At 45.9% G+C, this 72089-nt stretch overlaps 4 protein-coding genes across 4 annotated transcripts; 2 read left to right on the top strand and 2 right to left on the bottom strand.

Annotated features, from left to right (window-relative positions):
* The first annotated feature begins 18502 nt into the window (after positions 1-18502).
* On the top strand, positions 18503-19144 carry LOC123075180 (probable E3 ubiquitin-protein ligase ATL44). Its single transcript, XM_044497845.1, has one exon. The coding sequence runs from the start codon at positions 18503-18505 to the stop codon at positions 19142-19144; it is 642 nt and encodes a 213-aa protein (XP_044353780.1).
* Positions 19145-22019: 2875 nt separating this feature from the next.
* LOC123075179 (probable E3 ubiquitin-protein ligase ATL45) lies at positions 22020-22649 on the top strand. Its single transcript, XM_044497844.1, has one exon. The coding sequence runs from the start codon at positions 22020-22022 to the stop codon at positions 22647-22649; it is 630 nt and encodes a 209-aa protein (XP_044353779.1).
* Positions 22650-47047: 24398 nt separating this feature from the next.
* On the bottom strand, positions 47048-50092 carry LOC123075177 (putative F-box/LRR-repeat protein 23). Its single transcript, XM_044497843.1, has 2 exons — positions 49595-50092; positions 47048-48021 (listed from the first exon to the last, which is right to left on the bottom strand). The coding sequence occupies exons 1-2, from the start codon at positions 49984-49986 to the stop codon at positions 47361-47363; spliced, it is 1053 nt and encodes a 350-aa protein (XP_044353778.1). The 5' UTR covers positions 49987-50092; the 3' UTR covers positions 47048-47360.
* Positions 50093-61178: 11086 nt separating this feature from the next.
* Positions 61179-63825, bottom strand: LOC123080165 (NEP1-interacting protein-like 1). The gene is made up of 5 exons (XM_044503061.1): positions 63455-63825; positions 62817-62995; positions 62374-62457; positions 61626-61793; positions 61179-61524 (listed from the first exon to the last, which is right to left on the bottom strand). Exons 1-5 carry the CDS (start codon positions 63618-63620, stop codon positions 61381-61383), a joined length of 741 nt encoding a protein of 246 aa, XP_044358996.1. The 5' UTR covers positions 63621-63825; the 3' UTR covers positions 61179-61380.
* Between the last annotated feature and the right edge of the window lie 8264 nt (positions 63826-72089).

Below are 72089 nucleotides of genomic sequence, written 5' to 3'. Positions count from 1 at the left end.
ATGTACCCAGCAAGACTTACATCAGAACTAGCTACAAATGCATCGGTATCAACAAAGGGGGTAGTGGAGTTTAACTGCAGCAAGCCAGCTTTGACTCGGTGGCTATCCTGAACTACGACTGCAAGTAACTCTTTTGAGGTGGCGCACACGAGTCCACATATTCACCATATCAATACACCACTATGGATCCGCTCCCGTCTCCCTACGAGAACGCCATCCATAGCACTCACGCTTATCTTGCGCATTTTAGAGTATCCACTTTCACTTGTCTATGAACCGTACAGGCGACCCAGAAGTCCTTTACCGCGGACACGGCTATTCGAATAGATCATATTAACCCTGCAGGGGTGTACTTCTTCACACACGCTCTCGCCACTTACCACCATGTACACGTCGTGTACCTCGGCAACCTTCAAGCGGAAGCCTGGCGAGGGAGTCGGCCACGACCTGACTAACCACAGAAGTCTCTCGTCCAGGTTTATCGCCTATTCGGGTTCCATCCGCAAGGAGATCCGGCCGGGGTGTCGCTCACGGCCCCAAACGATGTGTGCAGGGTTCCCGAGCCCACCATCCGGGTGCCACTCGGTACACCAGGCCACGTGTGCCTAGTCTGTCCCAAGCCCACCTGTACCGGGTGCCACTTGGTAGACTACTAACACAACCTACAAACACCAGAAACTAGTTGCAACTCCTGGGCAGAGATCAGGTTGATTAATAAGTCGAGAGAGCTTGGAGCGCCCGGAGCCCAATGTGTGGTAGTAACTGTTCATGGATCACAAACACAGAACTCAGTTCCTGAGGACGGTTTCAATGAGACAACCCACCATGTACTCCTACATGGCCTCTCACCGCTACCTTTACCAAATCGTGTTCACACACTTAGCTCTCACACAGTAGGACATGTTCACAACTTTCCAATTCATTCCCGATGAATCTGACCTGACACAACTCTAAGCAATAGCAGGCATGACAAACAAGCATGGATGAGGAGGCACATCAGGGCTCAAACAACTCCTACTCATGCTAGTGGGTTTCATCTATTTACTGTGGCAATGACAGGTCATGCAGAGGATAAAGGGGTTCAGCTACCGCAGCAAGTAACAGATGAATCGTTGTTGTCCTAATGCAGTAAAAGAGAGCAGGAGCGAGAGAGTGGGATTGTATCGGAATGAACAAGGGGGTTTTGCTTGCCTGACACTTTCAAAGATAGTATAGCTCTTCATCGGTGTCATCGATCGCATCGTCGAAGCAACGTCTACTGAGAGGGGGCAACACCGGCAAACAGAGAAGAAACACGATCAATGCAATGCACAATATGATGCATGCTATGACATGGCAATATGAATGTGTTTTGAGCTAATGCAACTAGCAACATATTAAATGGAGTTGGTTTGAACCTTAGGTTCAAATTCAAACTTCATATGTGGAAATTCAAATGCCATTTACATGATTTGTCCTAAACAGCAACCATAAATTGTTCTAACATGCATGAAAATGGTACAGATGGATAGATTGGATTTTTCTGATCATTTTTCATATATATAAATTATTTCATTCTTAGCTACGGTTGAATTTCTATGAATTTTAGAAGTTTAGAGCATTTTCTGGAATTTCCTGTACAAGAATAAATCCAGAAAATGTAATACTGCGTCAGCATTGCGTCAGGATGACGTCAGCAGGTCAACAGGGGCTGGTCCGGGTCAAACCTGACGTGTGGGGTCCACACGTCACTATCACTGTTAGTTAACTAACTAATTTAGAATTAATTAAAGGTTAATCCAGGTTAATTAGCAGGTGGGCCCCACTTGTCATTGACTCAGGGGAGGGGGTCAGCCTGGGTCAAACGGGGTCAACTCGCCGGCGTTTAGCCGCCGGCGAGGCCAGACGCGGCGGTGAGCCACGGGTTTGCCCTACGGGGCGCCGTTTGGCGCGCGGAGCACTGCTGCGGGATGCGGACGCTCGTCCGCATCCAACCGTGGGGGTGGCGCGGCCGGGGAGTGGCCGGAGTGGCGCCGGCGACGAGCTCGGCGGTGGTGCGTTCGGACGTCCGTGGAGCAGCGTCTACGGCGTACAGGGGAGGAAACAGAGAGCGGGGTTAGATGGAGAGGCTCGCCGTGACTACAGCGGTGGCCTCATCGAGCTCGGGGAGGGGCTGGTGACGACGGAAGGTCGCCGGGATCTCGGCGACCGAGAGGTTGAAGACGACGCCGTGACGATGGAGCAGGGCTTACGGCGAGGTGTGAGTCGACGGAGGAAGCGTGGGCAGCATGGCGATGCTCGTGGACACGTCGGGGTGGCGAGGGGAGCACGGTGGGCGCGACTACGTCGGCGGGACGGATACGGCTGCTTCGGCCATGGCGAGGAGAAGGCGAGAGAGAGAAGCAGGGGGGAATGAGGTGTCGGGGCGGTGGAGCGGGCGACGTGGGCGTCGTCCAGATCCTCCAGAGGCGCGGGCGGCAAGCAGGTGACGCCGTGGCGCGCGCGGCGGCGTCGCGGTGTCCCTCCTCTGCCTACTAGCAGAGGTAGGCGATGACTGGCACCAGGCCAGCTGGGCTGGGCCGGCTCCTGGGCCGCACAGGTAAGTGGCCCAGGTACTAACTCTCTCTCTCTGTTATTTTATTTGTTCTGTTTTTCTATTTATTTTGTTCTGTTTTGAATTAGTAAAATACCAATTCATTTTGTAAAATCCTGAAAATAATTGTGGGCACTTTTGAAAATATCTCCAATAGCCCTGAGATGTTTTCAAGATTATTTGGACAGTTAAAATATTTTATAGAATTTAAATGTCCAAATTCAAATACTTATGATTTAATTCAAAAATCCAGAATGTCCTAGAAAAGTGTGCACCATTTTTGCCAGGGGTTTTAGCCCAATCCAGAAATGATGAACATTTTGTGAAGGGCATTTTGGGTTCATTGAAACCAATTTTAGTAAACCCTAGTTGGTTTCAGGGGGGGTGCTGGGGGTTCTATCATCCCCATTTCAACTTTCTTTCAAGATTAAACATGATGCACACATGAGGCTAGCCTAGTGCATTACCAGAAGCTAGGGATGTGACAACTCACCCCCACTAAACAAAAATCTCGTCCCGAGATTTAAGCGTAGGGTAAGATGAAAGGGGAACGCAAAGTAACATAATCTTCACGATCCAATGTTTCTTCTCGAAGATGTTGATTCATTGCATCATCTTGATCTTGACATCTTTTCTTTTGAGAGCTTCATCCAACTATGATGACGGAAGAGAGGGAAACTCTACAGGATTGATCTTCTCGAAGATCGAGCTATACAAGATCAACTCGCGGAATGAGATGTTGAAACATCTCGAGTTGAGACACAAAACACATCGAGAGGGATGGAAGAGCAAACAATGAGATTTGATTTGGTGGGCAACAATCCCACGCTTAGGTAGGATGGTGCATGGTTTCAAAGTAGCGAGGAGATAGTTGCCACGATTCCATAACGGGGCACCTTAGGGAAGGTGGCTCGTAGAAATATCCCTTAAGTGGCAAAAAGAATTACTTTTGATTCAGAGATCATTGAAACTCTTCATACCAGCGTAAGGCAATTTAAAAATGATCATTTGAAAGAATTCAAAAGAATGGCACACTCAATTTGGAAAGGAAACTATGGTTATAGAACAACTCGGCAAATGGAAGGCACATTCCAGTTGATACCAAGGATATAACCTAGTGACTGAGCGTGCTTTCAAGAACTTGAGCATTTCCATATTCATCAAGGTTTTACCAACATCCGTGCCGAGGATCCTGGCAACACATCATACTACCATGATGAACGGTGATGGAGGATGCAGGTGCAAAGGAGGACAACACTTTCTCAGATTTTTCCTTAGCAATGCCAAAGAAGCAATCTGGATGATCGACCGAGAGACATTTAGCACTCCATTTCTAATGTTCCCCTTGATGTGCTAGCGTAACCCATTTATTGATATGGTTTGGTATCTAGAACATCAAGTAAAAGGTCGGACTTCTGGAGCACAAGAATCCATAAGGAATAACTACGGAAGTAGAATCCTACGAAATCCTTATGGGAAGGTGGCCAACTTCCTCAATCAAGATAATATAATAATAGGTCTTCAGGTTGGGTGTGTTGGCCACGACATCCACTCTACCGGTTACCGAGAGACCAATATTATAGCTCTTGGGAAACGTTCCAACCATCACATCTGCCCGAGATTCAGATCTGGTTGGTGGTAGGATATCCCAGACTCATCGAGTCTAGGAAGAAAAATGAAGGCTTGCAACACAAATCGACGAGATGACGTTGCGAGATTCTCAGGGGATGAACTACGATAGCAAGCTCCAAAACATGAGCTGGTTCTGCTACAACATGTGAACACAATGTCCCAGACAAGCATGACAATGTAGTAGTCTTACAATACAACACTACCGAGTTCTGGTAAGGAACCAACATCGAGGATATCAAATTCCTAACATAAGTCTTGCTCTTAGGAAGGAACTTCTTCTCCTTGAGCAAATCAGTCAGTGGCTTGGTGTGCTAGGAAATACCGATGGGATGGAGGTAGCTAATCTCTCAAGCCATGGTATACTTCGCACGTGCATGACTGGCTTGGGATGATTCCAGAGGAAGCAAAACTAACTTTCTCGAATTCACGACGGCAACTGACACCTAATGCACGTGAACTTGGAGAAAGCCACTTCTTGCACCAAACATATACTTCATGAACGCAACATGAAGGCTATGGTTACAAAGTTTTCAACACTAGGTTGATGTTCAACATGAATCATGGGGGAGACAAAATGTTGCTGATGGGCTCGACAGCAACTCATCGGAATTTCCATATCACTGGACTTCCACCAACATGTGAACACGGTGATAGCATTGATCAGACCAAAGGATGTAATGGTGTATGCTCGAGGGATCAACCACGAGTAAGACAACATTATGCATATCGTTGGTTCTGATTTGACTTGACGATAGCCCATACTCAAGTCAAAGTTTTGACAAGGCAATAGATCCAACAACTGGTCACGAGGACCAATCGATGGAGATATCATCTTTCTTCAACACACACACACACACAAAGATATCCCTTAACATGAACTAAGTTAGACGAGCTTTTATCTTCCAACTCTCCAAGTTGTTGTTTAGCTTGACCAACTAGCTCAGGGGTATCCAACACGGATTCTTGGAGAAGGGGTGGTTTACAGGAAACCAACTTGATCACGAATTCAACATAGCGGTCAGGTGACAACCTGGTGATACTTCTGAGAAGATATTCGGAAAATCACGAACCACCGATATGTTACTAAGCTCGAGAACAATCTTGCTTTTTAGGGCAAGACGATATGATCAAATAAGCAAGGACTGACACTATCCTAACCCATTGATCGAGAAGTACACCGGGAATAAGGACTGGGTGGCACGATCAACCTTAGGATGTGATTCAGTAACCAACACGCTAGGAATGATATTAATGTCCATTAACTACCAAGCAACACAGTTGCTAGGAGTATTGATTTCACACATCATGGTTCACTTGTCGGCATTCCGGTTGCAACAACACGGGACCAAGAAATGAATGATGATGGCGAGGGGTATCACTGCGTCAAGAATTCATAAGAGGTGGTGCAGTTCTCATGACACTCTTGACATAAAGATGGTAACGCTCCAAGGTAGAGCAGAGCAAAAGCTGGATTGGCATTTTGGTCTGCGGAATACAATTGCTTTGACCCAATCCTAGATATGGACTAGGTCCTGGAGTTTGTTTCCCCTAGTCATTCTGAAATAGAACGGCTTGACGGACCACAAGGATAGAACGCATCGATAACACGGATGTACAACTAGTCCTGACTATCAATTGATAGACAGAGGTCAGAATACCACTAAAGAGAGACAACTCATAGGGACATATGGTTTTTCTGAGTTGCGGATGCATAGATTTAGTATGTCAACAAGTTCCACATATTTCTTCCAGATAATCCATGCAGAAGAAGAAGGACTGGCAGAGTCACAATATGAATGGAGTACTCCTCAAGAGCGCCCTGGTTGTGATCTTTTGGTTAAAAGAACTTCTACCATAATGGTTCATGGTATTGGAAGAATGAAATACCACAGACCTCGAGGACTAATGCAAAGGTTACTAATAACCTAAAGGAACAAGCAAACACTATCAACAGGAGGTAAGTGGAGTGAATCTCGAGTTCAGAAACCCGGGAATAGAATGCCTACTAACTAAATGTCATCACGGGATGCTTTCGAGAATAATGGCCAGAATCATCACACTGGGGATGCAAGCATTGCTAGATTACTAAGTGGTCCTCTGAGACACCTAGGGTCATAATAATAACTCCAACATATATGTCAAGGCAACAGAGTACCTCAACTCAACGATTAGTGTGGTTAATCTGGCCCAAAGGAACATCGGGAACGGAAAGAAGGGATTTGCAACTGCATCAGACTATTTAGAAACCTAGGATGACTCGGACGGCATAACGGCTGTAAATGCTCAGAAAGGATTTGAGACATTCACAAGGATTTGCTTAGTCACTTAACAACATCATATCAAGGTTCTGGGATGAACTGTCAACACATGGAAGTAGTAGAAACTGAACTGAGGCTTCAGACCAACAATCCTACGAGTCTACGGATTAGTAACATGTGATCCTGATAGAAAGATGAGAAGCCTAGTCCTTAATCCCCATAGAAGAGAAGAGGGTGACTCAGATCAGAAGGGCATAAGGTAAAGGAGTAAAAAGAGCCTTACGTTCCCTTCCACAATCAATTCCCTTATATAACTAAAGCATTTCTAGACTCAACTTCGACCAGTTTGGCTTGGTAATCCTACAGGCAGTCAGGCTCTGATACCAAAGCTGTCAGGACCCCGATTCCAAGTCACATCGATCTAGCCGGTAACACCTCATATCACTTTGCGGCCTCACGCACGGTATTCCCACGGGTGTCGCCTTACCATGGCCTGGGACCGTTTGCATCTTTTATCTCACGTATATGATAGTGTCGCTAGCATCCATATGACAGAGAACCCGGGCCTACATGACTAGTCGTGAACCCAAAGTGGCACTAACTTACGGGGACAGGCATACATGAATCAACATCGAGCATGTCGGTCAGCAGCGTGCGAATCCGGGCTGTAGCACTGGGCTAACAGGACTCCGGTGAACCGGGCTGTAGCAGGCTAGGCAGGACTCCGGATGTCACCGTGTGACATTTCCCCGAAGGGACAGACACAGGAACGAAGTGAATCACATGCCGGCCAGTCAAGTGTTCCGGAGCAGTAGTGCTGGGCTAGCAGGACTCCGGTAAACCGGGCTGTAGCGGACTAGTATGGCTCATGGAAGCACAAGACTACATTTCCCCATAAGAGAGGCTACCAAGGATAAACAACTAGGTTGTCGGATCCCGCACATACCAAGCATTTCAATCATACACACAATATGCTCGATATGTGCAAATACAACATGGCATCACAACAAGACTCTACGACTCAGAGTATTTATTCATTAGGCTCCGGAGAGCAAGATATTACAAACATGGGTCTCATGACCCAACATTCAGAGCATACAAGACAAAGCACATGCGGAAGCTTAACATGTCTGAGTACAGACATCTACAAATGGAAAAGGCTGAGAAGCCTGACTAGCTACCAGATCCTGCCGAGGGCACAAGATCGTAGCTGAGGTAACAAGCTAAACGTCGAAGTCCACACGGAACTACTAGCGAGACTGACTTCTCTCTGCAAAACATAAAATAGGCAAACGTGAGTACAAATGTACCCAGCAAGACTTACATCAGAACCAGCTACAAATGCATCGGTATCAACAAAGGGGGTAGTGGAGTTTAACTGCAGCAAGCCAGCTTTGACTCGGTGGCTATCCTGAACTACGACTGCAAGTAACTCTTTTGAGGTGGCGCACACGAGTCCACATATTCACCATATCAATACACAACTATGGATCCGCTCCCGTCTCCCTACGAGAACGCCATCCATAGCACTCATGCTTATCTTGCGCATTTTAGAGTATCCACTTTCACTTGTCTATGAACTGTACAGGCGACCCAGAAGTCCTTTACCGCGGACACGGCTATTCGAATAGATCATATTAACCCTGCAGGGGTGTACTTCTTCACACACGCTCTCGCCACTTACCACCATGTACACGTCGTGTACCTCGGCAACCTTCAAGCGGAAGCCTGGCGAGGGAGTCGGCCACGACCTGACTAACCACAGAAGTCTCTCGTCCAGGTTTATCGCCTATTCGGGTTCCATCCGCAAGGAGATCCGGCCGGGGTGTCGCTCACGGCCCCAAACGATGTGTGCAGGGTTCCCGAGCCCACCATCCGGGTGCCACTCGGTACACCAGGCCACGTGTGCCTAGTCTGTCCCAAGCCCACCTGTACCGGGTGCCACTTGGTAGACTACTAACACAACCTACAAACACCAGAAACTAGTTGCAACTCCTGGGCAGAGATCAGGTTGATTAATAAGTCGAGAGAGCTTGGAGCGCCCGGAGCCCAATGTGTGGTAGTAACTGTTCATGCATCACAAACACAGAACTCAGTTCCTGAGGACGGTTTCAATGAGACAACCCACCATGTACTCCTACATGGCCTCTCACCGCTACCTTTACCAAATCGTGTTCACACACTTAGCTCTCACACAGTAGGACATGTTCACAACTTTCCAATTCATTCCCGATGAATCAGACCTGACACAACTCTAAGCAATAGCAGGCATGACAAACAAGCATGGATGAGTAGGCACATCAGGGCTCAAACAACTCCTATTCATGCTAGTGGGTTTCATCTATTTACTGTGGCAATGACAGGTCATGCAGAGGATAAAGGGGTTCAGCTACCGCAGCAAGTAACAGATGAATCGTTGTTGTCCTAATGCAGTAAAAGAGAGCAGGAGCGAGAGAGTGGGATTGTATCGGAATGAACAAGGGGGTTTTGCTTGCCTGACACTTCCGAAGATAGTATAGCTCTTCATCGGTGTCATCGATCGCATCGTCGAAGCAACGTCTACTGAGAGGGGGCAACACCGGCAAACAGAGAAGAAACACGATCAATGCAATGCACAATATGATGCATGCTATGACATGGCAATATGAATGTGTTTTGAGCTAATGAAACTAGCAACATATTAAATGGAGTTGGTTTGAACCTTAGGTTCAAATTCAAACTTCATATGTGGAAATTCAAATGCCATTTACATGATTTGTCCTAAACAGCAGCCATAAATTGTTCTAACATGCATGAAAATGGTACAGATGGATAGATTGGATTTTTCTGATCATTTTTCATATATAAATTATTTCATTCTGAGCTACGGTTGAATTTCTATGAATTTTAGAAGTTTAGGGCATTTTCTGGAATTTCCTGTACAAGAATAAATCCAGAAAATATAATACTGCGTCAGCATTGCGTCAGGATGACGTCAGCAGGTCAACAGGGGCTGGTCCGGGTCAAACCTGACGTGTGGGGTCCACACGTCAGTGTCACTGTTAGTTAACTAACTAATTTAGAATTAATTAAAGGTTAATCCAGGTTAATTAGCAGGTGGGCCCCACTTGTCATTGACTCAGGGGAGGGGGTCAGCCTGGGTCAAACGGGGTCAACTCACCGGCGTTTAGCCGCCGGCGAGGCCAGACGCGGCGGCGAGCCAAGGGTTTGCCCTAAGAGGCGCCGTTTGGCGCGCGGAGCACTGCTGCGGGATGCGGACGCTCGTCCGCATCCAACCGTGGGGGTGGCGCGGTCGGGGAGTGGCCGGAGTGGTGCCGGCGATGAGCTCGGCGGTGGTGCGTTCGGACGTCCGCGGAGCGGCGTCTACGGCGTACCGGGGAGGAAACGGAGAGCGGGGTTAGATGGAGAGGCTCGCCGTGACTACAGCGGTGGCCTCATCGAGCTCTGGGAGGGGCTGGTGACGACGGAAGGTCGCCGGCGATCTCGGCGACCGAGAGGTTGAAGACGACACCGTGACGATGGAGCAGGGCTTCCGGCGAGGTGTGAGTCGACGGAGGGAGCGTGGGCAGCGTGGCGATGCTCGTGGACACGTCGGGGTGGCGAGGGGAGCACGGTGGGCGCGACTACGTCGGTGGGACGGCGACGGCTGCTTCGGCCATGGCGAGGAGAAGGCGAGAGAGAGAAGTAGGGGGAATGAGGTGTCGGGGCGGTCGAGCGGGCAACGTGGGCGTCGTCCAGATCCTCCAGAGGCGCGGGCGGCAAGCAGGTGACGCCGTGGCGCGCGCGGCGGCAAGCAGGTGACGCCGTGGCGCGCGCGGCGGCGTCGCGGTGTCCCTCCTCTGCCTACTAGCAGAGGTAGGCGATGACTGGCACCAGGCCAGCTGGGCTGGGCTGGTTCCTGGGCCGCACAGGTAAGTGGCCCAGGTACTAACTCTCTCTGTGTGTTATTTAATTTGTTCTGTTTTTCTATTTATTTTGTTCTGTTTTGAATTAGTAAAATACCAATTCATTTTGTAAAATCCTGAAAATAATTGTGGGCACTTTTGAAAATATCTCCAATAGCCCTCAGATGTTTTCAAGATTATTTGGACAGTTAAAATATTTTATAGAATTTAAATGTCCAAATTCAAATACTTATGATTTAATTCAAAAATCCAGAATGTCCTAGAAAAGTCTGCACCATTTTTGCCAGGGGTTTTAGCCCAATCCAGAAATGATGAACATTTTGTGAAGGGCATTTTGGGTTCATTGAAACCAATTTTAGTAAACCCTAGTTGGTTTCAGGGGGGGTGCTGGGGGTTCTGTCATCCCCAATTCAACTTTCTTTCAAGATTAAACATGATGCACACGTGAGGCTATCCTAGTGCATTACCAGAAGCTAGGGATGTGACAAAGATAGACCCGGGGGCCATAGGTTTCACTAGTGGCTTCTCTCGAGAGCATAAGTATTTTACGGTGGGTGAACAAATTACTGTTGAACAATTGACAGAATTGAGCATAGTTATGAGAATATCTAGGTATGATCATGTATATAGGCATCACGTCCGAGACAAGTAGACCGACTCCTGCCTGCATCTACTACTATTACTCCACACATCGACCGCTATCCAGCATGCATCTAGAGTATTAAGTTCATAGAACAGAGTAACACTTTAAGCAAGATGACATGATGTAGAGGGATAAATTCATGCAATATGATAAAAACCCCATCTTGTTATCCTCGATGGCAACAATACAATACGTGCCTTGCTGCCCCTACTGTCACTGGGAAAGGACACCGCAAGATTGAACCCAAAGCTAAGCACTTCTTCCATTGCAAGAAAGATCAATCTAGTAGGCCAAACCAAACTGATAATTCGAAGAGACTTGCAAAGATAACCAATCATACATAAAAGAATTCAGATGATTCAAATATTGTTCATAGATAAACTTGATCATAAACCCACAATTCATCAGTCTCAACAAACACACCGCAAAAGAAGATTACATCGAATACATCTCCACAAGAGAGGGGGAGAACATTGTATTGAGAACCAAAAAGAGAGAAGAATATATCTAGCTAATAACTATGGACCCGAAGGTCTGAGGTAAACTACTCACACTTCATCGGAGAGGCTATGGTGTTGATGTAGAAGCCCTCCGTGATCGATGCCCCCTCCGGCGGAGCTCCGGAACAGGCCCCAAGATGGAATCTCGTGGGTACAGAAGGTTGTGGCGGTGGAATTAGGTTTTTGGCTCCGTATCTGATCGTTTGGGGGTACGTAGGTATATATAGGAGGAAGGAGTACGTCGGTGGAGCAACATGGGGCCCACGAGGGTGGAGGGCGCGCCCAGAGGGGTAGGCACGCCCCCCTACCTCGTGGCTTCCTGCTTGATTTCTTGACGTAGGGTCCAAGTCCTCTGGATCATGTTCGTTCCGAAAATCACGTCCCCGAAGGTTTCATTCCGTTTGGACTCCGTTTGATATTCTTTTTCTGCGAAACTCTGAAATAGGCAAAAAACAGCAATTCTGGGCTGGGCCTCCGGTTAATAGGTTAGTCCCAAAAATAATATAAAAGTGAATAATAAAGCCCAATAATGTCCAAAACAGAAGATAATATAGCATGGAGCAATCAAAAATTATAGATACGTTGGAGACGTATCACCATACTTGTGTGGCTAGCCACACTTTGGCTTGGACACACTAGTCTCCAACCAAACAGACCCTAAAGGCGACAATGTTGATTTTTGTAAGGAAAACTGCCTGGTAGTTTTGCATACTGAGCTGCATGAGTGTACTGTCTCATATCATGCACATTACTAAATTGTAGTGCTGCTCTTGTTGCCCATTCATTCATTGTGTCAATGTTGCTTTCGTATTACCTTACCTGGCTGATGATAGTTTTGCCATATTGTGTTAATTTGGTGTAGGATGGTGTGGTCTGGTTACCCAAACGTTCGTTGTGTCAATGTTGCTTTCCTATTATCTGACCTGGCCAATGATAGCAATGCTAGTGTGTTAATTTTCTGCAGGCTACTGAAGATAAGAAGACAAACTCTGAAAGGAGGAAGGCAACACCATTGTTTCTTTCCAATAAATCTAGGCCAGGTAATATGGCAATAACTCTTGATTAATCTGTCCGGTTCCCCTCCTAATTTATGTTATGATGCAGTGGTCGAGACACTCTCCACTATCAATAATACAAGCCTGCCAAAATCGCCATCTGAATCTGTTCAATTTCCTCTATCTCGAATGCAACGGAAAAAATGTATGTTTGTGAACCAATTAATGGCTGAAGCAATGATGGAAATGGTGGAGGAATCGGAGGTGCACATTCGTGCGCAACAACAACTGATCAATGTTTTCAGAGACAGTGTAGCAAAGCAGCAAGAACTTGCCCACATGCTTATGGGCGTCATCCGTGCTGAGGTTGCAGATTGTGACGTTGTAGATCGTTAGGTTCTGTTCATTTATTTGCACTGGCATCAATCTTTGATTGCCCAGTGGATGTAATTTCCCGTAATATATGCTGGATGTGCAACGTTTTTCCCTGTATGTCGTACCTTTGCTTGATCGGTTTTGGTCCTGTGCATAATTTCTCGTCGTAATGGGCTCAAGTTATCTAATTTGGGCCTGCAGACCTATACGAACTTTAGTGGGCCCATTAAGTTAATGGGCCGTTACCAGGCCGAAAGTTAATGGTCGGCCCTGTTACCTCCCGAGTCGTTAACAGGCCGACATCAAAGCGGGCAACAGGTGGGCCCATTTGATTTCACGGGTCGTTAACAGGCCGATACTAAGGTCAGGCTACATATGGCCCAACTATACTATGGGCCTTTAGCAGGCCAAAAGAGACAGCAGGCTCGTACTGGACCATCAAGAGCATGGGCCGCTAAGAGGCCGAAAGTCAGGTCGTACTGTATATGGCCCAACTGTGTTGGGGGCCTTTAGCAGACCGAAAGAGAAACCAGGCTAGCATTGGACCATGAAGAGCATGGGCCGTTAAAAGGTCAAAACTCAGGTCCGACTGCAAATGGCCCAACTCATTTATGGGCCGTCAACAGGCTGAAAGACGCACCGGGCCGGAAATTGGCCCAACACTTAAATGGGTCGCTAAAAGGCCAAAAGATGTACATCCTGAAAATTGGTCCATCCCATGAATGGGACGGTAATAGGCCGAAACCACATCGGGCTGATATTGAGCCCAAATATATAGCGGGCTATTAACGGGCTCGAACTGACGATGGGCTGCAATGGTGTCAAATCGTTAACGGGGCCGTTGACGGGCCAAATTGGCACATCTCGTATGGGCCGTGGGCTTAAATGGACCTGACACAAGTAGGCCTTATATGGGTCGGCCTGCTAATTTTTACTGGGCCGGCCTTTTTCACCGAAATGGGCCACTGTTGGGCCGCGCCACATGTCGACCTATCATAGGCACCTCCTGTCCAATGAGTGGATGACATATGTCCCAACAGTGAGCCAACACGTGTTTCCTCCGGCCAATGAGAATTTTACACATGGAAAATCCCCATTGGTCCGGGCTGTTAACGGGTTATCGGATCTAACCCGAAACCCGATAGCTTAACAGCGACCCATTACGGTGGATGCCACGTGTCGGTCACCCTTGACGAAAGCACTTCTGTGACGTGCGATTTATCGTCATGGAAGTGGACACTTCCGTGATGATAATTTTGGTAATGTCATGGAACACTTCTACGACAGCACATGTATGACTATCTTGATTCTGTCATAAAATTGTCATGGATGTACATGCATGACAGAAAACGTGACCTACTGTGACAAACACGTATCATCACGGAAGTGTATTTCTTTTGTAGTGACCCCGGCATACCTCTCTCCCGCTGCATGCTATGGTTTGTCACCCCATCTGCCCCGCCTCCATATGTGTATTCACATCCTAGTGTCGCCCAACCACACCCCCAGGAGCCGCCATACAGGGGCAACATCGCGCCACCCATGTCGCTGCAGCCCGTGGCCAGGTGATGTCGCCTGCCTATGTCGCGTACTACCTCGGGCCGGAAGCCCTGGCGCAGCTGCCCGACCTCAAGCTCCCCATATGGCTTGCCTCCTTCCCCAAATCATTGGACCGGCTGGGGCGGGGTCTAAGATCTGGACCTCGCTGCCCGGACAGCGAAAGCCATCCAACGCAGGCATGTATTGTTCCGCGGCGCGGTCCCGATGTGTTTTCTCCCGCAAACCGGAGACAAACCTGGGGTGCTTTGCGGGAGTTCGAACCGATCCCAAGCCCGCTTCTTACCGCCCTGGCCCATCTAAAACCTCTCCTCCCTCCCCTGCGCACTTCTCTCGCAAAACAGTCAGTGCCAGTCCAGGATGTTAGTGCCCGCATTCAAGCCCGCCCAGAGCAGACGCGGCCGCTCACTGGCGCCGGCATTGAAGCGGCGCGCCATCCGAGATAGCGCCCCCCCCCCCCCACGCCGCTTCCCCCTCCCCTGCGCACTTCTCGCCCAAAACAGTCAATGCCAGTCCAGGATGTCAGTGCCCGCATTCATGCCCGCCCAGAGCAGACGCGACCGCTCACTAGCGCCGGCATTGAAGCGGTGCGGCGTCCGAGATAGCGCCCCCCGCGCCGCTTCCCGGTGCAGGTGGCTGCTACCCGTTCAAACGACACGACAACCACCTATCCCCGTCTGCCGCCCACATTGATGGCACGCGGTTGCCGAGGCGTCTCCTTTGGTGTCACCCGTCCATCCCTCTACCGCCCGCCATTGCTATATAAGCCGTTGCCACGGCCATAGCCGTACTCATCCGCCTCTAACCCCTCTCCACACTACTGCCACCATGGATTCCTCCCTCGCCAAATCTCTCTGGGATGGGCTGACGCCGGACCAGAAGAAGGAGATGGCCCTACTGGCAGGCCGGCAGGCAGCCGGCGCCAGCATCCTCATCTGTGCGATCGTCCTCCTTCGCGCCACCCTCGCCAGTGCATTGCACCATGACCATCGGCGAGGCATGTGCCCATTACATGGGCATGTTGCGGGAGGAGCGGTTCTGGGAGGCGCAGGCTGATGGAGCCTACAACCACCACCTCCTCCAGGAGCATCTGCAGGCGGAGGAGCAGCTTGCTGCCGGTAGGGCGGTAGCGCCGGACGTGGACATGGCGGAGTAGGAGGCACTGCTCGAGTCCTGCCGCTCCGCCTGGGAGATCCGCCTCACCTGATCGCGGTAGCGACAGCGGGTGGCAGAGGTGGCGGCCGCCGACAAGGAGTGCGACGACGAGGTGGGCGAGGCGGTGTTCGGCGAGACTGGCAGGGAGGAAGACATCGCCGAGCCCGTGCCCCGCCGCCACAACCATGAAGCCGGAATGCCCGCGGGCGCCGCTGGCACCGAGGAAGAGTAGTGCACGGTAGGTCGCCATCTCTCTAGTCCCCGGAAGGCCGTCGCTCCTACCCTCCCGTCGATGCCAAGCTTGGTGGGCTGAGTATCATCGATTTATTAGTCGCTTGGCGGCAACGTGAAGGCGGACAACTTCAGTTCCCGGGGCTCCGGAGGCGAAGGTTACGGAGACAGAGCAGGAGAGCGCAGAGGTGGAGCTGGAGAAGGAGAACCTTCTGTTATCTAGGTTCATGGCCGGGCACGAGGATCGGGCGCCGACCACCATTTAGATTAGGTATAATACCTCCAGGGCCGGACTAGCACCGTAGTACATGTAAATGTAATGAAATTCGTCATGTTTATATGAAATTCTACTGTGTTTGCACGAATTTCATCCAATTGGTTCAAACTCTTGTCAAAATGTATGCAGCTACGACTGGATGGCGGTCTCCCACATTCATGTCCGTGGACTGGTCCGCCCTATACGTTAGAAAATTTACGGGATGCCGTTGGAGATGCCTTAAAGCATCTCAAGCACACAACCTATACACTACCATATCAATTGTGATTATGTACCAAAGCATGCATTATTGGGCCAGTTTTTTTTGGGCGGCTTAAAAAATAAGCGTCTTTCCCTAGCTTAAAAAATAAGCCGTTTTTAAAAATGAGTGAGGTTTCTATATTAATTATCCCGTAACTAGTTCAGAAGCCCCAGTAAATGAGGGAGGCGGCTTACGAAAAAAAACTGAGGAAGAGACTGTTTACTTTTTAAGTCGCCGAAAGAACTAGCCCTTAGTCAATTACATATGTATAAATGGATGCCCAAGAATCTTAAACAGCGCAGCGCGATTGAGGGCGATATTTAAGATTCCCATGCTGTTCTAAAAAACGCCTTCTAAGCTACCTAGAATCTGAGGCGATTTCGAAAAACGTCTGCAAAGCTACCTAGAACCTGAGGCAGTTTGGAAAAATGCCTTCAAAGGTGCATACAGCTGAGGCAGTTTATAAACATGCCTCCTTAAGCATGATTTTGAGGCGTTTATAAAAATGCCTTGGCCAAAATGCCTCCTTTTCACAACCGTGTTGTAGTGAGGGGCTAAAAATCCATGACAACTTGAATGCTTTCGGAGCTCCAGAAGCAATTGATGAGATGGAAGTGGTGGGAAGCGATGGTAGAAGCGGAGGCTTGCAGGTGTTTTGGCACAGGGAACTGAAAATGACACTTCTATAGAATTGCACATTAACAACTCCCAGTCTGCATACAACATTCAGTTCATCACTCGAATTGCAATGCCGCAACTTGAATAGGTATGAAAAATCAAGACTGAGCCTAAGATCAGATTCTTCATTTGGACCTTGCTCTAGAACAGGTTGTGGACCGCCGATCGCCTTGCGGTTTGAGGATGGCCTCACAATGATCGCTGCACCACCTGTGATCAACTTCCGGAGTCTGCGCAGCACCTCTTGCTTGAGTGCCCTTTTGCCAAGGAGATTTGGCATTCCTTTCAGTCTTCACACCGTGAAGTAACTTCTGCTGCCCTGTCTGCCACCTCTATTCAGCCCTGGTGGACGACTTCAACCAGATGCAAGATCTTGCATGAGATTCTTCATGCGTCTACTGTGGCAGCATACATTGCTTGGAATATTTGGAACGAGCGAAATAGGAGGGTTTTCCGACAGAAGACGGCAACCGCGCCTGAAGTTCATACGATGATTAGAGATGAGATAGGCCTCTTTGTTGGGGCTTGGGAGTTTTAGTTGTTTTTTCTCTCCAGGCTGGTTGCCGCTTGGTAACCTGGCTTTTCTTTCTTCCTGCCCCCTGGCTGTTTCGTTGTCATTCTGCATAGCTTTCCCTCTACTAAATGAGAAGACAGAGCGTCTGTACGATGAATCCATGTAAAGGGCATGGCATATCACCGGCATATATCTTCACTCCCTCTATGGACGGGCTGATCTATTTTGTATGGAAATAAAAACCGACGAAGTAACTTTAAAGTCCCCAATGTTGTATATTAAGGCTATGTTCGGCAATACTCCGCTCCTTTGCCAGTGAGCGGAGCGGGCGGAGCACCCATTTGGCCGCTCGTCAAAATTCGGCTGAATACCGCTCCGCTCCTCAGCGGAGTTACATAGCGGAGAGATTCCGAACGGCCTTTAAATGTAAAAGGTATCTGCGCCATTCTAAATGTAAAAGGTCGCCTATGTGTATGTTACTCTGCACCATTGAGGTAACAAACAGCCTCTTTTTCTTTCTGAACATCAGTACAGACACAAGCGCTCATACACGCACGTCACCGTAGGCGCCTCGTCGTCGACGAGAACGTCTCCTCCCACTGAATGCGCAACACCGAAAATCCTGAAATAAATCCAGGAATAAATGCGAGCACCAGGATTTAAACTCTGGTGAGTGGGAATACCACAGTTCCTCTAACCATCCAATCACAGGTTGGTTCGCACAAAACAGCCTCTGCACCATTCTAAATGTAACAGGTCGCCATAGAAATGCTGCCGGCCATGTTAAGATATCTACACAACATTTCATCGTACTATACTACAACAACAACAACAACAACCGCATGGTTAGTTCTCTTCCTCGGTTCCTCCTATGGTGAGCTCGATGCTTGCTTCGTCTGTACGCATTGGAACTCCTGCAGCTAGCTAAGCCAGTTCTACGGTCAAATCAAGACACGAGAGGCCACGGCCATGGACTGCTTCTTCCGCGCGTGCTTGCTGGCCATCGCCAACGCCGTCTGCATCGGCGGCACGGCGATGATCGTCTACGCGTTCGTCAACCTGGCGCGGAAGCCCCACAGCAAGGGCTCCATACTCGAGGCCTCCGTCTTTCTCCTCTGCTGGGTCAGCGTCACGGCCGGCGTCTGCACGGCCATCTGCGGCGACCTCTTCCAGCTGTCGGCGCTGAGTCGGTGCCTGGCCTCCATCCCCGGGGCAGTCCGTGGCGCGGGCCGGCTTCTCTGCCTGCCGTGCCGGTGCGCGCGCGCCCGCCGAAACGTCGTCAACGGCGGTGCGGGCGCTCTGCCGCAGTTTCTGGACCAGACACCGAGTCACATGCCCGTGCTGGCCCGGGAGCCACCGCTGCATGTTGGCGCGCGGGTGGTGACGGCGTATGATATCCCGGAGTACGAGCAGCCGGAGGGCGGCGGTGTGTCGGAGTGCACGATTTGCCTCGGGGAGGTGGAGAAGGGAGACGCGGTGAAGCGGATGCCGGTGTGCCTGCACATGTTCCACCGGCAGTGCGTCGACCAGTGGCTGCATGAGCACTCGACGTGCCCGGTGTGCCGGTGCGTCGTCTTCGCGCCGTTACCGGCCGAAATGCAAATGGTGTGAACGTATGAGCGACGCTGGTGATGAGATGTAAACTGAGCGAAGAGAACTCAAAGACGTGAATGTACTACTGAATGCGAGTGAGACTTCTTTGGTCACAAGCATGTAAAGGCATTTCCCATCAATCCCCTAAAAAATAGTGGAGTATCCAGCGAGTAAATCTTAGTGGAGTATTTAAACTCCATTAAATTTTGGTCTGTTCTAGCCAATTCCTTAAACTTAGCGGAGTAAAATGTAAATTTGCATAAATTCAATCTGATTTCAACAAAATTTGCATGCATTTAAACATAAGTTCAACATAAATAGTCTTGACAACCAAACATTAAACATAAATTTAAGACTAAACTACACTAAAAACTACTCAAATTCAACGGCCGAAGTGGAGGTCGAGCCAATCCTTCCTCATCAGGCCACCCTCGGTAAGAGCTGGGTTCGGGCCGGTGCCGTTGTCGGGGAAGACGATCCGCCACTCCTCGGCATCAATCTCGTTGTCCTCGCCCTCTTCCACCTTGTCGTCGGAGATGACAATGACCCCCCCCCCCCCCCATTCTCGATGAATACCGCCCGCTCCGCCTTGACGAGCTCCGAGTGTTGGTGGCGGAGGTCCTCCATGTAAGCCTTGGCGGCGGCCTCCGCCGAGAGGCGCTCCCTCGCCTCTTGGTCCTCCCACACCATCGCCGTGCTCACCACCCCCGGCTCCGGCAAGACAAGGTGGACCGGCGCCGTCCCAAACGAGAAGTCAGCCGGCTGGCGGCGCGTCATGAAAAATTTGGTAAACCCATTTTGAAAATAGAAATTCAATTTAAAGGGGTACCACCCAAGCTAAATAAGGCCTTAGAAATCAGAGCATAGAAAAAGGTGGGGCTGGCTAATTAAATGAAGGATTTCGAACCAAAATCTTTGCTAATTCGACAAGGATTGTATTCCTTAATTATTTCTCTTTTTTATTACTTATTTAAGAATAAAAAATTTATTCTAATGAATTTTATTCTTCTTCTTCGGATTCAAAATAGAAGAATAAAAGTATAAATAGAAGACTTAAGTTAAGTCAATCCAAAGTGGTACCGGACTTGCCACCGGTCATACTCCATGGCCACGAGTTCCGCCGTGTGGAATGACCTGATCCACTTCTGTTGGTGGGTCGCCCGGTCGGTGATCTCCGTCACCCATGTCCCCCACGAGCGCTATCGAACGTGATGTAGGTCCTTGTCGGCGGCCGCGTCGGAGGAAGCTCGGGGAAGTCGGCGAATCGGGTGGGGGCAGGCGGATCGGGCGAGCGGCGGCGGCGGCTCGAGTAAGCGCCGGCGGACGACGACCCCCAAGCATGGCGGCACGGATCCGCTCTATGGATTGGCGGCGGGGACCTTCGGCCACCGCGTCCGGTCATTGGGAGGAGAGGGGACGGTGGGAAGGGCGGATCTGGCGCGCCGGCGGCGGGGCAAGGGGAAGAAGAGGAGGTAGAGGAGTGGAAGAGAGGGAGGGAAGTTTTACAATAAAAATTTATATGAGGTAAAAATATATTCAATGATGAATCTAGTGGTATTAATTTGATATTGAATATGTTAATATTTTTCTCTATATAAACTTGGTTAAATTTTGTATGTTTGACTTCATACAAAGCTAATATGTGGAGTAAATGAAAACGGAGGGAGTCCACTATTGCGCTGGTGACGGAAATGGAATGGATGGGGTGCCACCAGAGCACAATGTGCATGATGATCTTGATGATGCTTGATCTATGTATTCTAGTGTTGAAAGAGCAGCTCAAAACTTTATAAATGGAGCTTTTGATGGTCAATTTCCATTGTTAGAGCTGGTGGTGCTGTTGTATCCATGTTGTTGCTCTCTGATACTCAGTTCCCGATTTGGATTGGTTGCATGCTTCGTGCTATATACTCTATACACCTCAGATCATGGAAGCCCCTTTTGCTGCTGGGGCTTGTTTCCCAGCTAATCATTTTGCCTGTTTCAGATATCAACTCAATTCTTTTTGGCTTGCTATACATTCTATCATGGATTACACCCGAGACTGACACCGGAGAACTGCTGAATTCCCCTCTTTCTTGTATTTTGGCGGCAATTTATCTAATGATGGGCCTTTGACCATAGTTCTGGGCTAGGTCAAGTTGGCCCATTTATTTCAAATGTGCAGGGACGAGGGTTGGCTCCTTCTGGATCTCGGCCTGCGGTTGGACGCACGGCTCATAAGGATTCATCTTTTTCAGTAAAGCGTGGATTTTATTGATTCAAAATGAAACATCAAGAAGATACAAACACAATTAGCATACACACGGTTTTTGCATAGTAAAGATGCGCACAGTCAATATCAACACACTCACATGAAAAAACACACACGTAAATAGTAAAGTGGTATGGTGCGTCATGGTGTTACAATGAGGCACCCTAAAAGGATTAGTTGCGCCGCGCGTCGGCGGCATGTGTTTAGCGGCGGGTTGGGGCGGTGCCGCGTTGATCGCAGCTTTGTTGGGACCGGGATCCAGGGGAATTCGTTTCTGCAACAGTGTGCTTGTTGCGGGAATTAAGGAGGAGTCATCCGAGCTTATGGTAGATCGGACGGCTACTATCCGGGAAATCCAACAGCCATCGATGTGATAGATGATTTTAACTCATCCGCCGGCCAACATTGTAGCACGTCTCTTAAAGTATCCACATTTAATAACCGTACTATACTACCGCTCGGTTAGTTGTCTCGTCCTTGGTTCCTCCTATGGTTGGCTTGGCCCGTTGCTTGCTTCGTCTGTAGTCTGTACGCATTGGAATTCTTGCGTGATGAGGACTTGATGAGGCGACTTCGAAATCCCTGAGAGTGGCTTAGTTAGCTAGCCAGTTGTACGGTCAAATCAAGACACGAGAGGCCATGGCCATGGAGTGCTTCATCCTCGCGTCCGGGCTGGCCATGACCTACATCGTCTGCATCGGCAGCACGGCCATGTTCGTCATCGCTTTCATCAACCTGGCGCGGAGCCCCCACAGCAAAGGCTCCATCGTCACGTTCTCCTTCTTTCTCATCTTCTGGGTCACCATCGTCGCCGGTGTGTGCACGGTCATGTGCATCTTCATCTTCCAGCAGCCGGCGGTGCGTCGGTGCCTGGCCTTCGCCCACGGGGCACTCCGTGGCGCGGGCCGACTTCTCTGCCCACCGTGTCGGTGCGCACGCGCCCGCCGAAACGCCGGCAGCGCTCTGCCGCAGTTTCTGGTACAGACAGAGAGTCACATGTCCGTGCTGGCCCGGGAGCCACCGGTGCATGGCGGCGCGCGGGTGGCGACAGCGTATGACATCCCGGCGTACGAGCAGCCGGAGGGCGGCGGCGGGTCGGAGTGCGCGGTCTGCCTCGGGGAGGTGGAGAAGGGGAACGCGGTGAAGCGGCTGCCGGTGTGCATGCACATGTTCCACCAGCAGTGCGTCGACCCGTGGCTCCACCAGCACTCGACGTGCCCGGTCTGCAGGTGCAACCTCTTCGCGCCGTTGCCGGCCCAAATGGTATGACCGTACGCTGGTGATGAGAGAGAACTGAGCGCAGAGAAGAGAACTCAAAGACATAAATGTACTACTACTGAATGCGAGTGAGGCTTCTCCAGTCAGAAGCATGTAAGTATACATTGTCTTTTGGATATCGCAACAATCCAAACCCAAACGGGAATGTAACATGGGGAAAACTAGAAATATGTTTGTTTCATGGATGTATGTGTTATGACCGATATATACTACAGCCCAGGCATATAAACTCATGTAAGGACTCGTTTGAAGTTAAGCAGAAACAATCATATTTGCTCGGCTTCCTGCGCCCTCTCTCGCGCGCGCGACGACGTCCCAGCGCCGGCGACCTCGCCTTCCTCCACACCAAGCCCCCTTCCACCCCTACAACCTACGAGCTAGACCCGATAGGAACCCAGCTCTTACCAATCTGGTATCAGGTGTCTCCGGTTCGATCATGTCTGCGCCACCGACCACCCCCTTCCTCCAGCTGCCGATCGCCTCTTCGTCGCCGATGACCACCGCGGTCAACACGCCGTCTCTGACCGGGGCGGTCTCCTCCGCCGCCTGGACGCCACCCGCGCCTGCCCCCGCCGTGCTCACCCCGGAGGAGATGACGGCGGCGATCCGGGACCTGACTCAGGCGGTCCAGGGCATCCGCACCTTCCTCGCAGGGCACTATGGGTTGCTGCCGCCAACCCCCGTCACCACCATCATGGGGCCGCAGCAGCTCCCGTGGCAGCCGCCACCACCGGCGACCTCCGTCGCATCCATCATGCCGCTGCCGCAGCAGCAGCCGCCGCCGCCACCGGCGATCTCGGGGCCGGGCCTTCCGTCGACGGCGCCCGGGGTGCCCATCCACCAGGTCTGCTTTCCCCCGTCGCCATCTCCGCTACCGGCCTGGCTCGCCGGGTCCATCGAGCCGGTCTACGCGATGGCCTCAGGATAGCCGCACGTGCTGTCACCAACGGCGCCGCCCCCGACCATGCAGTTCGGCGGGTCCTCGGGTGCTGCGGGTCCCTACGATAGTGTGGACAGGCCCCTTTTCCATGGCGGTACTCTGCAGCCCGCACACTCGGCGTCGTCGCCCTCGCTGTTCCGCACGGATGACACATACCCACCCGTCGTCCACGCCCAGCCACCGCCGAGATTCTCCAAGCTGGAGTTCGCGACCTACGACGGCACCGTCGACCCCCTGAATTGGCTCAACCAATGCTTATACCAATTTTTCAAGGGGCAGCTGATACGTCTCCAACGTATCTATAATTTTTTATTGTCCCATGCTATTATATTATCTATCTTGGATGTTTTATATCCATTTATATGCTATTTTATACGATTTTTGGGACTAACCTATTAACCTAGAGGCCAGTGCCAGTTTCTGTTTTTTTTTCCTTGTTTTTGAGTTTTGCACAAAAGAAATATCAAACGGAGTCCAATTGACCTGAAAATTTACGGTGATTTTTTATGGACCAGAAGAAGCCCCCGAATCAAAAGAGTTGGGCCAGAAGAGCCACGAGGCCTTCACAACGGTGGAGGGCGCCCCCACCCCCCTAGGGCGCGCCCTCCGACCTTGTGGGATCCTCGTGGACCCCCCCCCCCCCCCCCGACTTGTTCTCGACGCCAAAAATTCCTATAAATACGAAAAACCCCAGGAATAAACCTAGATCGGGAGTTCCGCCGCTGCAAGCCTCTGTAGCCACGAAAAACCAATCGGGAGCCTGTTCCGGCACCCTGCCGGAGGGGGAAACCATCACCGATGGCCATCTTTATCATCCCGGCGGTCTCCATGACGAGTAGGGAGTAGTTCACCCTCGGGGCTGAGGGTATGTACTAGTAGCTATGTGTTTGATCTCTCTCTCTCTCTCAATCTCTCTCTCTCGTGTTCTTGATTTGGCACCATCTTGATGTACCACAAGCTTTGCTATTATAGTTGGATCTTATGATGTTTCTCCCCCTCTACCTTCTTGTAATGGATTGAGTTTTCCCTTTGAAGTTATCTTATTGGATTGACTCTTTAAGGATTTGAGAACACTTGATGTATGTCTTGCATGTGCTTATCTGTGATGACAATGGGATATTCACGTGATCCACTTGATGTATGTTTTGGTGATCAACTTGCGGGTTCTGTGACCTTGTGAACTTATGCATAGGGGTTGGCACACGTTTTCGTCTTGACTCTCCGGTAGAAACTTTGGGGCACTCTTTGAAGTTCTTTGAGTTGGTTTGAATAGATGAATCTGAGATTATGTGATGCATGTCGTATAACCAAACCCGTGGATGCTTGTGGTGACATTGGAGTATCTAGGTGACATTAGGGTTTTGATTGATGTGTGTCTTAAGGTGTTATTTTAGTACGAACTCTAGGGCTGTTTGTGACACTTATATGAATAGCCCAATAGATCGATCAGAAAGAATAACTTTGAGGTGGTTTCGTACCCTACAATAATCTCTTCGTTTGTTCTCCGCTATTAGTGACTTCGGAGTGACTCTTTGTTGCACGTTGAGGGATTGTTATATGATCCAATTATGCTATTATTGTTGAGAGAACTTGCACTAGTGAAAGTATGAACCCTAAGCCTTGTTTCGAAGCATTGCAATACCGTTTTTGCTCACGTTTGTTACTAGTTACCTTGTTGTTTTTATATTTTCATATTACAAAAATCTATATCTACCATCCATATTGCACTTGTATCACCATCTCTTCGCCGAACTAGTGCACCTATACAATTTACCATTGTATTGGGTGTGTTGGGGACACAAGAGACTCTTTGTTATTTGGTTGCAGGGTTGTTTGAGAGAGACCATCTTCATCCTACGCCTCCCACGGATTGATAAACCTTAGGTCATCCACTTGAGGGAAATTTGCTACTGTCCTACAAAACTCTACGCTTGGAGGCCCAACACGAGTCTACAAGAAGAAGGTTGCGTAGTAGACATCAAGCTCTTTTCTGGCACCGTTGCCGGGAAGGTTAGTGCTTGAAGGTATATCTTTAGATCTTGCAATTGAATCTTTTAGTTTCTTGTTTCATCACTGAAAGATCGTGGATGTCGCCTAGAGGGGGGTGAATAGGCGCTTTAAAATAATTACGGTTGAGGCTTGAACAAATGCGGAATAAACCTAGCGGTTAATTTGTCAAGCACAAAACCTACAACAACTAGGCTCATCTATGTGCACCAACAACTTATGCTAAGCAAGAAAAACTACTTAGGTGATAGCAAGATATATGACAAGAAACAATATGGCTACCACAAAGTAAAGTGCATAAGTAAAGGGCACGGGTAAGAGATAACCGGGGCACGCGGAGACGACGATGTATCCTGAAGTTCACACCCTTGCGGATGCTAATCTCCGTTTGGAGCGGTGTGGAGGCACAATGCTCCCCAAGAAGCCACTAGGGCCACCGTAATCTCCTCACGCCCTCGCACAATGCAAGATGCCGTGATTCCACTAAGGGACCCTTGAGGGCGGTCACCGAACCCGTATAAATGGCAACCCTTGGGGGCGGTCACCGAACCCGTACACTTTGGCAACCCTTGGGGGCGGTCACCGGTACCCGTCAAATTGCTCGGGGCGATCTCCACAACCTAATTGGAGACCCCGACGCTTGTCCGGAGCTTTACACGACAATGATTGAGCTCCGAACACCACCAACCGTCTAGGGCGCCCAAGCACCCAAGAGGAACAAGCTCAAGGGTACCAAGCACCCAAGAGTAATAAGCTTCTCAACTTGTAACTTCCACGTATCATGTGGAGAACTCAAACCGATGCACTAAATGCAATGGCAAGGGCACACGGAGTGCCCAAGTCCTTCACTCTCAAATCCCACCGAAGCAACTAATGCTAGGGAGGAAAATGAGAGGAAGAACAAGAAGGAGAACACCAAGAACTCCAAGATCTAGATCCAAGGGGTTCCCCTCACAAAGAGGAGAAAGTGATTGGTGGAAATGTGGATCTAGATCTCCTCTCTCTTTTCCCTAAAAAACTAGCAAGAATCCATGGAGGGATATAGAGTTAGCAAGCTCGAGGAAGGTCAACAATGGGGGAAAAACACGAGCTCAAAGGATAAGGTTCATTGGGGAAGAAGACCCCCTTTTATAGGAGGGGGAAAATCCAACCGTTATGTGCTCAGCCCGCACACGAGCGGTACTACCGCTCGGGCGGAAGAAGCAGTGAAAAGGAGCAACAACACAAGAACCTTGGGGCGGTAGTACCGCCGATAAGCGGTACTACCGCTCAACCCAGCGCTACTACCGCTGGAGGAGCAGAACACGGGACAAAAGGATGCAGGACAGAGCAGAGTACGGTGGCAGTAGTGCAGTAGCTGTACTACCGCTCGACCGGAGCGGTACTACCGCTTATAGGCAGTACTACCGTGCCTTACTGCCGCGCGACTACCGCTGAACCCGACACGAAAAGAGCAGACCCAAAATCGAGGCGGTAGTAGAGCGGTACTGGAGCGGTACTACCGCTTGACGCTACAAGCGGTACTACCACTGCCACCGCGGTACTACCGCAGGGAGAAAAACAGAACTGCCAAAACTTCTTCATATGAGCTCCGAATTGAGCAAACTCTAGCTTGTTGGATACAAGACGACGAGTAGCATCAAAACAGCGACAAATAGATGAGTGAAACCTCCAACCGAGAAGAACCGGCATAACCTCCAACATCGAAAACATCATAGGAGATGCGAGAGAACTCCGTTTTCGATGAACTCGAGCTTGTCATCAAGATGACCATAAGCTCCAAAACTCACAAAGAGAAGAACCAAACAAGAACCAATAAAGATTATGCAAGGATGCAATGGTTTGAGCTCTCTATGAACGATACGATCAAGCTACTCATCGGGAGCCCCCCTTGATAGTACGGCAATCGATCCTATAACCCGGTCTCCCAGCTACCATCATGAGACCGGTAAAATAGAAAACCTATCAAGAGCAAACCTTTGCCTTGCACATGGTCCACTTGAGCTAGATGATGACGATCTTGACTCCCTCAAGATGGATCACCTTTCTTGATTGCGTTGGCTCGATGAATACTAGTTGATTGCTCCCCCATACTCCACTATGGGTGAGCCACCCTTCCGCACGTCTTCACGAGTCCATTGTCACCACAATGGCTTCAAGCATTTGATCTCTTCGTGATGCTTTACTTGAACTTGCCCGCTTCACTTGAACTTGCACACCGCAACCTAACCCCACAAAGAACTCTCACGAAGACCATGGGTTAGTACACAAAGCGTAATTGACAATGCTTACCATACCATGGGATCGCTTGATCCCTCGGTACATCTTGTGCGCTTTGTGTGTTGATCAACTTGATTCACTCTTTGACTTAGTCTTGATCAACCTTGAATCTTTCCAACTCTCTTCATTTGGATGATGTATGACCAATCTTTGGATAATTCCTCGAATAGCACCTTGGTCGACACAAACTCACCTTGAAACCAACACATGTACTCCAAGAAAAGCCTATGGACAAAACCTTCAAATATAACTCAAGGCAACCATTAGTCCATGGAGATTGTCATCAATTACCAAAACCAAACATGGGGGCACCGCATGTTCTTTCAATCTCCCCCATTTTGGTAATTGATGACAATCACTTTCAAGAGAGTTTATACAAGGAATTATGCATCACCATGCAATGCAACAACCAATAATGCATGCGTATGAGATGCAAATGCTTAGGAACAAAACCAAAGCAAGGAGAAAACTCTGAGGACTTCTCCACAAAACTCTCTGAAACTTCTCCCCCATTGGCATCGATTGCCAAAATGGGCGAAAGGCTTAGAAGGCCAATATAGCTTGTGTCCCTCCATAAATTGTGTATTTCTCAACTAGAGAGTGGAATGCAATACACATGTCCAACGATAAATACTTGGAGGAAGACAAACTATATTGAGGCCCAAAGATTGCAAAAGAATGATATGCCACAAAGACATAACATAGAGAGAAACGAGCAATCAAGCAATCAAAGGATACCAATTGAAGCAAGCAATCAACGGATATCAATTGAGCCAACTAGACCAATGATCCTACGTGCCACATGAATGAAATAAATTATGATATGAGCAAAGGAGTGTTCTAGAGAAACTAGAGAAGCTCCCCATGATTTGTGCACAATTTAGTTTTGTAATTGGATACAACGAGCACAAAATAGGATCGTCACTCCCCCAAGATCAATAGAACCTCACGACAAGTGCAAGAGAGCAACATAGTGTTCTAAAGACACTAGTGAAGCTCTCCATGATTTGTGCACTCCTTACAATATTTGCATTAGGATACCAAGTGCACAAAATCGGATCATCACTCCCCGAAAATCAATAGGAACTCACAACAAGTGCAAGTGAGCATGTAGGAAACAAAGCCTAGCACTTGCAACAAACAAATGGTTGAGCAACATATAAAAGAGGCAACTTAAGAGTAGGCTCAACCAAAATGATGTGTGTGAGTCATGGCAAAGCACTTGAGAAGACTAATGTACGAATGAGCATTAAGCATCAACATAGTCTTGGATAGTGGAGATACAAGGTGCATGACATGTCCTCCCCACACACACCAAGCAAAAGGGTTCACAAGCACACTAAAAATGCAAAATGAATAACCAACACTTGTGACAACCCATGGTGAAGATAGAAGATGAAAGCCTCATCAAGACGAGGGATACCAATTAAGATGGCAAAAGCCTCGGAGAGATAAGCATGAGGAAAATAATCTTCACCACACAGGAGTGCATCAAGATGCAACGAGATAAGACATGCACACAAGGCAAAAGCTTTCACAGAGCCACCAAAGAAATAACAAGAAAGACAAGGTTGGCGTGAAAGAAAGGATATCATCTAGAGATGTAATTTCTCTCAAGTGTATAAGGTTCTAGGTAGACGAGATCATGATGATATATATCTACAAAGAAGGATGTACACCCGAAATAGTTACAACATGAAGGAACAAGATATCCAAAAGGAAGTCATAGATATACCAATAAGATATTTGCTTGGAAGCTAGCACATGGCTAGATATGGTCTTATTGTACATAAATGAATTCCTACCACACAACCATCAAAGGCATCACAACTAGCAACAAGAGATCATTGTTGGGATGCTTTGAGAAAGGAAACAAGTATCACAAGAGAGAATGAATAACATGCCATGATACAACCTACACAAGGTTGATGCAAGAAATGTGTGCATGAAGTATATGAAGATACTTGTTACCGAGTTAACATTGGAAGGATGTAGTAGATACCAATTGAAGGTACAAAGTAGTTCATTGATCATCCTAGCTTGACTCCAAAAAGTACATGGTGACAACACCTTCCTTGTGAGTGAGCCGAGCATCCAATGCATCTTCAATTGTTCCTAGAACAACAACACAAACAAAATGGTACCCAAACTCATTGGGACCAAAGAGTTAGAGACACCAACAATACATAGGACAAACTCCACATAAATATGTGCAAATAGATATGGAAATGAAATTCATGCACATCTCATCCAATTTGAGACTTGGTGGAGTTTCCCCTATATGTTGGGTCAAAGAGAGAAAGCATGCCACGGAAACTACATGAAGTTAATATGCATGCTCAATACTTTCAAGAACCGATACCAAAATACAAGGAAATACCAAGTGAAAAGAATACCAAATGGAGAAATCATCACTTGGAAGATATCATTAAAAGATACATCAAGGAATGAGATATCCATTGGAACCCACAAAATGATATCAAACTCCCAAAAGAGAGGATGGTTCCAAACAAACCAAGCTCTCTACAAAGTTTCATGATGGCACAAGTACCAAAAAGAAACGGCTTGCCGTCCACCAACACACACTTAAAATGGATCACAAGTTTAGTGTTTTATAAAAAATAGGATAGCTCCCCCACGAGTTGTTCATTATAAAGAATTTGCATTTGAATACAAAATGCACAAGGTAGGATCACCACGTTCACTATATCAAGGAAAACACTAGACAAGATCAAGAAAACAACAAGATCCTCAAGTGGCACGGAAGGCAATGGGAGTTGACACAAACTTGGCAAGAGATAAGGCAAATAAAAAGCAAACGCCAACGTGAAGATGATCAATAATTTCTACCACACATAAGTGAGTACCAATTGTCAAAAGACAAGAAGTATTTGGAAATAATTCCCGGTGGTAGATAGCAAGGATATCCGACATCATCTTCACACCAAACACAAGCAAATTGCAACTTGTAGAGCTAACATGCCACGTAGGAAAAAGATAATTTACAATATCAATCCTAGGTGACAATATCTCAAATGTACACATTTTCTAGGCTAGTAATATACACATATCATATTACTCCCCCATAATGTGATACCAATTAAAGATAGACAAGAGGCAATTAAAAGGATCCAACAAGAGATAATTAATGTACTTTTTAGAATTTGAATTTCTCATGGGAAGACATACCACATAGCGACTAGATAATCTTGTAATATCAATACTAAGTGGTATTCCCCATGTACGCACATTTATAGGATTGTGAGATGCACAAAGCACATCACTCCCCCAAAATGGGATGTTCCATTAATCTCTCACAAGAGCCAACTAAGATACAACCAAGATGCACAAAGGCTCAACGAATGACACACATGTACATGAAGTGCAAACCAACATACATATACTTGATTACTCAAGATAAGCAATTTGGAGACACAACATATACAAACACATGCAAGGAACAAAACCAAAACATGCAAGGGGGCAAGTAACATTCAATGTAAACAAATTAAGTACAAGTTACCGCAAGGAGGCACATTGGATATAAGATAGAAACTTGATAACCCAATTGACTTGGCTTGAGACAATAAGAATGATGAAGTCCCCTTAATTCTTCATAATGTAGCCAAGTCTCCAATGACCTCCAACAACACCTATTGATCAAGTTTTAGCTTGTTGGTCCCCAACCAAGTTGGGTCCTAAGAGGTTAGTCACAATAGGCTTGGCCACCCAACTGGTTCTTTTCTTGACACCACCTTGAGTACCATGGGATCGCTTGATCCCTCGGTACATCTTGTGCGCTTTGTGTGTTGATCAACTTGATTCACTCTTTGACTTAGTCTTGATCAACCTTGAATTTTTCCAACTCTCTTCATTTGGATGATGTATGACCAATCTTTGGATAATTCCTCGAATAGCACCTTGGTCGACACAAACTCTCCTTGAAACCAACACATGTACTCCAAGAAAAGCCTATGGACAAAACCTTCAAATATAACTCAAGGCAACCATTAGTCCATAGAGATTGTCATCAATTACCAAAACCAAACATGGGGGCACCGCATGTTCTTTCAATCACTATTTTAGTTTGTGAAAGAAAACTACAAAAAAATGGAATTGAGGTTGCCTCATATGCTTCATCTTTTTAATATCTTTCGTGAAAATGATGGTAAGGAAAATTGTGCCAAAGTGTTAGAAAAAGAATGCAATAAAATGTTTGGCATACAATGTTTGAATGATGAGCATGATTGCAATGTTGTTAGTATGAATTCTTTGAATATCCATAGTACTAATGATGATTGCACTAGTCATGATAAAATTATTTCTTATGAGCATGTCAAATTTTGTGGAGTGCATAGAGTTTGCAAATATATACCAAGAAGGGAAGACAGATTTTGTAAGAGGCATAAGTATTTAGAAACTAAATGGTTGCAAGAGAGGCTATATGTTTGTGCTGAAAGACTTAATATTTATCTCTGTCCTTGTGAACTTTGCAATGAAAGTAGGCATTTTAATTTCCAATGTGAATTATTTCATGATTGAATTGTGTCCAAAAATTGTGATAACCTCGTTATCCTTGAGCATCATAATGAACTTAGTCTATTTTTCGGGTACGAAGAAATGAAATATAAAACTAGCAATGTTCCAGATTGGGTTCTCATGAAAATGATAGATTTCTATCTTAATAAAATTTATATATATTGTGCGGTGAATTACATTGAGAATCCTTATATTGCTAATTACCTAAAGACAAGAAAACAAATAGAAGATGAAGAGAACACTAATGAAGGGGAATAGGTTTCCCAATAACCTCCTGTTTTTTCTTATGATGAATCAGGTAACAAGGACGAGCTTTTTATTCAACCAATCTCATCAATAAGGAACTCCAAAAAGGTGATTAAATCCACACATGATGTGAAGAAGAAAAAGAAAAGACGAAAACGCAAAGGTAAAAAGGTATCTCTCCCAAATGATGTTGCTCCTATTATCGTTATGCCTCATGAGAGTGAATCAAAAATAAATGTGGATGATGATATACTTGATGATGATATTGATTCTTTACCTTATGGTACTATGTCCGAAGAAATTATTGAGGATGATTTCGTTATGCCTATTACTCATTGTGATGATTATGATTGGGAAAGTAATGATACTTGTTATAATCTTGAAAATCTTTTTGGCACCAACTTAGAAAGTTGTGATGGTAATAATTGCTATACTATTGGTGCTATTCATATTATTAATGATGAGAGTGATTATGCTTATGGTATGCAAAGACCCAAGCTTGGGGATGCTATGTTTGATGAGAATGACATGTTTGAGAATTTATTTGTTGCAATTAATGTTTGTCCCAAGCTTGGGGATGCTATGTTTAATGAAGATGATATTTTTAGTCCCCCAAGTCTTGATGTGCAAATTTATTATGATAATAGCATGCCTCCTATTTATGATGATTGCAATATTTATGAAAGTGGGTTTGGAAGAGTGTCAACTTTAGATAATAATTATCCCACTATTTTGGAGGGTGTTGAATCTTATTATAATGATAAAAGTGGATTTGAAGAGGTCATGACTTTATTTAGTAATGATTCCACTATCTTGGAAGAGGTTTCAATCTATTATGATGAGAACAAAGTTACTACTTATGATGATTATTGTGATGACACTTATGTTATAAAAAGTAGTGATGATTATATATATAAAGCTTGTCATAATTATGATTACCCTTTTTCTGAACATTATTCTTTTAGTGTGGAAACAATTTATAGTATTCGAGTTTCTTATGATACTCCCACTATTCCGAATGAGAAGAGTTTTGCTTATGTGGTGAGTAGTAAAATTTCTATGCTTGTAGATCATGAAAAGAATGATTTATGTGATGGTTATATTGTTGAATTCATTCATGATGCTACTGAAAATTATTATGAGAGATGAACATATGCTTTTACATATTGCAATAAAGCTTCCTCTCTATATGTTGAAAATCTTGAAGCTACACTTGTTTTACCTTCCTATGCTAGTTGATTCTTGCTCCCATAAGTTGTTTGCTCACGAAATCCCTATGCATAGGAAGTGGGTTAGACTTAAATGTGCTAGTCATATATTTCATGATGCTCCCATTGTGTTTCAATTCTTATCTTTTATGTGAGCATCATTGAAATCATCATGCCTAGCTGAAAAGGCATTTAAAAAAAGCGCTTGTTGGGAGACAACCCAATATTTACCCCTACTATTTTTGCATGTTCACATGATTAAGCTACTGTAGTAATCATGTTTTATAGCTTTTGTTTCAATAAAGTGCCAAGTAAAGCCTTTGGGACAGTGTGGATGATAGTTGATTCAATTCTGTGCAAAAACAGAAACTTTTGTGCCCAGTAACAGAATTGTTAAAAATCACAGGAGTGTCGAAAAATTCTGAATTTTTAAAGTATATTGATATACAAATTGCCCAGGTTGTCCTAATTTTTCAGAATTTTTGGAGTTACAGAAGTATGACTTCAATTCAGATCTTTACAGACTATCTTGTTTAGACAGATTGATGTGTTATGTTTGCATATGTTTGCTTGTTTAGTGATTCTATTTGAGGATAGGAGTATTAAATATGCAGAGGCATTTAGTAGGCAATATCAAATTATAATTTTCATGATTTTCTACAATAGAGAATGATGAAGTTTAGGATGGATTTATACTAACTTATCTCACGAGTTCTTTTTGAGTTTTGTGTGAATGAAGTTTTTAAGAATTAGGGAAAACCATGATATGAGAGGAATTAAGGAGACACAAAAGCTCAAGCTTGGGGATGCCCAAGGCATCTCTAGTAAATATTCCAAGAAGTCTCAAGCATCTAAGCTTGGGGATGCCCCGGTAGGCATCCCACCTTTCTTCTTCAACAACTATCGATCAGTTTTGGTTGAGCCTAAGTTTTTGCTTCTTCATATGATATGCGCTATCCTTGCAATGTCATTTTATTTTGTTTTCCTTGCTGTTTGAATAAAATATTAAGATCTGAAATACTTAGATGTTAGAGAGTGATACGTCCCCAACGTATCTATAATTTTTGATTGCTCCATGCTATATTATCTTCTGTTTTGGACATTATTGGGCTTTATTATTCACTTTTATATTATTTTTGGGACTAACCTATTAACCGGAGGCCCAGCCCAGAATTGCTGTTTTTTGCCTATTTCAGAGTTTCGCAGAACAAGAATATCAAACGGAGTCCAAACGGAATGAAACCTTCGGGAACGTGATTTTCGGAACGAACTGATCCAGGAGACTTGGACCCTACGTCAAGAAACAAAGCAGGAAGCCATGAGGTAGGGGGGAGCGCCTACCCCCCCCTCCCCCAAGGCGCGCCCTCCACCCTCGAGGGCCCCATGTTGCTCCACCGACGTACTTCTTCCTCCTATATATACCTACGTACCCCCAAACGATCAGATACTGAGCCAAAAACCTAATTCCACCGCCGCAACCTTCTGTACCCATGAGATCCCATCTTGGGGCCTGTTCCGGAGCTCCGCCGAAGGGGGCATCCATCACGGAGGGCTTCTACATCAACACCATAGCCTCTCCGATGAAGTGTGAGTAGTTTACCTCAGACCTTCGGGTCCATAGTTAGTAGCTAGATGGCTTTCTCTCTCTTTTTGGATCTCAATACAATGTTCTCCCCCTCTCTCGTGGAGATCTATTCGATGTAATCTTCTTTTGCGGTGTGTTTGTTGAGACCGATGAATTGCGGGTTTATGATCAAATTTATCTATGAACAATATTTGAATCTTTTCTGAATTCTTTTATGTATGATTGGTTAACTTTTCAAGTCTCTTCGAATTATCAGTTTGGTTTGGCCTACTAGATTGATCTTTCTTGCAATGGGAGAAGTGCTTAGCTTTGGGTTCAATCTTGCGGTGTCCTTTCCCAGTGACAGTAGGGGCAGCAAGGCACGTATTGTATTGTTACCATCGAGGATAACAAGATGGGGTTTTTATCATATTGCATGAATTTATCCCTCTACATTATGTCATCTTGCTTAAAGCGTTACTCTGTTCTTATGAACTTAATACTCTAGATGCATGCTGGATAGCGGTCGATGTGTGGAGTAATAGTAGTAGGTGCAGGCAGGAGTCGGTCTACTTGTCTCGGACGTGATGCCTACATACATGATCATACCTAGATATTCTCATAACTATGCTCAATTCTGTCAATTGCTCAACAGTAATTTGTTCACCCACCGTAAAATACTTATGCTCTTGAGAGAAGCCACTAGTGAAACCTATGGCCCCCAGGTCTATCTTCATCATATTAATCTTCCAACACTTAGTTATTTCCATTGCTTTTTACTTTGCTTTTATTTTACTTTGCATCTTTATCATAAACATACCAAAAATATTATCCTATCATATCTATCAGATCTCACTCTCGTAAGTGACCGTGTAGGGATTGACAACCCCTTATCGCGTTGGTTGCGAGGATTTATTTGTTTTGTGTAGGTGCGAGGGACTCGCGCGTAGCCTCCTACTGGATTGATACCTTGGTTCTCAAAAACTGAGGGAAATACTTACGCTACTTTGCTGCATCACCCTTTCCTCTTCAAGGGAAAACCAACGCAGTGCTCAAGAGGTAGCAGAGAGTCTTCACATAGTTACATAATTATTCGACTATTCATTGATCTTCACTTATATCTTTTGGAGTAGTTTGTCATTTGCTCTAGTGCTTCACTTGTATCTTTTTAGAGCATGACGGTAATTTTATTTTAAAGAAATTATTGAACTCTCATACTTCACTTATATCATTTTGAGAGTCTCTAAACAGCATGGTAATCTGCTTTGGTTATAATTTAGTCCTAATATGATAGGCATCCAAGAGGGATATAGTAAAAACTTTCATATAAAGTGCATTGAATACTATGAGAAGTTATTCCTTATGATTGTTTTGAGATATAACGATGGTGATATTAGAGTCAAGCTAGTGAGTAATTGTGAAATTGATAAATACTTGTGTTAAAGTTTGTGATTTCCGTAGCATGCACGTATGGTGAACCGTTATGTGACGAAGTCGGAGCATGATTTATTTATTGATTGTCTTCCTTATGAGTGGCGTTCGGGGACGAGCGATGGTCTTTTCCTACCAATCTATCCCCCTAGTAGCATGCTCGTAGTACTTTGTTTCGATGACTAATAGACTTTTGCAATAAGTATGTGAGTTCTTTATGACTAATGTTGAGTCCATGGATTATACGCACTCTCACCCTTCCACCATTGCTAGCCTCTCTAGTACCGCGCAACTTTTGCCAGTACCATACACCCACCATATACCTTCCTCAAAACAGCCACCATACCTACCTATTATGGCATTTCCATAGCCATTTCGAGATATATTGCCATGCAACTTTCCACTGTTCCGTTTATTATGGCACGCTTCATCATTGTCATATTGCTTTGCATGATCATGTAGTTGACATTGTATTTGTGGCAAAGTCACCATTCATAATTCTTTACTTGTCACTCTTGATTCATTGCACATCCCGGTACACCGCCGGAGGCATTCATATAGAGCCATATTTTGTTCTAAGTATCGAGTTGTAATTCTTGAGTTGTAAGTAAATAAAAGTGTGATGATCATCATTATTAGAGCATTGTCCCAGTGAGAAAAGGATGATGGAGACTATGATTCCCCCACAAGTCGGGATGAAACTCCGGACAAAAAATTTAAAAAAAAAAAGAGGCCAAAAAAATGAGAGAAGGCCCAACAAAAACAAAATAAAAAAATAAAAAAATGAGCAAAAAGAGAGAAGGGGCAATGTTACTTTCCTTTTACCACACTTGTGCTTCAAAGTAGCACCATGATCTTCATGATAGAGAGTCTCCTATGTTGTCACTTTCATATACTAGTGAGAATTTTTCATTATAGAACTTGCCTTGTATATTCCGATGATGGGCTTCCTCAAATTGCCCTAGGTCTTCGTGAGCAAGCGAGTTGGATGCACACCCGCTTAGTTTCTTTTCGAGCTTTCATAAACTTATAGCTCTAGTGCATTCGTTGCATGGCAATCCCTACTCGGTCACATTGATATCTATTGATGGGCATCCCTATAGCCCGTTGATATTCCTAGTTGATGTGAGACTATCTCCTTCTTTTTGTCTTCTCCACAACCACCGTCTATTCCACCTATAGAGCTATGTCCATGGCTCACGCTCATGTATTGCGTGAAAGTTGAAAAAGTTTGAGAACATCAAAAGTATGAAACAATTGCTTGGCTTGTCATCGGGGTTGTGCATGATTTGAATATTTTGTGTGATGAAGATGGAGCATAGCCAGACTATATGATTTTGTAGGGATAACTTTCTTTGGCCATGTTATTTTGAGAAGATATGGTTGCTTTATTAGTATGCTTCGAGTATTATTGTTTTTATGTCAATATTAAACTTTTGTTTTGAACCATACGGATCTGAACATTCATGCCACAACAAAAAAATCACATGGATGAATATGTTAGTTAGCATTCCACATCAAAAATTATGTTTTTATCATTTACCTACTCGAGGACGAGTAGGAATTAAGCTTGGGGATGCTTGATACGTCTCCAATTAATGTATCTATTTTTGATTGTTCCATGTTATTATATTATCTATCTTGGATGTTTTATATGCACTTAATTTATATGCTATTTTATATGATTTTTGGGACTAACCTATTAACCTAGAGCCCAGTGCTAGTTTCTGTTTTTTTCCTTATTTTTGAGTTTTGCAGAAAAGGAATATCAAACGGAGTCCAATTGGCCTGAAAATTTACGGTGATTTTTTGACCAGAAGAAGCCCTCGAAGCAAAAGAGTTGGGCCAGAAGAGCCACGAGGCCTCCACAAGTGTGGAGGGCGCCCCCACCCCTAGGGTTTGCCCTCCGACCTTGTGGGCTCCTCGTGGAGCCCCCTGACTTGTTCTCGACGCCAATAATTCCTATAAATACCAAAAACCCCATAAATAAACCTAGATCGGGAGTTCCGCCGCCGCAAGCCTCTGTAGCCACGAAAAACCAATCGGGAGCTTGTTTCGGCACCCTGCCGGAGGGGGAAACCATCACCAGTGGCCATCTTCATCATCCCGGCGGTCTCCATGATGAGGAGGGAGTAGTTTACCCTCGGGGCTGAGGGTATGTACCAGTAGCTATGTTTTTTATCTCTCTCTCTCGTGTTCTTGATTTGGCACGATCTTGATGTACCGCGAGCTTTGCTACTATAGTTGGATCTTATGATGTTTCTCCCCCTCTACCTTCTTGTAATGGATTGAGTTTTCCCTTTGAAATTATCTTATTGGATTGACTCTTTAAGGATTTGAGAACACTTGATGTATGTCTTGCATGTGCTTATCTGTGGTGACAATGAGATATTCACGTGATCCACTTGATGTATGCTTGGTGATCAACTTGCGGGTTATGTGACCTTGTGAACTTATGCATAGGGGTTGGCACTCGTCTTGACTCTGGTAGAAACTTTGGGGCACTCTTTGAAGTTCTTTGTGTTGGTTTGAATAGATGAATCTGAGATTGTGTGATGCATGTCATATAATCAAACCCGCGGATACTTGTGGTGACATTGGAGTATCTAGGTGACATTAGAGTTTTGGTTGATGTGTGTCTTAAGGTATTATTTTAGTACGAACTCTAGGGCTGTTTGTGACACTTATAAGAATAGCCCAATAGATCGATCAGAAAGAATAACTTTGAGGTGGTTTCGTACCCTATAATAATCCCTTCGTTTGTTCTCCGCTATTAGTGACTTTGGAGTGACTCTTTGTTGCACGTTGAGGAATTGTTATATGATCCAATTATGTTATCATTGTTGAGAGAACTGGCACTAGCGAAAGTATGAACCCTAGGCCTTGTTTTGAAGCATTGCAATACCGTTTTTGCTCATGTTTGTTACTAGTTACCTTTCTATTTTTATATTTTCAGATTACAAAAATCTATATCTACCATCCATATTGCACTTGTATCACCATCTCTTCGCCGAACTAGTGCACCTATATACAATTTACCATTGTATTGGGTGTGTTGGGGACACAAGAGGCTCTTTGTTATTTGGTTGCAGGGTTGTTTGAGAGAGACCATCTTCATCTTACGCCTCCCACAGATTGATAAATCTTAGGTCATCCACTTAAGGGAAATTTGCTACTGTCCTACAAAACTCTACGCTTGGAGGCCCAACACGAGTCTACAAGAAGAAGGTTGCGTAGTAGACATCAGCAGCGCACGCTTGAGTCCGACCGCACCTGGATCGCCTTCTATCATCTACAAGGCGCCGCCCAAACGTGGTATTACGCCCTCGAGCAGGACGAAGGCGGCAGTGCCACCATGGGAGCGTTTCCGCGATCTGTGCCTCTTGCGCTTCGGTCCGCCTATACGCGGGAGCCGTCTGGCGGAGCTTGGGCGCCTTTCGTTCCTCACCACAGTGCAAGACTTCGCCGACTGCTTCCAGGCACTGGCATGCCACGCCCCCGGCATTTCGGCTCGTCAGCGGGCTGAGCTCTTCGTCAGCGGCCTACTGGACCACATCCGCGTGGACGTGGAGATGCGCGGGCCACAAGACCTCCAGACGGCCATGTACTAAGCCCGTGCGTTCGAGCGCCGCGCGGTGGCCATCCAGCAGGCGTCACCGCCCCGGGCCGCTGGGTCGCCACCCTGGCCGGAAGTTTCCGCGCAGGGTCGGCCTGCTCAAGCTTCCGCGGCGCCCCTCGCCGCAACCGCGGTGCGCCCGTTCCACCGGCTCACCCCGGCCGAGCAACTCGAGCGTCGCCGCCAAGGGTTGTGCTTCAACTGCGATGAGCCCTACGTGCCCGGCCACGTCTGCCCGCGACTCTTCTACCTGGAGGCTGCGGACTACATTGAGGAGGACACCGCCGCCGCCGGGCTCGGTGACCTGCCTGCCCCAGTTGACGCGGAGGTGTTTGGCGCCCGTTGATCACCTCGCGGAGTTCCGCAAGCGATCCCCGCCTTCCAGCTCGAGAACGAGCTGTTTGTGCAGGCGGGGAGAGATGTTATGACCGGCATATACTACAGCCCAGGCAGTTAGGGGCCTGGCCCAGTTATCTTATCGTTATTAGGGGCTTATCCCAGTTATCATATTTGGAGATTATATAAACTCATGTAAGGACTCGTTTGAAATTAAGCAGAAGCAATCATATTTGCTCGGCTTCCTGAAGGGAGCCGGGAGACCTAACCCTAGCCGCCGCCTTGCCCTCTCTCTCACGCGACGGCGCCCCAGCGCCGGCGACTTCGCCTTCCTCCACGCCAAGTCCCCTTCCACCCCTACAACCTACGAGCTAGACCCGGTAGGAACCCAGCTCCTAGCAGTATGTATGTATGCAAAGGTTTTAAAAGCGGATCCGTGCCTTGCCACACCGTTCTTCTTTATAGGACATAGTTCTTCAGCTTATTGTTGGTCTCTATCTTTGTTGGGCATTTTTTGGGTGGTATTGGTCTTGTTGAGCTAAGCGCATTATTCTATTCGCAAAAAAAAAGAGCTAAGCGCATTATTCTCTCACTTGGTACTTCTGTTTATTTTCTACATGAAATTTGGTGGACGAGTGGCAGCACGAATCCATCAGAATTTTCTAGACTGTAATGCTCCCTTTCCGGGTTAATTTTCTCTTTCCCATATAATTCAAATCACTCGTTCAAACTCTGGACGTAAATGCTATTGCTAATAGTAGGACACAATACTTAAACATCGGAGATGAATCCGACGACCAATAACCTCCTAACCAGCATTTGTATTTTGCCATCAATTTTTGGAAACTTGTCTCTGAAAGGAGAAACATAATCTTGCTTGATTTACATGCCGGGGCCACTATTAATGAGGGTACATACAATGGAAACATATTAAATCATTCCAATTTTATGATTAATGATGAGTTATAGCAACGGATCCCTCCTCTCTTAGTTTCTCTCTATGCTGGGCGCTGGCAAGATACGATTGTAGGACAAATATTTCTCGTCGATCGACGTCCAAAGTGATCTAGTGCTCTATCGGGATTGGGGTATGGACAAGTACACGATTCGCATCCTTGCAGCAGCCCTACTGTCTCTACATCTCGTATGCTTTGCTACGGTTGCTCAGTGTAAGCACAACAATCAGGTTTAAATTTTCACTTCTCCTGAAAGTATGTAGTATAACTAGTGAAGGCCTTTTTCTTTTGTTTCTTGTCTAATCTCTTGCGTGATTATCTATTCTACTCTAAGATGGTTGCAGAACAATTTTTGGTTTCATATTCTACAGGCCGAATCATTGCTGACACAGGTAGCGAGAAGATCAAAGCAGAGCTATGCGTACATGTAACTCATGATCAATGCACCCCTGGTGGAGAATGCTTCTGTTGTTTGGTAAATGTTTTCTGCTACACAACGATGGATGAGTGCGAAGAAGATTGCAAAAAATCATCGTCTAGAGAAAACATACTACTGGCAATGTCATCCCCTTCTCCTTTACCCACTCCCTAATTTTTCAGCCTAGTCAAATTGGTTTACATTTTACTTGTCCCAAGAAATAACTAGAACATGAGTGTCGCGTTGCCGCGACCGTCAGTCTACTCAACCTTATTGCGGAGACAACCAGTAACCCCTATTACCTTTGGGGCACTCATGGGTATTTTAGTATTTTAGTAGCTACATAAACATTGTGTTAGAGTATATAGGCATATTTTTGTATATGATAGACTATGATTTGTAATCATCTCCTGCCTTATCTCTAGAAGAGGCTTCTTGCCCTCTAAGCCTTGTACTCTATATAACCCGCCCGAGAGGCTCTTACAACATCCATCATATTCCGCAACAATCTCCCTCTCCCTTCTAACATGGTATCAGCCTAATCGATCCAACCCTAGCCGTCGCCTGCCGCTTCCGCTCCGCGCCGCCTCCGGGGCGGTCGGTCTCCATGATCGCCGCTGGGGGCCGCGCCGCCCGTACCTAGAGTTTGTCCGCCGATCGCGTTGATCGGCTGCCCTAGTCTTTTTCCTGATCAGTTGATTGAGGTTTTTCTCTCTCGCCGATCGGTTGATCGGTGTTATTTTTCTTTGGTTTTTCAATCTATGATCGGTTTACGTCGCTCGCCGCCACTCGTCATCTGCATCGCGTCTTTACTTCGGCATCGGACCTAAGATCAGTTGCTGCACGGCACTCCGGCTTGACATATGCAGCGGCGTCCACGCGTACTGATGCGGCAGCTCCTTGCACCGTCCTACACCGGCTCGTCGTCCTACGCACGGGCGTGGGACTGCTGCGCGGTGTGGTGATCTGCGCGCGCCCGACCATAGGGCTACGTTTATCCACACCAATGCATCGTGTGTCCCGTGTGCGGGGCTTGATCCTTGTGCAGCACGGCTGTGCTTTGGTCCGTGCATGCATCGCATCACGCCAGTGCCCGTCCGGTCGTGCTACTCCGCCGACCAGCGACTTCATCGACCCGCCAGCAATCGACTTGATCACTCGAAAGCACGCGATCCACTCCGTCTTCGTCGTGCGTTCGGTCTGATCAACCGCATGTGCGCATATTGTCATCGAGTTCAGCGCGTTCCTACACTGATCAATCAACGAGCTGCCGCTGCGTGGTTATTCTCCCGGCTGCACCGACCCGCGTCACCGCTGCATCGCCCTTTCGGGTTATAGTGCTGCGGCCCGCGGTCCATCGCCGCCCCGAGGCCGTCCGCTTCAGGTCGTCTCCGTGGCTGCACCAACCCTCGCGCTGCCGCTGCGTCGCCCCGTCGGGCTGTAGCGAGCATGGCACGCGGTCCACGCCGCCAACCCGAGGCCCTCCCCACGGCTGCACCGACCCGCACTCCTCCGCTGCCAGCGGCGAAGCCACGTTTTGGCTGCGAAGTCGCTTCACTACACTGGAATTTAGCAAGTCAAGAGTAAAGACTGCTATGTGTGCGTACACCACCGCTGAACAAGCAAATTCTAAAAACTGAATACAAAGGCCCACTTGTCATATGTTTGGGCCTTTGGGGTAACATTAGGCTGGGAAAAAGAAAGAAAGCAATCCTACTAATTTCCTTGATCGGTTGATCCCTGAAATCCCGTGATTTCTCCTTCTACAGTTCAAACTTCTCCACCTTTTCAGTTTTCTGCTTCCCGTGTAAAAGCCTCTCCAAAATACCACTAAAATTTAGATGCAATCTTCGAACTGCACGTCGATCTCCAGCGACTGCGATGCGATGCACTGTTCATCGTCAGTTCGCCTCCGGCGAGCCGCGGGCGACGTGATGCCCATGGCACGATGATATCAAATCCAACACCAAGACATGCCCTTCTCCTTTCATTTGTAAGTCCTATCTTCCTTCTCTTCCTAATTTCTTCTCTCACGACCAATATTAGAAATTAAGAGGTTGTTCTTTATTAAGAATTTGATATGTCGTTTTCAGTAATACCAATTTTCCTCTAGTATATTGGTGAAGCTATCAGTGATTTTGCCGGCTGCGATGGTGACAGTTGGGATAACATTTTCCGCATAATAAAATATACCTAATATGATTTGTGGAATAAATGGGGCAATGATTTCTTGTATCATTGTCTTATCATACTTATGTTGAAACCAATGTAATCCAATCTATTAGCACAATGCTATTATGCATACCTATCAAAATATGCAGAAGCGCAAAGGATTGTTACCAAAAATATGTTTGTAAAAACGTATGCTCTTTTTACTTCTTTTTTTTAAATCTTGACATCACAAGGTTTGAATCCTCGCACCGCCACTGTCCGCTGCGTCGCCCCTTCGGGCTGTAGCGTTGCGGCCCGCGGTCCCTTCCGCCGTCCCGAGGTCTTCCCGCCGTCACCCCGACCTGCCCGCCGCCGCTACGTCGCCCCTTCGGGCCGTAGCGCGACAGCCCGCGGTCCACTCCGCCGTCACCGCGCGTCGACCTCTCGTGGTATGCGCCGCGCCGCCTTCCCTGGCGCGGGAACGCCACCGTCCGCGCCAGTCTTCGTCACGCTATCGGGTTCCTCGCCTACTTCGAGCATCGCTGCAGCGATCCTAACCTAGCCTCCGCCGCCGCCGCTCTTCTTTGGCCGCCGCCGCCGCTACCCCCGTAGCCGCCGCTACCGCCCGTCCACCTTCTTCGTCTTCGTCCAGCACATGCCCGTTGCCAGCGTCGTTGTCATCTACCCCGACCACTTCGTCCACTCCGACAACCGCGGGCGACATCGGCCCGCGCCGCTTGGCGCCGCAATCGTCGTCGAGTCCTTCTCTGTTGGCCTCTCTGACTTCTCCGACATGGCGTATAGCTCGTGCAGGTCCCTCGTCTACGCATGCCCGGTACTGGCAACACCGATGCGTGCCTTCGTCCACGACGTGTCCCCGGGCCTGGCAAGCCTGGAGCGGCGCTTCGTCAACTTCGTCTTCGTCCGTCTACACATGCCCGGTGCTGGCAATACCGACGTGTGCCTTCATCTACGACATGTCCCCGGGTTTGGCAAACCCGGCGCCTCGTCAACATCGTCTTCTTTCTGGCGCACCACTACTTCGACACCACTACGCCCATGACTGACACGGCGCCTCCTTGCGCCCGCGGCTCCACGACGACTACCTCGAAACCGGCTACCCCGACTCGACATCGACCACGATGTTCTTCGCACGGCTACCTCAACCACGACTACACCACCCTACGCTCTCGGCTACCTCGACATCGACACAAAGGGCTATCATCCGCTTGAGCAACTCGTCGGCTTCCTCTTCAGTCAACGCGTCCGCGACGCGACACCGTCCACGACGCTACCGCTATGACTGCGGGGGGGATGCCAGCCTGTCGGCTGCTATTGTCTGCAGTCTGACCGTCCGCGACGCTCCTGTTGTCTACGCCGCTACCGCTACGACTACGGGGGGATGCCAGCCTGTCGGCTGCTATTGTCTGCAGTCTGACCGTCTGCGACGCTCCTGTTGTCTGCGCCGCTACCGCTACGACTGCGGGGGGATGTTAGAGTATATAGGCATATCTTTGTATATGGTAGACTATGATTTGTAATCATCTCCTGCCTTATCTCTAGGAGAGGCTTCTTGCCCTCCAAGCCTTGTACTCTATATAAACCGCCCGAGAGGCTCAATACAACATCCATCATATTCCTAAACAATCTCCCTCTCCCTTCTAACACATTGGAAAATCTTGTGTCTACATAAACATTGGAAAATCTTGTGTCTATATTATGAGGCCCTACTCACCAAAATCTATGAGGCCCTGAATCAAGCATTAAACAAAAAGTCCAAGTTGAAATAAAAATCAGAGATAGCGAAAGCATAGCTTCTGTCCAAACTTTCTTGAATGAAACTATTCATACTGAAATGAAGGCAGTGCGGTACCAAACGAAAATCTTATTCAAGATTAAAGGACAAAATGGGTGGGAGACTAATCTAATTAAACATCTTAACTAGGTAATTTCAGGATTCAATATTCACAAACAGTAATACCCTGCTTACCTTTGTAACATGGCAAGGGTCAATAGGCCAAAAGCAACAGCCACTGTAGCAGAACCACACATTAGTATATATGGCATCAACTATAATTAACATTAACTTGATAAAAAGGGCACCTTATAGACAAATTTAATCTCCTAAAGAAGATCATTCGTTCATGTTTGCGGGGGCGCCTCTAACTCGATTAACATTTATCAACAACCCAAGAAGCCAATACTTTCCGCAAGTACGACTTTATCAACTGTGATTCTAACCTCCAGATTTATGGTATGCATGTAACAACTTCAATCCTATACATGGAACCCAGGATTTACCTTCTACTATATGCCATCTCAACTGATCGAAACGGGAGACAAATAAATTCAGGGAAGAAAGATCAATAAAATGCAGCTAACCCCTGTCAATCAAAGAAAAACTGTGAAAGTTGGTCGATGCACACAGGCCGTGTGTTCCCTTTTAATTCCCCGGAAGTCTCATTTCACAGTTGATTAATAGTGAGGATTAACACCAGCATTATCATCATAGTCAACGGCAATGGTAGGGGAGCAAGTTGCCACGGGTCCATGCCAGGGCAATCAGAACTGGGAAGCTCCAACCTCCGGGGGCAGAGCTGCAGCAAACGTCACCGGAGCGATGACCAAAATCGCCTGACAGAGTTACGAGGTCCTGAAACTGCAACGTGGGCGGTATGCACCACAGGCACAGGCACCGATCAAACATATTGAGTTCTTCTTTACAACTAAGCAAATCGGTGCTTACTACAGAGCATATTTCACAGCGACTTCAACTAAACTGAAAAGGTAAAGGACTCCCAAAACACCACATGTTTCACTAGCAACTAGTAAGATGGCTGGACAAAGCACGAAACAGAGCCTACGATATTCTAGGGCAAGTCAACGCAGAAGCGGATCCACGGCACTGACAGAAGCGGCAAAGTACAGACCATGCCTAGCGTAGTGCAGATACTTCAGCAAAAGAAATGAGGAACATCCGGCCATTTCGATCGCAACATCGCGATGGAGCTCACTTAATAAGCATACACATGCCCCTGAGAATCATCCTCGCTTCATCATTAAGCTCGTCCTCATACACACCATCAAGGTAGCGTGAAGGATCGCAGTAGTCATCGTAATCATCCGAGCCAAGCTCGTAGTCAGAATCAGATCCCACATAATCACCCAGAAAGGACTCTGAATTCCTCCAAATAGGGCTCTTGACAATGAAGTCGTAGTCATCGGTTGAGTCATTCGGAAGCCTCAGTGTGCTTATCCTGGCACACTTTGCACGCAGGGCATCGTCCATGGTGACGTTGAAACAATGGCGGATGTCAAGGGACTCCAGGTGGTGGCAATTGTCCAGGATGGCTGTCAGCCCTTTGTTGGTGAGGCTATTGCTAAACAGCTGCAAAGAGCGTAGCTCGTGCATAGTCGCAATCCCCATGGCTTCCTCGTCCTTTTCCTGGTCACCAGCTTCATAATCAAAGAACACATTCTTACTCAGTCTGAAGCGTTTCAGCTGTGGGCATGCTTTGCCGATAACCCCAAAGACACCACTGTCATCCACATTTGGACACAGTGAAAGCTCGAGCTCCTCAAGCAAAGGGAACTTCATTATCGCCTCTGTGAGTCCATCATCAAAAACATCATAGCAAGAAATGAGGCGAAGGCTCTTAAGAGATGGTGCCCTGCAAATACAACACTTGGATCTCAATAACCAATAAATATGCCGTGTGTATGGAAAGGCATAAGCATGCTGTATAAAATAGGCAGCTAGAGTGAATGTTTTGGAAGACTTGCATGGCTCCAATCGCAGTCCATGCATAGAACATTTTATAAATTCAGATAATTGCATAGCATCATAGGTACACAATTTAGAGGGATTTAGTATAATTCAATTAATAATTAATTGCTAGGTTTAACAGAGAATATTTCAGGGATGCTAACTTGCCGATGCCTGCAATTGCAGATTGCATATAAAGATAAATTCTGCACTCTGGCACATGTACTCAGCTGAGTTTTTTCTGTTTAACCATATCATTAAACTCAAATTATTGCCAATTCGACAGTTTCACCAGGAAATGGTCAGAAGCCTGAAAAGCTAACTTCCAAATGATTTTTTTCTCGAACCAATCCAAAGAAGCCTCCCACATCGCATTAAGAAACGAAGATGTGAAGAACCCGGCTGAGTTCAATGCCAGACCATGCATAGGCTGACGACACAACATCAATGTTTTGGTTGGATGTAAAACTCAACATTCCTTTTAAATGAGAGGTGGACACAGAGGAATGGGTTCATGTGTGTGTTGCGGGGTACATCGATCACCTGCGGGTGGCTAAATGTTGGGATAAGAGAAATTCAGCAGAATAAAACTTGAGGCGGTGTCAGAATCATCCTGATTGGAAACTTTCAGAATCAATTGTTAGATTTAAGGGACGGTGAACATTTCAGGGATGCGAACTTGTCGACGCCTGTAACAGCAGGTTGCATATTAGGAAAAATTCTGCACTCTAGCATATGAACTCAACTGAGTTCGTTCTGTTTAAGAATCAACAGAACTAAAATGATTGCCAAATTGACTGCTTCCCTAGAAACTGCCCAGAAGCCCTGAAAAGTTAACTGGCAACTGTTTCTGTTTCGAACCAAACCAAAAAAGCCTTCCCAATTGTATAAGACCAATGCATACGATGCAAACACACATCAATGTTTGGTTGGATGGAAACTCAGCATTCCTATTGAATACGGGATTGAGTGCTGGCACAGAGGAATAGGTTCATGAGCATGTTACTGTTGCCTTTTACCCTTTGCTACTTAAATTCGCTGTAATCTGAAGAACCTATGGTTTCTAATGTTAGCAATCGGAGATGAAACTCTCTTTTATTAAAAAAAATCCCCATGTGAGCACCTCGTGTGCAGCAGCTGTATCATCACCAATCAGCATCAGATTTATGCACACCGTATCTTCAGTACAGACCTAGAAAGCTATCTTTACGAAGATGTATTTCAAATTGCAAGCATGCTGTTGTTAGTTTACACTAACCCCACTCTCCATTACACGATAAAATTGCATGATTCTTATTTCCTACAGACCCAAATTTCTACCGAATTTTTCCGCAGACAATAAACAAGACCCAAAGGTAACATACATTGCAGCAAATGGCAACGGTAACAGAGATATGTAGCCAATGCGAAACAAATCGAATCAAAACGAAAGCCCTTAAAATCAGGGGAGAGGGGAGGGTGGGGATTCAAAATCTCACTGGTCGGCGAGGTAGAGGAGGAAGTCGTGGTCGGCGGTGTACTCGCCCCAGAACGCCTCGCACCTCCCGGCGCTGCGGCGGACTGCGGCCTGCGCCATCCCGGGGAAGTTGAGCTCGTGCTCGAGGTCGGCGTGGCCTAGTATGTTGATGCGGCGCCACAGCTCGGGCTCGTCGCGGGCGGCGCCGCGCCAGGAGCGGCACACCTGGCCCGCCCCCATCAGGATGTCCACGTGGTCGAGCTTGTGGAGGACGGCCGAGATCGCGTCCAGCGGCAGCTCCGCCCAGTTCCTCGTCTCCGTTTCATCCGCGGCCGCCGGCGCCGTCGGCGCATTGCGGCCGCGTCGTCCGCGGCGCCCGCCTCGACGACGGCGGGACGAGGAGGACGAGGGCATCGCGCTGGGTAGGTTTGAGGGTTAGGGTTCGGGGGAAGGAAGGCGCGGGAATGGTGCGCCGTTTGGGGGGTGGTGGTGAGTGAGGAAGGTGGCAACAGGTAGTGTGGAAGAGTCGGGTCAGCTGAACGTGGGGCAATATTTGACGGGGAGTAATAGGCGCCGGCGCGCCGGCCGAAAGTTTCGGCCGGTCGCCTGCCAGCCGTGCCATACGAGTCATGTGGGCCATGCGATTCTGGCGTCATCCTCATAATACAACTGCTTCGCAGAAAAAAAAGGAAAAACGGCCCACGACCTCGTCGCTATTTTTTTAAAATAATACATTTTTTATTAATTCTCATAAAAATTACGCTGGATAAAAAAAATCAAAAATAATACAGCGTCGGCCCGCCGCCTAGTCGGCCCACAGCAGGCCGATTGACCGACTGGCCCCTGTCGGCCCACTGTGGGCTGATTGCGTCCTGAAGTTGGCTCGCTGTGGGCTAATTGTTTTTGCAAAAAAAGTAGGCATAAAAAATATATGTTTAAAAAAATGTTAATCATGTAATTAAAAAATGTTAAACGTGTATAAAAAATGTTCCTGATGTATACAAAAAATGTACAATATATATGAAAAAAGTTGACATAAAAAATATGTTTTAAAAAGTGTTAAGCATGTATTTAAAAATTGTTAAATGTGTGTATAAAAAATGTTCCTTATTTATAAAAAAATATAGAATGTGTATGAAAAAAAGTTGACACCAAAAAAATATGTTTGAAAAGTTGACATTTTTTCAAATACATGATTAAAAATTGTTAAATGTGTGTATAAAAAATGTTTCTTATCTATTCAAAAAATATAGAATGTGTATGAAAAAAGTTGACACCAAAAAAATATGTTTGAAAAAAATGTTCCAGTTCCATACAAAAAGAGCAACCAATCATGCTTAGGTCCGTGATGCTCCCATACCGGATCCGGAGCTGGAACATTTTATTATACACGTTTAACCTTTCATTCCAATACATGAAACATTTTTGTGTACTCGTTGAACATTTTTTCAAATACATGATTAACATCTTTTTCAAACATAATTTTTTGGTGTCAACTTTTTTTCATACACATTCTATATCTTTTGTATTTATAAGGAACATTTTTTCAAATACATGATTAACATTTTTTTCAAACATATTTTTTTGGTGTCAACTTTTTTTCATACACATTCTATATTTTTTTATAGATAAGGAACATTTTTTATACACACATTTAACAATTTTTAAATACATGATTAACACTTTTTAAAACATATTTTTAGTCAACTTTTTTGCATATATATTGTACATTTTTTGTATACATCAAGAACATTTTTTATACACGTTTAACATTTTTTATTAATAATTAACATTTTTTAAACATATATTTTTTATGCCTACTTTTTTGCAAAAACAATTAGCCCACAGCGAGCCAATTAGCTCCAGTCGGCCCACAGTGGGCCGACAGGACCCAATCAGCCCATAGTGGGCCGACAGGGGCCAGTCGACCAGCTGTAGGCCGACTGGAGTATTTATGAAAAAATTTATCCAGCGTAATATTTATGAAAATTAATAAAAAATGTATTATTTAAAAAAAATTAGCGACCTCGTCAAACCACCGCAAATCTGGGCTCGGGCGTGCACTTCGCCAACGCCCTGCTTCCAGCACATAGTGCGCGCTCATTGGCGCTACACTCTTAGGCTCCATCGTGCGCCGCCGAATCCAGTTGTAGCGCTTCGTGGCCCTCGCCGAGCTAGCACTATGTCGTCGGCGAGCTCGTTGCTCCACGCCGCCCCGGTCGCAGCACCCGCCGTCGTGCTCGCGGCACACGTCGCTGCAGTCGCTGGACGTACTCCATGGCTCGTCACCGTCCTGCTCCATTAAACACATGCAGCAAAAAAAGCTCATTAGTCACAGCAAAAAAAATTGTTAGGTCAGTGCTGGGACATGAATGGTTGAAGCTTTCTTCATCGCCGGTTGTAGCTTTTGTCACCGACAGTTGTAGCTTTTCATCGCCGTTCATAACTTCCGTAGTCTATGGTTGAAGCTTTTCTCATCGCCGGTTGAAGCTTTTCTCATCACCGTTTCCAGCATAAAAATCATTGTAGCATCTTCTTCTCGCCCACCCCGGTCACCGGTTGTAGCAATTGTGATCACCGGTCGTGCTTTCCCCCCGGTTGCAGTTGCAACTTTCCCATGGCCGTGGACGCTTCTGCTATCACCGGTTGCAGCACCCCATGATGCCGCTTCCAGCAAATGCGCAGCTCGTGGTCACCGCCGATGTAGCTCGTGGTCACCGCCGATGTACCCCATGACAATGGTTGAAGCTTTTTTGTTTGCCGGTTGTAACTTTTCGCATAGCCGGTTCCAGCTTTTTTCATGGCAGCAGCTTCCGCCATTCTCTGACGCAACAAAAAAACTCGCCGGTCCCAGCAAAAACTCTTGCCGGTTGTAGCCCTGTGTTATGCCGGTTGAAGCACATCGACTCGCCGCCTGTGCCATACAACGTCTACGCTCCAGTCATCTACGGGTGCCCCCGTTTTGCAGCCGCCGGTGGTCATCGTTCCCAGCTCCGGCGAGTGCTGGTTGCAGCACCCGTCGTCGTGCGCCCCCTGTTGTAGGATCTCCTGCTGACGGCCATGGCGTCCGTAGCAAAGGAGCAGCGCGAGGTGTGCGGGACGAACACTGGGCAGAGAGATTTGGGAAGGGGAAGACGAGACAGAGGTGGGAGGAGATAAGGCGAATCTGTCAATGGGTGGGCCTCCCTCGGGCCCGCGTGGGCGCAACCAATTAGGCGCGTGTGAGCGGGAGCGTCCGGCCGAGCTTTCCGCCGGCGCGCCGTTCCCAAACGATTCCCATATTTGACGTGTATGTACACGCGTAGCTCACGGGGCCTAATACTCACTCCGTACCGGTGCTTATAGTTTTTTTTAAGTCAAACCTCATCAACTTTAATCAAATTAGTGGTGAAAAACATTTACTCCGAAAAAGCTTGTCCCTTAAATGGATATATCTAGCATCAACTTAGTGCTAGATACATCCATTTGAAAAACAAGATTTTTGATACGAAGGAAGTACATGTAGTATGGCAAATATTTATAATTAAATTCATCATAAGACGTAGTTTGGCATGTGTGGGCAGGAGCATTTCTTTTTCGGAAGAAGTTGTCTGGTAGTCCATGGATTTTTTTGTCTCCCTGCCTTACAGCTTCTGTAGACGGACCCCTCAAATCACCTCTATGCGTTCTGGGCGGACGACTTGATCTTGAAAATGCGACCCAATTGTCCCCTTTAAACCGGCACGGTATGTTTGGGTTGTCCTACACCTCTCAAAACCAGCCCATATCTGGGATGCAAATGAGGAAGCCCTGGCGCACCGAACACGTCCGTCAAGACAGATCATGCCAAAATCCCTTCAAATTGTTTCTAACCTAGTCCGACATGCCCTCTTCGTCTCCTCTCTTCTGCCTCGTCCGCGCCTCTCCTTCACTAGCTCTGTCTTCGTCCCGACCCCATAGCGTCATCATCACCGGCACAAAAACGCTCCCGTCATCCTCGTCGCCCCTGACATAGTCGCCAGCTTGGATGCAGATGCAATACGTCCTGCTCCTTCGGTCATACACCTTGCCCTCTATTGTTCGAGAAAATGTCCAAATTGTTATTTTATTCTTTTGTAGGTAAAATAATGGATTCGTCAGATGGGAGTTTCAGAACAATGAGTTTGATGAACGTAATCAGAAAGAGTTTGTCGATTAGTCGGATTCGTCCGATGAAGAGTGCATGATGATGATGAGCATCCAAGAGGTAATGGAGAAGAAAGTGGAGCATTGTACACGAGGTGGCTCAAGTTTTGCCGCAACGCTCTCAAATTTTTACCACACCCCACATGGGTCCAATGAAGACATAATGCCAAGTTTCATCTCTTTCGAAGCTCGTTTCCCCCGCTATTTTGTACCGAAGAGTGTTCTGCTTTTTTTAGTGGTCGAAAATTAGTTAATGCCTTGAAAATAGTAGACCAACTCAAAAAGTTCTCAAATTTGAGCATGGGGCTTTGGATCGTGTGTAGTAATCATATAAAAAGTTTGAAGTTGAAATGATTTAAAAAATTGAGTTGTGTGTGAAAGGCGGCGTTTTCGTTCAAAACCCTGACACTTCGCGGGAGAATGTCCGTTTTGTACAGTAGGTGGATCAAGTTAAACTTCAAGGGTTTGATCAAGGGGACGAGAATAGTACATCGGGATAAGATTGATGACGCATGCCTGCTCTACAAGGACTAGTTTCAACCCAAATCAAAGTTCTATGATGGGTTTTTTCATAGTAGGATTGCATGGCGCACTGCTGATCTATCCTCAGTGGGCGGCGTTTGTCAAATATCATATTCGGTCTCCCTGGCAATAAACAATGCCACTTTGCAACAATGTAAGAAGGAGCTAGGAAGGATGTGGAGAGAGCACTCAGAGTGCTCCAAACTCGTTGGGGGTATTGTTCGAGGAGCTAATGACATGGGAATCGGAGACATTGTGTCATTTTGCAAAACATGATTGTCAAGAATGATGGTGAAGGGGTAGTCCGAACGCATGATTTTGAGATGTCCGAAGTACATGTCCGCCTCTCAGAACAAGATGCCGAGCATATTGTGAACTTTCTGGAGATGCTCTCTATCCGAATCTTCGAGATCAAAACGTGCACGTGCAACTATTCAGCGATCTTGTGAAGCATATGTAGACTCACAATGAAAACCAAGGAATCTAATGTTTGAACTGTGCAGTCGGAATAATTTTTATGTTTGAAATATGTATTTTTCACTATGAACAAATGTTATTTGCTATGATATTCTTGTGTATGATGGACACACATGTGTTTGCATGAATTCAAGGATTTGAAAGTGGGGGTTGTGATTGGAAGGGGGTCATTTGAGGGATTGTTTGACGCCATCCGGGGTTGCGTCTGTAGACGTTTAGGGGGAGACAAGTTTGCAGATATGTCTAGGAGACAAGTTTCAGAATGAACTATTAGTAGAACTGGGAGGAGCTTGTGGAGTTATAGCTGATGGATCTACATACTTGAGTGGAATTAAAGGGAGTCTACTCTGTCTTCAACACTTGCAAAAAATTTCTCTATATCATACATATGAGCTGCCCTTTTTTGAGAAAGACTTCTGTGGGATGAGATTCTAAATTGCATGTACACACAGATGCACCGAGGAAGGCAGATACACACTTATCCACCTCCCAAGTACTCCCTCCATCCCATAATATAAAAGCGGTTTTACACCAGTGTCTCGGTTCTTATACAAAAGAGGATGATAATGCTTGTTCCCATATAGTTCTATGATAATTCCCAGTTCGATAATGTATACCTTAGTGGCCTTTGAACCATTATTTTGAGCCTACTATAATTGGCGGTTATTCTGAAGCTCGATTTTGTGAGCTACTGGTCATTCTCCTACAAGCTAGCACTAAGAACATCTTTAATATATGATGTATATTTAGAGATGTAAAAGTGGGTGTTGTATAATTTACATCACCAAAAGATTTTTTTACATCTTCAAAAAAGACCCGACTCCAACAGATATATATTTGAAGATTTAAACCTTCTACTCCGACAGATGATGTAAAAACGGCTAATAGCCACACGGCGGCAGTGACGCAGCCACTGTATAGTGGATGCTCTCGTGCTGTGGACCAAACACTTCTACCATAGTCTTTGCAAATTGTTTGACATAAAAGATAGAAGTGCTCTCCGCCATTGCCAAATTGTCATCAATGTAGTCTGCCGGCACATCATAGGCCATCATGCGCAAAGTGGCAGTGACCTTCTGCTCGGTGTTGTCCAAGCAAACCGGCACAATTCCTCCTCTGCTGAAAGGCTCGATCATGTTGCTTCACGGAATCGCAAATGTTGTTGAACAAATCCTTGGACATCCTGAACCGACGACAAAAGTACCTCTTTGGAAAAACGGGTGGTGTGCCAATACAGTTGTGCATCAACCTCTTGTGCGCCTCAATCCGTTCTCTCCGGCTGAACTCGCGGCCAAACATGGAACCTTCGTGCTTCGGCTTCTTCCTCTTGTGCATCGCCACTAGCATAGCAATGTCCTCTTCTTCGGCCAAATCAAATTCCTCATCTGATGAGGAATCGTCCATGAAAGAGGAGTCGCGCGAGCTCATCTACAATACGAAAATTACCATCAAACTACATCTTCATGCCCGATAAAAAAACTCCTAATTTGCATAATTTTTTTCCTTGGGGGAATTTTGTCGAACATGTTGCATGCGGGGTGGAAGAAACTGGCCGGCGGCTGGTCGGAACCTTGATGGTGCTCACAAAGGCCGTCTGGCGTGGGTGGCGGCTGCCTCTGGACAGCCGCGCGGCTGCCAGAGGACTCGTTTTGCAGTGACGCACCGCCGGCGGCAACGACCGAATAACCGCCCGCTTGGTGGGTTCGGTGGTCGCACGACTGCCCCTACTAGCTCCGGCAGCGGGCAACAACTACCACAGAAGGCGTTTGTAAGCTGCTGCAGCCATTATGGCTGCCGGAGCTCCAGCGAACCTCCGAATCGGCCGGACAAAGTCGGCAGATTAGATCGTCGTCATCTTGCCACCGCCACTGCCGTCTATGTGTTGTATCGTCGTGTGCTTGTGTTGGGCTTGTTGTGTTGTGCCCACAACTGAATTTGGGTCTGTTTGTCTGTGTGTGTGTTGGACCGGGCCTGCAGTGGCGTTATGTTCGTGTGTGGTGTGTTCTGTTGTTACCTTGATACTTTGTGCTTGGTGGTTGCTTTATTTATAAAGTGGGGCGAAAGCCTTTTTGAGTAAAAAGTCGGCAGAGCGGGCTATAATCAGCAAGTCCTTTATGGCTAGGGTGGCACGGCTGGCGGCAGGGATAGGTGGTGGGGTCGGGGATGGACGAACAGGCGACGGCCGCGGCGTTTCCAGGCACAAATCGCCAGCGGCGGGAGGTGGGTGGGCGTCGGGCGAGCCAAGCATCCGCAGTTGTGTCACTTGTCGATAGATGTTATACTGTTCAAGCATTTGAGTTTCTGCAGCATTATTGACTCGGGAACTATCAGATAACATGTATTGCTACTAGACTTTGGGATTCATCGTATAGTTGTGCAAAGTTTGATATTGGTCACTCTTGCTCGTGTTAGCACATCAGAATCTACAACATGTAAGTTCCAACAAACACTAAAGGCTGCTCCGATTAGGTACTATACCACCATTAAGTTAAAGAACATGATTCAGTTGCTTTAATTGACCACTTTAGGAATTTTATATGTGGAGATCTGAGGTCATTGTTGCATGTGGCATATTCACAAAAAGGCAGATGGTGCTCCAGGGTATAGACATGTCTTGAGTATTTTGTCCATTGACCATTTTGGCAACCAAGCTTCGGTACACGACTTAGGATCGATATCTGCCGGCAGTTCTTGCGTTATCGATAGAGGTTACTGCAACTGACGCAAGGGATGATGTGATGGATCTTACTGCTTGCCGAGATTACAATGCAGAAATTATCATGTTGAGATTGCGACATGAGCATGTATTCTTTATCGGATCATAAAAACCTACTTTTTGAAGATCTCTTCCTTCTCTTCGAGATCGAACATCAATTGCAACGATTCGATAGACAGCTTATTGGGATAGATGTAGATAAACACCCCCCCCCCCCCCTAGAAACGTATAGGAGGTTTTCTCCTCATACGGCTCGAGAAAATGATCCGAATTTCCGTCGATAGTAATAGAAATTAGACTATGACGTGCATTAATTTCCTTAAAGAAAAAACAAATTTCATTTATACTCATGACTCAAGTGGGCTAATTTTTCATGAGAAACTTCGAAGGCAAAATCCTTCAAAACATTGCTTCGGGACAATCAATGTTTTGTCGGAGCGGGTAGGTCCTATTTGGCGCGCTGCACGCTGGGAGGGGGCGCAACACCTATAAATAATTTTTGGAATTTTAAAAAATGTGAATTTTGAAGAAAAACATGTTTAAGAAATCATAAAATGATCGAGGATTCAAAAAAATGGATTTAAAAAAATGTTCACGATTTTGAAAATAAATGTTGGGAAAATAAAAAATGTTCGTAAAATTCAAAAATTGTTAATGAACTACATAAACTTTCATCAATTAGAAAAATATTTGCTGATTCAAAAAATGTTCATCTATTTCAAAAATGTACTTCAAAACAAAAAATGTTTGTGACTTTTAAAAATTATTTCCCAATTTTTAGAAAATATTCATCGATTAAAAAACAATATTCACGGGTTTCATTAAAAATGTTCACAATTTTAACAAATTGTTCGCGAATTTAAAAAATGTTGACTTTTTAAATGTTCGTGAATTCGTCAAAATTGTTCAGGAATTTGATAAATATTCAGGATTATAAAAATTATTTGAAAATTCATAAAATGTTCATGATTTAAAAAATGGAAATAAAATACAATGAAATAAAAAAAGAAAAACAAACATGAAAAAAAGGAAAAGAAAAGAAAACATAAAAAGAAAATGAAAAAAGAGAGAAAAGAACAAGATTGGAAAAAAGAAAGGAAAAAAACCAGCTAAACCGCAAATAGCTCATGGGCCGGCCCAAATACACATAGTCGGGGTGGGTGGGGGGGTACGCGCTCGGTAGGCAAGTAATAGGGTCTCTCTCTCTCTCTCATATCCATGTACTCAGTTCCCCATTCCTTTTGCTTGTTTCTGATTCCCCATCTCCATGCTTGCTGACTTCTCATCCTTGATCCCTCTTGTATCCAGACAACTCATTAACTTTAGCCACAAACAACCGTTGTCAAGTTCAATTCCTTCTTGATTAGTGTGATTTGGCGCTGGTGTGTATCGATTTGTTGTGTGCTTATCTAGAGAAATGACACGGGAGGATCCGCGTGTCATTCTCATTCGCCTTTCCCTGGAGCACCAAGACCACACTGCTATGTGGCTCTCTTGCTTTGGTGTTTACCTAGCTCTCCCTCATGTTCATTGAATCCCTCTATCTTTTGTTTCCGTCTTTGCGAGCATCTTAAGGAAACCTTGGAACTGAGGAAACAATTATGCATTTATTTTTCACACCGGAAATACAATTATGTATGTTCCCGTCGATTACGGAGGTGTCTATGGTGACTCCGTCAATATCAAGATGATGTGCCGGCCCAGTCTCCAGAAGAGGCTCATCTGAGTAGGGTACTGTGTGCAATTATGTATGTGAGACATTCTAGCCGGGTCCTACTAGTAGTCCATATTGAGAATGGAATAAGAGGATTTATGGTTTAAACTCTTGGACACGAAGTAACGACAATGTCGACTGGTCACCTTACCATCAATAGCCATAAAACATGGTTATTAAAACCTTGATGGCTGTATCCATCTTGCAGCATCAATCAATTTCGCTGTTGCGTTGCATCTTCTGCGAGAAGGGACGTCACTTTTCTCCCTATAAACAGCATGATGGAGAGGTTCCGTTTGCTCCCAAGAAAGGAAAATGCCGCCGCTCCCACCATGTATTATCTCACAAAATGTATTGCAACTAGCAGCCTCAGTTTTTTTTCCCTCAGTCACATCATGAAGAAGTTCTTCCCATTTCAATCAGGATGGTAATGGCCAGACCGCTCCGGCCCGGACCTGGTCCGTGCTGTCCCCTATGTTATGTTCAAGGATATGGAGCCGGCCAATGGTCCAATACTAAGTAGCTTCATGTTCATTGGGCAACATGGTCCGACTCGTTTTAATACTCGATTGCACAACAAAACATTTACCCAAACACATTATTTCAACTAGTATCTTTTTTTTTCGAAACGGAGGTCAAGATTGCCTCATCTATTAATTAAGCAGAAGAGAATTGCCCAGTTAATTACGGAAAACCAGACAAAAACCGGAACAACAAGGGCCAAGCCCACTCCCATAGGCTGAAACACACAGGGCAAAGCCCACCCTAATCGACGACAAGTCGACCTGCGGCCAGACAACGTAGCTCCGGCTCTAACGGAGAACTCAGAAGAACAAAATCAGACACGGCTGGCGCCACGAAAGATCGCCGAATGGGCCACCTACAGCCAGTCATCGTACACCACAGGGCCTCGCCGCCGCAGCTTCAACTCCACAACAACAAGCAAACCGAGGCAAAACCGTGGACACGTCGGAGAAGAGCCGACTACCGCAACCATTGTCGCGTCACCAACATCACTCCCACCATCATCGTTGCCACAAAAGTCTGGTCGCCACAGTGATTCTCTTGGGGCCGCCGCCCCGACATCCACCGCTCCGTCGCGCCCACCGCAATCAACCGGCACCGCCTTCCGGGCCGCCGCCCCGACATACCACCACTCCCCTCGAGCAGCAACGCCGCACAACCCAGCTGCCCGCAGCCCACGCTGCTCAGGGCAACCGCTCGCAGACCACGAACATCGCACCATATCCGAGGCCGCCGCCCCGACGTAAAGTCAGACCGCCTCCTCTGAGGCGCATCGACCGAGCCGACATCCTTACCGCCCAAGCGGAACAAAAATGCCACCCAACCAATGTCGAGCCAGAGCCCCACCTCATAGAGCTGCCACTCGCATTGTTCCCGAGATCGTCATCTCAACGCACAATCAGAAACCACCCGGAGCCGCCGCCCCGACGTCCATTGTCCCCGACGACGAAGAGATCCGTGCAAATTGCAAAATGCTGACTCTCCAAGGCGATGCCTCAAAGAAGGATACGACGTAGCCGCCCGACCACCGAAGCTAGGGATTTCTCCCGGTGAGTCGTGAAATGGAGCTCCACTAGCATCATTTTAGCTGTAGAGTATTTTGGTAAGTTGAGACATTTAGGACTTATTTGTTCAAACAAAAAAAGGAACATAGGCAGATCCGTTTCTATTTCTGCCATGAATCATTTGTATTATACTAACTTATAAGGTTGTTCCCCTTCAAAAAAATAGTTTGAAAATTTCAAAAGAACACAAGGGTAACTTGCAAAGCACAAACTACAACCTTGGGCAAGAAGTATGTGCGTTAAAAATCAACGACGCAAGCAGGCAGCTGTTGATTTGAAACACTTGCTGTCTGACCAAACAATGGCGGCACAGTACAATTAACACCAACCTTCAGTTGCACTGTATAAGACTCACTACTTGCAGCACTTGACAAGATTGCAAGCGAATTCACCTTTACAAAGTCAGTATCAGTAGCTATCAGCAGAGAAAAAACATGGTCCATAATTCTGTAGCTTGTTAGTGATTTCCATTTAGATAATCCACATATCACGTTATTGCTATGACAAGAACACGTGCAGCCGGAAACGTTGCCCCACTCCACAGACTGGCAAAAGAAAGAAAGAAAGAAAACCTCTATGTATACAAGACTATTTCACGATTATAGAACGCGAGCACGGGTATTCGACTATAAACACAGGTGGTCTATGTGAACACCACCCCTGCACAGTGGGCAGGAGGCGTTCCTCTGAAGCCAGTCGTCGATGCATCGCACGTGGAAAATGTGCTGGCACTGAGGCAAGGCTCTCACAAATTGCCGCGATCCGAAATCCTGGTCAGTAGTTTAGCATGTCATCAGCACGAGGAACTATTTTTCTTGGCTTCTATTTAGTTGGAGTCTGAGAATAATGCATGTCAAGAACAGTAACTAACCTGAAGGCATACAGAACAGCAGCTCTTATTGGTTTCCTGATCAGAATCGGTTGCAGCGCTCAACCTGATTGCTGGGATCTTGTTGATCAGGGCTCTTGACATACCACCCGTGCAGCCGGTTTCGAAAAGGTCATTGTTGTCAATGAAAGGTGTACTCATTAAACTCATCTGCGGTAGAAAAACATTGAATCAGATAGAGTATGTACACTGAAGGAAACATTCTATGGTCCTAAATAGCAGATGGTGTGAAATGATCACTCACAAGTTTAATCTTGGATAACGGTTTCTTTCTCTCAATTTAATACCATAGATTACTTATCTTGAGTATTTACCATCTATGCTGCTATATAGTATAGTTTTTATTTGTTTTATTGAGATAATAACACCCATACATATCTGAAGAATTTCACACTTTAGACGCCAAAACAAGACATTTAATGCTTTGGTCTCTCTAGCCCCACAATCTAGTTCTAGATATTCCTATGACTAGAAACTTCCTTTGCAGGAGAGTGGGAGAATGTTATTTTCCATGTACCTAACCATTTTAATGCTAAGAATCTGCTACATCATAAATTGTAGGTTTGAAAGTGTTTCACTCTTTTACTTATATTAGATGAATATAAGATTTGTTTCTCCTAGAATCTGCCACGGTTACTAGGTATCCTACCATTTTAGGCATTAGAGAGCACAGATATCACACAATCAATCATTATGGATTTACAACCAGCTTGTATGAAGAGCTATATACCTGACTTTGCACTGCACGCTGGAGTGCTGGACTGACCTTCTCCCAAACAATTCGTCCACTGAAGAGGCTAGAGATGATGTCTAGCTGAAAGACCCAAACACAAAATCAGAACAAGTAAAACCCAATTCTGCTTATGAATTGCTGCCTCACCTATTCTCACACAAAAATGTCCATAACATAGTGCAACAACTAATGAAATGCAAATAAATGATGTGGTTATTTCAAAAAAAAAACTAATGAAATGCAATATGTTTCCCTTTTGAGAAAACATTTACTTGTAGCAAATGTTTCCATGGTTTCCTAAGTTAGCAAATTTCATAATTCCTGCCAGTCGGCATCGTAGTGACGTATGTGCTTGGGTAGGTACACGAAAATGATCCTCCACCTTTCTTGATGATAGTACATAAAGAAAAGAGGGCAACAGATGATTCTTCCATACTCACCACAAAGAGAAAGCTATACTTTCCGGATTCGCTAGATCTCCAAATCTCGATGCAGGATTCAACGGCCTCAATAGAAAAGACCGCGCCGGAGACCGCTCCCACGCCGGCACCCCGGAGCATGCCGCTTTCGGTGGACATCCCCATGAAGGCACCGATGAAGATCCCGACCAGTGAACCCACTGAAAGACAAGATTACAACGATGAGAACTTTCAGATAAAATTGTTATTTGTACCAATCATTTACACACTACATGAACTACTCAATGGAACAATTGCAATGCAGATATGCAATACAACAGCCAATTAAACAGAGGACGAAAACAGAGGACGCCACGGTGATGGACCTAAACCTGCCTGTATAGAATTGAGAAGCGGAAGGTTTTAAAGATAAGCCTAGCATGTCTCGTGATCAAAGTGGCAAAGAATGATCCAAATTTCCTGCCTACAAGATTGAATTTTGCTGCCAAATCCAGCAGACCGCCGGGAAGCAAGAATGGCAGAGGAACCCAAAATTGGACCGGCAAGGGTGCCGTTCCACTCCACCCAATACTCAATTCGTGATCAGACGCCAATGCTACAGGTAACAAAACATTGAGCGAGAAGGAAGAGCAAGGAGCCAAAACAGGGCACGCACGCACCGACGGCGAAGACGAAGGCGAGCAGCGCGCCGAGCGCCCGCCCGAGGGCCGCCGCGGCCGCGGCGCCGCGGCGCCCGAGCGCCCTCCACGCCGCATCGAAGCGGCAGCGGGGGTTCGAGGCGCCGGAGAAGGAGGAAAGAGGAGGGGGAGGCGCCCGACGATCCATCAATTCAAGGCCGGCCGGCGAGTCCCAAGGAACGTGGCGCGCATGCCACCCCTGCGGCAGGCGTTGGAATGGCTCGGGTCGGGGCCGCGTATATATGGCGCGGGTGGGAGGGAAATCTTGAGGGACACGGAGGGAGGTGGGGGAGAGTCTTGGGGCGAGACGAAGCAGAGGAAGAGAGAGATGGGGAGAGATAGGGCGGAGCAGGGGAAGGGAGGGATGGGGGCGCAATTAATGGGGAGCGAGGGGGCGAAACCGCCGTTGCTTGCGTGCGATGAATGGTGTTTTGGGTCGGTTCGGTCGTGGTCTGGTCAGGGTTAGGGCTGCGGCACGCTCCCCGCCTGACCAGGATGATCCTTCTTCGGTTCAAAGCTTGACTCGATATATCTGTATCTATCTATAGCATTATGCAGCGTACGGACAATTTTGAATGTAAATCGTTTGATGAATTTGATCTGGCGAATCCGAGTGTTGTCGACCATGCAACCTCCTCTTTATTGCGAACCAATTTTTGGTTGGATGGTTAGAGGGAATGTGGTATCCCCATCTCACCAGGGTTCAAGTTCTGGTGCTCGCATTTATTTCTGAATTTATTTCAGCATTTCCGGCGATGCGCATTCAGTGAGAGGAGACGTTCCCCTCGACAACGAGGTGCTTACGGTGACTTCGTAAATTTGAAGATGATATGTCGGCTCGGTCTTTCGGAGGTGCTCATAGGGATAGGGTGTGCACATGTGTTCATATGGGCGAGTGTATGCGCGTGTATATGAGCGCTTGCGTGTGTACTGTGTTAAAAAAACCTCCTCTTTATTTTATTGTAGATTATAGATATACATTCTGTCATGTCGTACTATAATATAGAAGCATTTATGATTGTACTGGGTACACTATTTCTAATGGAGATCCACTATATCCGCAGCCTTCTCATCCATTCTAGACTCTCCCATGCATGTTCGGGGCAGAGGCGTCGCATCCGTGCAATTGCGCACCATCGTTAGTTTAACTATGCTTATTCGATTGTTTTTGTTGCTTAAATTCAAAACTAAGTAGGAGCGATGCATACTTAGGGCCAGTTTTTTTGGGTGGCTTAAAAAATAAGCTGCCTCTTCTCAGCTTAAAAAATAAGCCGCTTATAAATTTGTTGAGACTTCTAAATTAGTAATTTCATAACTAATTCAAAAGCCTCAATGAATAAGGAAGACGGCTTATCAAAAAAGCTGAAGAGGAGGCGGCTTGTTTTTTAAGCCACCAAAAGAACTGACCCTTAGGGTCGGATGCCCAAAAAAAAACGTTTGTAGAACTTTTACCTTTGAAAAAACACTATATGAGACGGCGCTCTGTCACGCCCAGCTATGTTTACCTAGTCGGAATGTGATTTTAAGTCGATCGAGTAGACATATTTTTTTTCTACGGGGTTGTCAGGACGATGTACATTAAGGCTTGTGTACCTCTATGTCCTACCTTTTCTTTTCTTTTTTTGGATGGTCAATACGAGCAGCTGACAGCTGGAAGATGGTGCATCTTGTGCTGAGTTTGTGGTTGGAGGCTGACAGTTCTGGTTTCCTCCGACGTCGTAGTCGTGCGGGGTGTCAGTTCTGGAGTTCGATAGCGTGTCCGGGGACACGTTGCCCCGGTCCGATTCTTTCAATGTCAATGGTTTTGCATCAGACAAACTACTTTGGAGGTCCGTAAAGCTGCTGATCAACGATGGAGGCGCATCGAGCTCGGGTGAAGAGGTGATCTGTCTCCTTTTCCTTAGTGGAGAGGGCCACGCGCTGGTTTTTTGCATAGGATTATTCTATCTTTTCAGTCCTGTAATATTGATGTTTACATGGCTTGTAACTGAATCTTTATGTTATTAATGAGACACGTATTACTAGAAAAAAAACACGAGCATACTGATTTGTGGCCGTATTTGGTATGGGAGCAAATGTTATTTCTTGCTCATATCGGCGAGTAGCGCGCGAGCAACCGCGTCGCTCGGGGCATGGACCGTGGCCCAAGCATCGATAATGTGTTTGATTTTGCGTGATTCTTCATGGATAGTTCCGGTTTTTGCTGGTGTAATGTTGATAGCACTGTCTTTGCGCTTTTCTTTTTGCGGTTCATGTTCCTTTTCTTCTGTTTTCACTTCTATTTTATTTTTATTTTTCCTTTTTAATCTTCTTATTCATTTTTCTCATTTTTCTTTTTACCCCTTGCTAGAAATTAAATGATTTTAAAAACATGAACATTTCCTAAAAGTCTCAAACGATTTTTAGAGCATTTTAAAAAAAATGTGTGAATGTGTTTTCAGAAATACATGAACACTTTTAGAAATGTGTTTTCCAAAAAGTATGAACATTTTGAGAAAAATGAGTGAACCTTCTCTCAAATGCATGAGGGTTTTTAAAACAAATGCGATTTTTTTCTAAGAAGTGTAAACATTTAAAAATTGAATGGATATTTTTGAAAATATGTGAATTTTTTAATTACATAAAATATTTTAAAACCCATGGAAATTTTCTTAATATTTATTAAAAAATATGAACATTTTAAGACACATGAACACCGTTTCAAATTCCATCAATTTATAAACATTTTCAAGATGCGCGGCCATTTGTTAAAAGTACGCTAAATTTTTTAAAATATGTCGTAACTTTTTTTAAATACTTAAATATTATTCAAAAGTTAAAGTGAAATAAGAAGTAACAATAAAAGGAAGGAAAAAAGGCTTGTGAATGCAGAAGGGTTGTTCTGTTCGCTTACTCCCTGTCGCTCGCTTGGTTGTTGCTATCGCTCAAATGGGCTGGCTAGATAGATAACCCAAGCACCTAGTCTCCATAGTTAAAGGAAGGAGGCCCACACCGAAATCACTAAGTATTCCTTGCAAAGATCACTTTCACCTTTTCATGTTACGACAAATGGCGCGATGCATGTGCGTCACTTGTCGTAACATGAGAGTTTTCTCTTTTTTCGTAAATCTGTTTATTCAAAACGTTTTATCTCTTAAACCGTGAGTCCAAATCTCAAATCATTTTTATCGTTTGATTCCTTATGTCGAGATCTTCAAAACTAGATCTCATGTTGATAGGTTTTGATAAAAAAAAATTATGAAAAACCATACAAAAAATCAAACCGGGAGCATGATTTTTTTTCCTTTTCAAAAGCGCCACGGCCGTGCCTCTCGCAGAAGCAAAACCGTGCCTCTCACGAAAGGAAAAAAACAGACATGATTTTTTTTCGTTTCCGAGCGGCACGGCTGTGCCTCTCATGAAAGAACAATCGTACCTCTCGCGGAAGGAAAAAAATAGAAAACATGTTTTTTTTGTTTTCGAGAGGTACGGCCGTGCCTCTCGCGAAAGCACAACCATGCCTTTGATGGAAGCAAAACCGTGCCTCTCATGAAAGAAAAAAAATAGAAAACGCGTTTTTTCCCATTTCCGAGAGGCACAGCCGTGCCTCTCGCGAAAGCACAACCGTGCCTCTGGTGGAAGGAAAACCGTGTCTCTCGCGGAAGACAAAAACATAAAACATGTTTTTTCCCGTTTCCGAGAGGCACGGCCATGCCTCTCCCGAAAGCAAAACCGTGTCTTTCACGAAAGAAAAAACGTGTTTTCTCAAGGAAAAAAATTGGGGACATTTTTTTGTCCAAAAGCTAAGGAAGACCGGTGAAAAACCAAAATGTCAAAAAAATCAGAAAAAATCATTTAAAAGCCGAAAACGTGTGTGGAAAAAAATACAAAATATGAAGGGAGCGCCCAGAGCGCGACACGTTACGGCGGCTGAGAGTGCGCCAAGTGGCGCGCTCTCCGCCCATCCGCAAGTGATCGTTGCGAGACTCCCGAAGGAGCGCTCGTCAACTAGTTGGTCCCGACCCACACTGCAGCCACACTGCAGGCGCAAATGTAAGGTAGGCCCAATTAGTTGACGAGTCGTTAACAGGCTGAAAACTTGATTCGGACGCAATAATGGAAACGAGCCAACGGGCCATTAGCATGCCGAAATATACCTCGGTTCATGTTTCGCCCATTTTCATGTCGGGTCGTTAACAGGTTGAAAGCTAATCGGGCCATAAGTGGGCCAATATACAACCCGGGCCTTTAACAGGCCAAAAGTCAGATCGGGCTAGGATTGTGCCATGGAGAACATGGGCCGTTAATAGGCCAAAAGTCAGTTTGGACCATAAATGGCCCAACTGTGGTGTGGGCTGTTAATAGGCCGAAAGACACACCATGCTGGAAATTGGCCCAACTCCAGAATGAGCCGCTAAAAGGCCAAAAGACACACCACGCTGAAAATTGGCCCAACTCTGGAATGGGCCTCTAACAGGCCGAAAGAACATCGGGCCACAAATGAGCCCAAAGACATAGCAGGTTGTTAACGGGCTGGAACTGACGATGAACTGCAATAGTGTCAAATCGTTGATGTCTACTACGCAGCCTTCTTCTTGTAGACGTTGTTGGGCCTCCAAGTGCAGAGGTTTGCAGGACAGTAGCAAATTTCCCTCAAGTGGATGACCTAAGGTTTATCAATCCGTGGGAGGCGTAGGATGAAGATGGTCTCTCTCAAACAACCCTACAACCAAATAACAAAGAGTCTCTTGTGTCCCCAACACACCCAATACAATGGTAAATTGCATAGGTGCAGTAGTTCGGTGAAGAGATGGTGATACAAGTGCAAAATGGATAGTAGATATGGGTATTTGTAATATGAAAATATGAAAACAGCAAGGTAACTAGTGATAAAAGTGAGCGTAAATGGTATTGCAATGCTAGGAAACAAGGCCTAGGGTTCATACTTTCACTAGTGCAAGTTCTCTCAACAATAATAACATAATTAGATCATATAACAATCCCTCAACATGCAACAAAGAGTCACTCCAAAGCCACTAATAGCGGAGAACAAACGAAGAGATTATGGTAGGGTACAAAACCACCTCAAAGTTATTCTTTCGGATCGATCTATTCAAGAGTTCATACTAGAATAACACCTTAAGACACATATCAACCAAAACCCCAATGTCACCTAGATACTCCAATGTCACCTCAAGTATCTGTGGGCATGATTATACAATATGCATCACACAATCTCATATTCATCTATTCAACCAACACAAAGTACTTCAAAGAGTGCCCCAAAGTTTCTACCGGAGAGTCAAGACGAAAACGTGTGCCAACCCCTATGCATAGGTTCATGGGCGGAACCCGCAAGTTGATCACCAAAACATACATCAAGTGGATCACGTGATATCCCATTGTCACCACAGATAAGCACAGCAAGACATACATCAAGTGTTCTCAAATCCTTAAAGACTCAATCCGATAAGATAACTTCAAAGGGAAAACTCAATCCATTACAAGAGAGTAGAGGGGGAGAAACATCATAAGATCCAACTATAATAGCAAAGCTCGCGATACATCAAGATCCTATCACCTCAAGAACACGAGAGAGAGAGAGATCAAACACATAGCTACTGGTACATGCCCTCAGCCCGGAGGGTGAGCTACTCCCTCCTCGTCATGGAGAGCGCCGGGATGATGAAGATGGCCACCGGTGAGGGATCCCCCCTCCGGCAGGGTGCCGAAACAGGGTCCCGATTGGTTTTTGGTGGCTACAGAGGCTTGCGGCGGCGGAACTCCCGATCTATTTTGTTCCCTGATGGTTTTAGGGTATATGGGTATATATAGGTGAAAGAAATACATCAAGGGAGCCACGAGGGGCCCACGAGGGTGGAGGGCGCGCCCAGGGGGGTGGGCGCGCCCCCTGATGACCCACAAGTATAGGGGATCTATCGTAGTCCTTTCAATAAGTAAGAGTGTCGAACCCAACAAGGAGCAGAAGGAAATGATAAGCGGTTTTCAGCAAGGTGTTCTCTGCAAGCACTGAAATTATAGGTAACAGATAGTTTTTTGACAAGATAATTTGTAAAGAGCAACAAGTAACAAAAGTAAATAAAGTGCAGCAAGGTGACCCAATCCTTTTTGTAGCAAAGGACAAGCCTGGACAAACTCTTATATAAAGGAAAAGCGCTCCCGAGGACACATGGGAATTATCGTCAAGCTAGTTTTCATCACGTTCATATGATTCGCGTTCGGTACTTTGATAATTTGATATGTGGGTGGACCGGTGCTCGGGTGCTGTCCTTACTTGGACAAGTATCCCACTTATGATTAACCTCTATTGCAAGCATCTGCAACTACAACAAAAGTATTAAGGTAAACCTAACCATAGTATGAAACATATGGATCCAAATCAGCCCCTTACGAAGCAACGCATAAACTAGGGTTTAAGCTTCTGTCACTCTAGCAACCCATCATCTACTTATTACTTCCCAATGCCTTCCTCTAGGCCCAAATAATGGTGAAGTGTTATGTAGTCGACGTTCACATAACACCACTAGAGGATAGACAACATACATCTCATCAAAATATCGAACGAATACCAAATTCACATGACTACTAATAGCAAGACTTCTCCCATGTCCTCAGGAACAAAGGTAACTACTCACAAAGCATATTCATGTTCATAATCAGAGGAGTATTAATATGCATAAAGGATCTGAACATATGATCTTTCACCAAATAAACCAACTAGCATCAACTACAAGGAGTAATCAACACTACTAGCAACCTACAGGTACCAATCCCAGACTTGGAGACAAGAATTGGATACAAGAGATGAACTAGGGTTTGAGAGGAGATGGTGCTGGTGAAGATGTTGATGGAGATTGCCCTCTCCCGATGAGAGGAGCGTTGGTGATGGCGATGGCGATGATTTCCCCTCCCGGAGGGAAGTGTCCCCGGCAGAACAGCTCTGCCAGAGCCCTAGATTGGTTTCGCCAAGGTTCCGCCTCGTGGCGGCGGAGTCTCGTCCCGAAAGCTTGCTTATGATTTTTCTTCGGACGAAAGACTTCATATAGCAGAAGATGGGCACCGGAGGGCCAACAGGGGGCCCACGAGGCAGGGGGGCGCGCCCAGGGGGGTAGGGCGCGCCCCCACCCTCGTGGCCAGGTGGAGGCCCCCCTGACGTATTTCTTCCGCTCAATATTTTTTATTATTTCCAAAAATAACTTTCGTGGAGTTTCAGGACTTTTGGAGTTGTGCAGAATATGTCGCTCCTTATGTAAACCTTGTAAAATAAGAGAGAATAGGCATAAGTATTGTGAAATAATGTGTAATAACAGCCCATAATGCAATAAATATCGATATAAAAGCATGATGCAAAATGGACGTATCAACTCCCCCAAGCTTAGACCTCGCTTGTCCTCAAGCGAAAGCCGATAACGATAAATATGTCCACATGTTTAGAGGTAGAGGTGTCGATAAAATAAAATACGGACATGATGGCATCATGATTATTCTCATAGCAGCAACATATATGGATATTGTCATATGATTTCTTATGCTCAAGTAATAATCTATTCACAATGCAAAGTATAAGTCAGAAACTTTATTGAGAACTAACAAACTATAATCTCAGTCATTGAGGCAATTGCAATTTATCATAACATCAGAAAGAGTCTATGTCAGAGCTTTCTAGCAAGTCCACATACTCAACTATCATTTAGTCTTTCATAATTGCTAACACTCACACAATACTTGTGGTTACGGAGTTTTAATCGGGCACAGAGAAAGATAGGGGCTTATAGTTTCGCCTCCCAACCTTTTACCTCAAGGGTAATGTCAACAATAAGAATTCATGCTAACCCACATCCAATTAGATATATATATATATATATATATATATATATATATATATATATATATATATATATATATATATATATATATATATATATATATCAGATCTTTCCAACATCCTGTGCTTGCCAAAGGATAAAATGTAAAAAGGAAAGGTGAAGATCACCATGACTCTTGCATAAGGTAGAAGATAATAATAAAAGATAGGCCCTTCGCAGAGGGAAGCAGAGGTTGCCATGCGCTTTCAAGGTTGGATGCACAAAATCTTAATGCGAAAGAACGTCACTTTATATTGCCACTTGTGATATGAACCTTTATTATGCAGTCCGTCGCTTTTATTTCTTCCACATCACAAGATCGTATAAAGCTTATTTCCTCCACGCCAATCAATCATACATATTTAGAGAGCAATTTTTATTGCTTGCACCGATGACAACTTACTTGAAGGATCTTACTCAATCCATAGGTAGATATGGTGGACTCTCATGGCAAAACTGGGTTTAGGGGTATTTGGAAGCACAAGTAGTATCTCTACTTGGTGCAAAGAATTTGGCTAGCATGAGGGGGAAAGGCAAGCTCAACATGTTGGATGATCCATGACAATATACTTTATCTCAAATATAAGAAAACATAATCCATTACGTTGTCTTCCTTGTCCAACATCAACTCTTTAGCATGTCATATTTTAATGAGCATAAAAGATGTCCAAGATAGTATATTTATATGTGAAACCTCTCTTTCTTTATTACTTCCTATTAATTGCAACGATGACCAAAGCTATGTTTGTCAA

Source organism: Triticum aestivum, chromosome 3D (genome assembly GCF_018294505.1).
Source record: "Triticum aestivum cultivar Chinese Spring chromosome 3D, IWGSC CS RefSeq v2.1, whole genome shotgun sequence".
NCBI classification, from domain to species: Eukaryota; Viridiplantae; Streptophyta; class Magnoliopsida; order Poales; family Poaceae; genus Triticum; species Triticum aestivum.
This window is presented reverse-complemented; position numbering and strand designations above follow the sequence as displayed.

Bases quoted from the DNA above. Each gene is read 5' to 3' on its own strand.
- LOC123075180 (XM_044497845.1), top strand. From the start codon at position 18,503: ATGGACTGCTTCTTCCGCGCGTGCTTGCTGGCCATCGCCAACGCCGTC.
- LOC123075177 (XM_044497843.1), bottom strand. From the start codon at position 49,986: ATGCCCTCGTCCTCCTCGTCCCGCCGTCGTCGAGGCGGGCGCCGCGGA. The intron at 48,022-49,594 runs GTGAGATTTTGA...TTGTATTTGCAG, and splicing joins CTCCTCTACCTCGCCGACCA to GGCACCATCTCTTAAGAGCC.
- LOC123075179 (XM_044497844.1), top strand. From the start codon at position 22,020: ATGGCCATGGAGTGCTTCATCCTCGCGTCCGGGCTGGCCATGACCTAC.
- LOC123080165 (XM_044503061.1), bottom strand. From the start codon at position 63,620: ATGGATCGTCGGGCGCCTCCCCCTCCTCTTTCCTCCTTCTCCGGCGCC. The intron at 62,458-62,816 runs GTGAGTATGGAA...TGGGTCTTTCAG, and splicing joins AGTATAGCTTTCTCTTTGTG to CTAGACATCATCTCTAGCCT. The intron at 61,525-61,625 runs GTTAGTTACTGT...ACTACTGACCAG, and splicing joins GCTGTTCTGTATGCCTTCAG to GATTTCGGATCGCGGCAATT.